Source organism: Thermobia domestica, chromosome 5 (genome assembly GCF_964235325.1).
Source record: "Thermobia domestica chromosome 5, izTheDome1.hap1.1, whole genome shotgun sequence".
NCBI lineage: Eukaryota > Metazoa > Arthropoda > Insecta > Zygentoma > Lepismatidae > Thermobia > Thermobia domestica.
This window is the reverse complement of record NC_137458.1, coordinates 272,062,183-272,134,271: the sequence shown is the minus strand read 5'-3', so window position 1 is coordinate 272,134,271 and position 72,089 is coordinate 272,062,183. Positions and strand designations below refer to the sequence as shown.

At 36.0% G+C, this 72,089-nt stretch overlaps 1 protein-coding gene across 1 annotated transcript; it reads right to left on the bottom strand.

The window, feature by feature from the left end:
• Positions 1-38,567: 38,567 nt before the first annotated feature.
• Positions 38,568-69,209, bottom strand: LOC145684853 (uncharacterized). The gene is made up of 2 exons (XM_081757217.1): positions 69,102-69,209; positions 38,568-40,491 (listed from the first exon to the last, which is right to left on the bottom strand). Exons 1-2 carry the CDS (start codon positions 69,117-69,119, stop codon positions 39,184-39,186), a joined length of 1,326 nt encoding a protein of 441 aa, XP_081613343.1. The 5' UTR covers positions 69,120-69,209; the 3' UTR covers positions 38,568-39,183.
• Between the last annotated feature and the right edge of the window lie 2,880 nt (positions 69,210-72,089).

Below are 72,089 nucleotides of genomic sequence, written 5' to 3'. Positions count from 1 at the left end.
GTGAAAGAAGCCTTAATCTTACTGGCAGAGTCTTACAGTTAGACATGATACAGGAAATTATTGACTGGGATATGTTCCCCTCCTCATCTCTATCGACACCCGTGCACACATAATAGCGATAACTGAAAATGCTATTGTCATCCACAACTTTGGATTTTTTCTAAAACTACTGGCGTTTTGGTGACTTTCTATTAATCGAAATGCTTATGGTAATGATGGCAACGTTGCACAATATTTTTTGCGCAATTTCCAATTTTGTTGGCTGCTCTCTAAGGTTTTATCTATGTCAACAGATAAGGAATTGAAAGTTCGCGCAATTTCAATGCACCCATTGATTTTTGTAAGGAAAATGGAATTATTCAATCATTTTCGCTCCACTGTTCTTTCAGTCCCCTGATCGTGGATTGATTCGATCGTGATTAAGCGACTTAGCATACTCGCGTTTGGCATGGAAAGTCCGAGTATGATTTGCGGCGGGAGCTCATGTGATTGAGGTAACACATTAACTTCTAAGTCGATGTTACGTTCTCGCTGCTGAAATGAACCATAAACTTAAATAAATTTGATCTCAGATTTCATGGTTCATTCAAAAAAAAAAAAAAAAAAACAAGTCAATTTTGACATTGACCAATGGGTGAAAAATAATCGAGTTAAAGGAATGTCATTTTACGATATCACTAACATAACAGAGCTGTAGACCTAATCCCACTGTAAAGCTCTACTCCTGACGTCTTGCCACACGATAATTCTTGTACACCCTCAGTTTACGAAATGTTGGTTACTTTCGGCAATTCAAATTGATTCTCCCAAGTAGTGTTCCGGTTTCTATCTAAAGAGTTACCTCAATGAATTAACAACGCATTAAAGACAGAAAAAATGGAAAAGGGGATGTTTTCTGCAGAATATTTAATCGAGAATATTTTTAAAAAAAAAACGTGGAAGACGCAATAGCTATTCTGTTCACCTGAAGTCAGAATACAGTTTACAGAAAGTAGATGATTTAGGGAAGATAAAGAATTTGGAGCGAAGTAAAGTAAAATAGATCGAATGCCAGGAAACATGTATCAGATGAAGAGAAGAATAAGGGCATATTTTCATTAATATATTTGGACTGTTTCAAGAAACGTTTATCGAATGAATTAAAGATCCAATGCATTGAATGCCAAAGGTGAGCTCATTTGCAATGTAATTAGCAGACTTACTTTTACATATACGATACTCGTCTGTCCGAATGAACTATACAAAACCTTTCTTCTTTTTACGATCTTTTATAGCTCAAGAGAAGGCAAGTATAGTGCTACGGACACAAAAAATTTGAAAGTAAAAGTCCTGTGCCTTTTTTGTATTGTATTTTTACATGTTTTATTTCCATTTTTGTAACTGAAATTTATACATTGTAATAATACCATCCATTCATGTACTCTATATTGTAATACGAAGTTCTATTCAAGGTATTGTTACAACCATATAATGTGTAATTCTTATGTACTTCTGAGTATTATTTGTATTTACGGGCAAAATGAGCTATTTAAAAAGGCACAACCTATCAAGAAGAAGAAGAAGGAGAAGAAATTATGTAAAGAAATAATTTAAATATTGTGTACTATATTGAGATTTTGTCTGTTAGCGTTGCTATGACGATTTGTTTACTTGTTTTAATATCCTTGCTATTGTAACTAGAAAGATATAGATGTAACGAGGAACCATCTTGTGTAAGCTGAATGTACAATATTTTAAGGTGTCGAACAAGTTATACGTTCAAGAATAATAATATATGGCCTATGTTTAGCAGAAGGGATCCAGCTATTTTTTCTAAAAAATGTTACAATTTTGGTAATTCCTGTTCACATTCGGTTAGTTTAGGGTAGGGTAGGTTAGTTTAGGTTAGTTTAGTTTGTTATATTAGTGTAGGAGTCCCGCATAATTTTCCAAAAAATGATAGAATTTCGTTTATTTCTACTAATATTAGGTTAGTTTAGGTTAGTTCAAGTTAGCTTAGGTTAGTTTATGTTAGGTTAGGTTAGATTTGGTTACGTTATGTTACGTCTAACTATTTGCATCATTCATTTCTTCTGTAAATTTTGTTTTTAACATGCTTCTGGACCCCTTGTACTAAACATACTCCTAATATACATTTGAAATGCATTATTGCGTTGAATTATTCCAGATAATCTCCTATATTGCATAAACATTTAGAATCAGGGCATATGTAAAATAGTTCACGACAGAATTAACGTTACAGTGTTGAATTTTCAGATTTATGAAAGCATGAAGATTTGAAAAAAATAATAAAATTTAAAATTTGTTGTAAGGTTGTCATATTTTTTAACACTAAACCTCAAAATTCTCGCTAAATGGTAAATTATACGTAGGAATACCTGGCATAACGCGGGTAATTTTTTCAGAATCGTCCGAGCTATGCAAAACTGCGTTTTTTAAGGTTCATTTACAATAGGTTAAACTTAATTTCTTTACAAAAGTTTAGGATAACAAATAAGTTGATTTTTTAAAAAAAATATATTTATTTTTATAAACGATAATACAGAAAAATATTTTAAACATATTTATTTATTTATTTCAGAAAATAACAGGTGGATGCCTAATTACAGTTTTCCAACATGATAATATAATTTAAAATACACATATGATAACAAAATAATACGATAGCAAAATACTTTCAAATACATATAATATGATCTACACCTTATTTATTTAGAGTAAAATTCTGTCTATAGCTAAAAATGCCTATCTCTGGGTGCTTTTCTGACATCTTATTATACAATAAACACATTTTTCTGACAGGCGATACATCCAATGCATTAGTCCTTTGCGCTGAGAGATGGAATATGCTGTTATGGGGTCTGGTTGCTCTATGTGGGACGTGAAGTTTGATTTCAGATAATAAATACTCTGAATCTACTGTATTATGAATTATTTTATGCAAGGAAGATAAAATGAAGCGAGTAATCTTGCTTTCAAGTGATTGTAATGAATATTTGCTTCAAAGATCTTCATACTTCTCAAATTTCGGATATATCCCTGTTTCTTTATATGTTAAAAAGCGCACAAATTTATTTAGAATATTTTCGATTTTATTTGTATATTTCTTACTATCAGAACCCCATATTATCGCTGCATATTCCATCTTAGAACTTACATAGGCAATGTATAGTGTTTTGAGGACATTGATGTTAGAAAAATCACTTCCTAATCTCATCGCAAAGCCAAGGTTCCTAAAGGCCTCACCAACTACTCTGTTGACATGAATATCGAATGATAGGTTTGACTGCAGAGTGACTCCAAGATCAGTTATATAATCTACTCTGTCAATTGGTGTTTGATTAATAGTGTACACATTGCGGACATAGTTCATTTTCCTGGTGTATGATACTACTTTACTTTTTTTTTTTTTTAATATTTAACAGCAATTTGTTTGATTCACACCATTGGAAAATAGAATTTATGTCGCTTTGCAAAGAAATAGCTTCTAATTTCGTGGAGATACTACGATAGATTTTTAAATCGTGAGCAAAGAATAGTTTGTGGGAGGATGTTATTACAGGTGGTAAATCATTAACAAATAATATAAATAATAGAGGTCCCAAGTTCGATCCCTGAGGCACATCAAAGTCAACGACATATTCCTCAGTTAAAATATTTTTGTATCGAACGCGATGTTTGCGTTGGCAAAGATAGGACGCTATAAATTGTTGAAGGTTTTGTGAAAAATTGAATTCACAAGTTTGCTTAGAAGTATATCGTGATTAATTACGTCGAACGTCTTGAAGAAATCTGTATAAATTACATCTACTTGTTCCTTTCTATCAACTTGATTAGCTATAAAATGTGTAAGTTATGAGAGATTAGTTACAGTTGACTCTCTTTGGCATGAAACCATGTTGAAAGGGAGATATTACTGACCGTACATATGAGTAAATATTTTCGTATATAATAATTTCAAATACAGTAGAGCGTCGATTATCCGAAGTAATTGGGGGACATGGGTGTTCGGAAAACTGGTTTGTTCGGATAATCGAACTGTACTGTACTGTACTGTACTGTACTTCTACAGCCAGTGCCAAACCGACAGAAGTGTGCTGATTGTTGAAACACAGCGACTGGCGGCTTCGCCGGTCAGCAGCGCCTTATGAAGGCCCCATTAGAAGCAATGTTCCGCCAGCGGTGGCTCAGTGCGGCGACTACTGTGGGAAACTTGGTTTGGGAGTGAAGGGGATGATGGACGGTAGGGTGGGAGAGTAACAGGTGCGAGCGAGTACACAGTTCGGTTAAGCGGTCGTTCGGTTGACCGACGTTCGGATAATGGACGCTCTACTGTACCTTAGATGGGGCAGATAGCAGTGTTACCGGTCGATAATTTTTTATTTGGTCAATAGGACAACCTGTTTTAAAAGTTGAAGAAAAATATTTGCAATTAAACATGAAACTTTCAGTTGTATGTCCTGCGCTTATGAACTGTAGGTTAAAGAAAATGAATGACTAAGGAAAGTTAATGGTTGTGAAAGAAATTGATAGAATGTGCTAGAAAATGGGATAATCTCGAGAAAATCCACAAACATTGTGTCGTCTACAATTAACTCACATGGTCTAGGATCAAACCAGGGACACCTCACATCGCAGGTGAGAGATTTACAACTTATTTCATGTATATATATCTTCTTTTCTTATTTACTCAATTCTTTCTAACACCGTTAAACTTATACAGGACTCTAATAAGATACCAACACTGAAACAACAGTTAAAAGCACCCATTCTCTGTTGAAAAGTCGAATTTCCAATGGATTTCACCTGACAATCGTAAATAATGTCCAATAAATACGCGAACCTAGCTTGAAGGGTGACTTTGAGATGAAGTTAGGCCACGCGTACTTGCTGCTGTGTTGGCAGGTGACCCAGTGCAATGACAGTAACCGCCAGACCATCGAGGCGAGCATATAGCTAGAGGTGGCATTGGTTTTGTGGTGTCCTGTTTTTGTTCCTGAATATTAATGAACTGAGGAACAACGAATCAACAAGAAAGTTTTGGTGAAACTAGATAAAAATTCTCAGGAAATTCATGAACTGTTAAGATCTGTTTATGGAAATAACGCACTGAAGAAAACAGCTCTTTTAAAGTGGATGAAGCGTTTCTGTGAAGACTGCAATGATGAGTTAAGGCTAGGGCCACCGTCGACCTTCTGTGTCCCCGAGTTTCTGATTCCATAATTCGATCACAACGTTAGATCATACTCCCTACTTACCAGACTTAACCAGCTGTGATTTTGTTTTTCTTTCCCAAATGTAAAATGGTCATGCAGGGGTGGCACTGTAGGACATAGAGACTATAAGACATGAAATTACAAGCCCGTGAAGAGCCTTACTTATGAAGACTTCCAGGAATGTTTTCAACAATCGACACGGAGATGGGACAAGTCTTTGCTACAAATGAGAAACATTTTGAAGGGGATAAGATTGATGTACCTTAACTTTATAAAACACAGTGTTTATGACATCAGTTCGCTTATTTCGCTTATTTATTGGACAGACCACGTATGTCTGATAATAAAGGGTTAACTTTACAATACACGGTCCAGTTTATATCCTTACACATAAATTCGAAGAGTACCAATGATACAGAAGTTTTTTTTTTTTTTTTTGATTGATGGTGTCCTTGCATATTTACAGATAAAGTACACACGGTACAATTGTTTGAAAGCGCCCACGAAACTATGCTAGGTAGTCATTACAAGCTGGTACTGTATCTAGCCCGCGTTAGGGTAGGGAGAAGCTAGAGGGCCCGTATATTAGCGCGAGATTGCCTCCAAAGAGAATAAGAGCGTTAGTAGTGTTGGACACAAGATGAGACGATTGTCAGGTCTCCATTTTTTTTTTTTTTTTTTTTTTGGTAACTCTCGTCTTGAGTCTCGGAAAGCCTTTTTCTTTTCGTTTTGCAAATTTATGTATAAAATTTGCCCTCATATTTCTTTCTTAATTACGTATAGGCAGTGGCGTATTTACGATTTTGTTTCGGGGGAGGCTTTGCCTGAAAATGTGAAAATTCTGCAAGATATTTCATATACTTTACTATAGCAAATAAGATTTCGGGGGATTAAGCCCGGAAGCCCCCTAAATACGCCACTGCGTATAGGAGTTATCAAAATCGTTCCATGTGACGAGAGGTCCACAAAGGGTGTGATATCACATTTAAACTATATTTATTATTGGAGTATATTAGTATATGTAATGACTTTCATATGAAGTGGAGTATTTAAGGGGAGCTTCCGGGCTTAAGGTCCTCCGAAATTTTATTTACTATTTTAAAGTAAATAAAATATCTTACAGAATTTTCACATTTCCAAGAGTAAAGTTAGCAAATCCCTCCCCGAAACAAAATCGTAATTACGGTACTGTGTATATGAATCTTAAAACGTTGGTAAATGCTCTTCATTATGTTGGTACAATTACTTGATCAATTTACAATTTATTCTACTATGAATTGTGTAACACCAAAACAGTGTTTGAGATCTAAGATTTGGGTTAACTAGTCTTGCCCACAAGACACCAGAAATTTTTCCGTCTTGTCTCGAATTTGATTTTTTTTTTCATCTCGTTTTCGAGACGAGAATTATTTTGTCTTGTGGGCAACACTGTCCTGAAGCAAACACGAAAAGTAGGAATGCTTTTTATTTTATTTTTATTTTATTTTATTTATTTATTTATTTATTTTTGGCGACGGCGTTGTTGTATAGTTTCAGTTAAAGTATGCATAGTGCAAATGTGCGAAAAGTGGCCACCAATCAATTGAAGGTGGTTACATTGTATCATAACCCACGTTAGGATAGGACGAAGCAATAGGGCCCACGCAGTAACGCCGCAGGCGCGTTATGGAAGGTGGGTATGCACACAAATGGAGATTTCTTGTTTTAGCATTTGATAATAAGACACTTTGTTGTTGTGGTTGAAAATAGTGTCATTGTTTGTTAGTAAGTTAGTAAGTTACTAGTTAGTAAGTAGTAAGGATACTAAATAGTTAGTAAGGACACTAACTGGAATGAACTTTATGAAGTTAACCCATAATAAAAATCCAGTAACAACAGAAGACATGTTAAAATCGTGTTTGCAAGGTTTCCTGTATTTTCAAAGATAGGAATTATATTCTCGGCTGCCATACTTGTACTTTTTTTTCTAACGTAGTTTTCATAATCAGCGGGGCACAGGATTCTCAATATTAGGGTGAAATATCAATGTTAATTTAACACTTTTATTTGCATTATTTTATTATAAAGAGTACATATTTCTATTTAAAACGAATTCTTTCAATTCTCTCAATTCGTTCTATTATTGTACTATTATGTCTAACAATTATATTTGATAAAGAGTTTGTTCCACCAATCGGAGTAGATATTACGCTTGAAGGTAGTGATTCATTTTGTCCAGTCCTTCCTGCACCACTGCTATGGGACGCTGGTCTTCTTATTTCGTTGTTACTGTTCTGGTTAATCATTGCAGCTGGGATGGCGCTGCTAGTAACAGAGCTTGTAGCAGGAGTGGTCGTGCTTGTAGAAGCAGAAAATGGCGGTAACGTTGTCCTAATAGCTACTGTTCTTTGGGAGGTCGGAGTACCAGACCCTATCGGTGTACGTAGTCTAAGAGGTCTATTAACTCCAGCAAACAATGTATTAATGGTTTCAACTAGATCCCCAGAGTTTAAGCTTGGGTTTCTTGATAAATTTGTACTAGAATTTGTTGAGTTGGTACCAGTTGTTCTACCGTTTGTTGTACTTTGCTCTTCAGGCCTAATAGAAGGTTGAATTGTTGTAGATGTTGGTGTATTTACTCGTGATCTGGATGGTCGCGATCTTGTATTGCTCAACAGCTTTGATCGCAGACTTCCACCAAAAGTATGAACGACAGTTTGACCTGGTGAAATGGCTCCAAATATGAGAATATAAATCTGTAAGAAAGAAAATATTTGATTTCATAAAATGCTGTCGATTTATTAATTTAATTCATAATGAAGCTATATAATGATTACTTGTTTCAATTTAATAAAATTGTTATTTTATGTAACATGTTAGTCAATGTGATCCTAGAAACTGAAATTGCATTACAAGTAGGATGTCTGTCACTGTTAGGATTATATGTGTCATTGATAGGAATATATGTGTCACTGGTAGGATTCTGTCACTGCTAGTGTTATATGTCATTTGTAGGATTAAGTGTCACTGGTAATATTATTGTCATTGGTAGGATTATATGTGTCACTGATAGGATTATATATGTCACTGGTAGGGTTATGTGTCACTGGTAGTGTTATATGCCATTGGTAGGAATATATGTGTCACTGGTAGGATTATTGTCACTGGTAGGATTAGGTGTTACTGGTAGGATTATATGTGTCACTGTTAGAAGAAATAAAACAATAATAGGTAAAAGCTACTACTCAACTGTGTATGTTTCGTATACAGTAAATAATTGAATAAATAAGTTCTCCCGCAGAATAAAAGCTATTAACTTCAACAGATTAGCAAAGAACAAGAGTTAATTTTTAATGTCAAAAAATAGTATTTTTGAATTTTCTTGAAAACTACAGTTAAGAATTACTCTGAAAAATATCATTTTGTTAAGCTCTATGTAATCTATCGATTATATATAAATACTGTTACAATGGAAAAAGCGAGAACGAGCAATATGGTGAAAGATAATTTAATATACTTTATACGATGTGAAGAAAGCATTAAGTAGTCTCACAACAGTTTGCACCAACCATATTACAAAACACCATTAATTCGCATACACACTTAGAATCTGGTAGGCCGCTCGTCTACAGCATGTACCGTCTCCAAAGGAAATGTCACCACCCACTGCAGCCAGTAAATAGTGCTTCAAACTGTCAACTAGCAGGATGACTCTTGTTGGAGACAAGCAGTGCGCAAAGTTTGTAATCCTGGAGATTAAGCACCAGCCATCAACGGATATGAGTCAGGAATATTATGCTCCAGCCACTCCTGCGTTTATTTCACATAGTGGGCAGGTGGAGAATCCACTGGGGTTTTCTGCACAAGGTAATGAGCAAGTCGTTTACTACATGCTTCAGCACAGTGTTTTGGTACAGTCCAGCACCAATTTTCACGTCTTTCTCACAAGAAATGAAGACATGCAGGGCCTACATAGTTTGCTTCCTACTACACCAAGACTGCCGCAACATGGTAACCTCCCTGGATTTTGGGAACCTTGACCCAGGCTTTCCGAGATGATGAGATGTATAGCTTATCGTTTTAGCAATTGAAATCGCTTAGATGGTGAGCAGCTTCTTATTGGTGAAGAAAATCTGTCTGTGACCGTTGTTCACTTACCGCTGGAGTAGGCGTTCATGTTTACGCTTCTCTGCGCCTTCAGGAAGTGACCCGTTGACCTTTTAACACCTTCTCACTTGTTTTCCGCTCTACCCAACTTATTTTCTCCATTCGTTTCCACATTTCGGACGTTTGTAGTATTTTTTCATTGCTTTTGTGTAATGTTAATGTTTCTTCCCTATATAGTACGAAATATTTTTTAGTCTCTTCCTTAACTATTCAGTCAAGGATCCACAAAATACCTCATAGAGCTCCTTTGTTCCCAGCGGGATCTATGTGATTGGATTTTGTGTTAAGCTGTTGAACTACGTACAATATTGTAGAATTACGTAATGAAAAGCGATGCGTTACATACTTGAAACGTAACTTCATGCCTACTACCAACAGACAGTGGTGGCTAATGTTAGTGTTGCAGCGTTGCGCAACGACCAAAATATTTCAAGAAAAAAAATATCAGCAATGGTAGTAAAGAACAGAAAAAAATACTTTCTAATACTCCCATATATACTTTAAATAACATATTTTTTACTTCTGTAACTATCCGTTCCGTTAATCCGTTTCAAAAAGCGAAAAACAATTCATCACAGAGCCTCTAATTTATATTGCGTTGCGGCGAGATTACAACGACCAGATTCCTTCAACGCGGCAATTGGAGCGAATGTTAAGTCCCTTTTCCTATATCTCAGAAGTTAAAGGCTCTGGTCGTTGCAGTAATTCTGCAACACAGCACGGTTTCCAGTGAAGAAGAAGATTTTTCGCGCTAAATAAGCTTTCTGACTTTTATTTCACTACCAATTAGCAAATGGAATTTGTTTTTATGCATTCGTATTTTTAAATTTCGGGACTATACTGAAGCAAATCAATATAATGACAATTAAAAAAAGTTATAGCAGAATTACAAAATATGAAAGAAAATATGTAGTAGAGCAGAAAACAAATGAAAGTAGACCCGCGTTTACAAGTTAATTCTTAGCTTATATAGATAATAAAGGCTTCTTATACAGTAATTTGTGAACTAAATATTAATAAGTCAATATGTAGAATCCACCCACCCCGTCTCTGGATAGTATTTTAGTATATACATGTTTATATATTTTAGTGTATATATATATATATATATATATATATATATATATATATATATATATATTATAAATGTATATACTATATACTAATATATATATATATATATATATATATTAGTATATAGTATATACATTTATAAAATAAGTATATTTTATACTCTTGATAATTTCCACATAAAACTGTATGATGGGGAACCCCACATTGAGTTTGGGACTAGTTAGCAATGCTCAGGGGCGTAGCCACGAAGGAGAAGGCACCGGGTCCGGACCTCCCAAAAATTTCGAAACTTGATTAACATTTGTAGACTTTCTTAACGAACTATACTTGTTTAACACAGAAATGATTGATGTAGGCTAAATATTTTATTTATGCCTTTATATGTACTCTTTTTTATACAGGGTGTTTCAGATAAAACGTCCAGTGCTTATAAATCCGAAACGGCTGAGAATAAAAAGATGAAACAAAAACTGAGATAGGAAAATGTCATAGGGCGCATCACATGGTGTTCTTGTGGTGACCCCCAGGGCCCTCCTTCAAGGGGGCCCAGGGGCCAACTTCTGATTTTCAAATAAGAACACGTATTGAATCATACCTCATTCAATTGTACTTGAAAAACGAAGCAACTTTTGTAGGAAACAATTTTCGATTTGGGCCACCGTTTTTAAATGGCCGCAAAAAGTGAGTCCTATATCAGATAAAATGTCCAGTGCTTATAAATCCGAAATGGCTGAGAATAAAAATATAAAACAAAAACTGAGATAGAAAAATGTCATAGGGCACATCACATGGTATTGTTGTGGAAACCCCCAGGGCCCTCCTTCCAGGGGGCCCAGGGGCCAACTTCAAAATTTCAAATAGGAACCCGTATTGAATCATACTTCATTCAATAGTACTTGAAAAACGAAACAACTTTTGTAGGAAACCATTTTCGATTTGGGCCAACGTTTTCAAAATGGCCGCAAAAAGTGGGTTCTGTATCAGATAAAACGTCCAGTGCTTATAGGCCTAAATCAAAAACGGCTGATAATAGAGAGATGAAACAAAAACTGAGATAGAAACGATGATAAAGCATATCAAGTGGTGTTGTTGTGGTGACCTTCAGGAAACTCAGTGAAGGGGGCCTAGGTACCAACTTCAAACTGATACAGGACTTTTTGCGGCCATTTTGAAAACGGTGCCCCAAATCGAAAATTGTTTCCTACAAAAGTTGTTTCGTATTTCGAGGACTATTGAATGAGGTATGATTCAATACATGTTCCCATGTGAAAATTTGAAGTTGGCCCCTGGGCCCCCTTGAAGGAGGGTCCTGTGGGTCACCACGACAACACCATGTCATGCGCCCTATGACATTTTCCTATCTCAGTTTTTGTTTTATCTTTTTATTTTCAGCCATTTAGGATTTATAAGCACTGGACGTTTTATCTGATATAGGACCCACTTTTTGCGGCCATTTAAAAACGGTGGCCCAAATCGAAAATTGTTTCCTATAAAAGTTGTTTCGTTTTTCAAGTACTATTGAATGAGGTATGAATCAATACATGTTCCTAGTTGAAAATTTGAAGTTGCCCCCTTGAAGGAGGGCCCTGGGGGTCACCACAACAACACCATGTGATGCGCCCTATGACATTTTCCTATCTCAGTTTTTGTTTTATCTTTTTATTCTCAGCCGTTTCGAATTTATAAGCACTGGACGTTTTATCTGAAACACCCTAATCGTTCAATCATTTTTTTCTAAAAATATAGGTGACAGTAATTAAGAATTACTTATCGTCTTTTCGAGTGCAGTATAAGACAGGTTCGATATTACGAAGATGTATTGAACCCCAGCTAACATGCTATTCCTACATCTCGCGGGTTTCAAGGTTGCTTTCCAGAACGTATGACATTGATAAGCATTGTTTCGCCTCATATGGAAGTATATTGTGTTCATCGCGCATTGTGTAACAAGCAAGACGGATGATTTGTAATGTAGTTTTTTTTTTCTTTTACGCACATGTATGTGTATTGATGTATGAATAGGGTTGCCAACTCTCTAAAATAAAAAAAAACGGCACCTCCTCAAAATTCCCTATGATATAGGTCTATGCGTGAAGTATCTCTGTTCGGACCTATCCATGGAAAGGAAATGTACTATAGTAAACAGAAGTGCATTAGCACATATCTTCTGTATTACCTTAGAACATTCACTAATAAGCTTAATAGATATATTGTGCTATAATTGAGAAACTGAAATTGATCGATCGGCATTGATCAATTGATTGTATTTACCAGTAACTACCATTTCCTTAAAATTATCGAAACAAATGAACAAAAGTATAATAATCTTTACGTGACAATTTTGAATTTGGAAAATGAAATTTACTCTTTAGACATATAGGGTCTTATGCAGAATCGTTTTGACGTATGATTAGCAACACACTAAAGGCCTGACTGCTGCAGGAAACATATGTTAGTTGAACTCTTAGAATGGCACTAATCACGCGTCAGAATGACTCTGCATAAGGCCTATATTCTCTACTTCAATTACAGGCAATTGCTGTAAGAAGTCCTTTTCCACTCTTAATAAATGTATAAAATTCTTTGAAAGTAAATTTCAAATTTTCCCTGATACAGTCTCTGTCATCTCTCTAAAATTATCTAAACAGGTGAACAAAATGTATTAATCGTTGATACATGGTGAAAGGTAACAGGTTTGGGTTTACAGAATGACAGCTACTTTTTCCATATCTATACTGCGAACTAGATGAAATTGCTTCGAACTAGGTACAAATTTGAAAAAAACGGTCATAAAGGAGCTGGTGAGAAGTTTGTACCCATCACCTATGTATGCCAGTTGGCAGCCCTATGTATGAATATGGAACATTCGCAAATCATATACCAGTACCTCTTTTGTATCAGCCTGTTTGGTTATTAGTTATCAGATGTAATTTTATTGTGTGTGCTTTAATTCTGTAAATAACCTTCAAATTCTGAATGAATTGTATACCATGACTTCTGTAAATAACTTACATAAAAATTGCCCAGGTTTCAACTGAGTAAAAACTTGCAATTAAGGCTTAGACAAAAACAAGCAAAGTGCAATTCAGGAGAGTGTTCGAAAAAAACCGGTTTAAAATTACAGGACATCTTATGGCAGAAATGTTGTATGCATTCGATACATTTCCACAATTTATTTTTTTCTAGATGAATTGTGAATAAAGAGTGTTCAATGTACATTTTTTTTATAACACTAATCTCTGCTACGAACTCTCTTCAGTCTACACTGAAGGGGAATTCGGACCACTGTCAGGGACTGAATTTGCTAGAATGAATTGTTCGCAATAATCTAGAAAAAATATTTAGTGAATCTACAAAGCTTCTGAAATTAATATTAACTGTGCCTATGGCGTCAGCAAAAGAAGAAAAGTTTTTTTCACATCAAAAAGAATTGACACTTTCAAGAAATTGAATGTTCTAAGAAAGTTATCACCATTGGTTATCTTTCCATCGAAAAAGACCTGACAATAAGAATACTAGAGTTCAATCAGCATGTATTAGCCAGATTTGCTCCAATCAAAGAGAGAAGAATAAAGTTACTAATTAAATAAGGTGATTAATCGGATAAGATGTTCTGCATTTTTTTATTTTTTAAAGGCGGAATTTTATTTAATTTCACATGTAACATAGCATTTGCATCTAAAGTTATGCTGATTAGTCAATGAGTCCATTTTATATCTTCTGTCTCCGATCGTTCGTACTGCAACACCCGAAACCACAATTCAAAATTTTATAGAAGAAAGAATAAACGAGTGCACAGGTTTTATTGATAGCTGAGTAACAGGCAAGAGAAACAGGTATGTGGAGTTGCTGTGCGCGCATTTGTTGTATAAAATCAGCTATGTTTCTGAGAATACTCAGCGGAAAATGACAGCAGGAATTTGATCTTGACATCAAATGCTGAGTTTTGTTTTATGGCGTAATTACCCTTTGAATTAAACAATATATATCGCATAAGGGTTTTTGTAAGAACATGGGCTATACCAAAGTGCTACTACAGTATATGAACAAAAATCGCATGTTAAGCAAAAACTGCACTCAGTACTTTGTGAAGGTGCAACAACGATTTTTCTTCTAAATTCGAAGGCTAACAAAGTAAAGGCCAATCGCTTATAGTTATACTAAAACTGATGACGCTTTCATTTCTTGGGAAAGGGTAAGTTGAAGGCATAAAATTGATTGAATTCATATATAGAAATGTTAAAAAGTGAAAGGTCGTTTAAAGAATCTGAAAATTTTTGTGGCTCAGACAATTTTCAGTACTATGTAGGAACAAGTTAAAAAATTTTTCATGAATCGAAAAATTGCCTGTCCTGTACAGTGATGAAAATTTTGCGGAAAATTTTGAAACGGAAAATTTTCCGATTTATAAAAACATACTCCACTTATTCCTACATCGTTGTTTAGCCGTGATGTCAGGTGGAAAATTTTCTTCCATATTTTTCCGGAAAATTTTCCGTTCTTAACAAATATCAGTGATCAAGTATCAATTCTTCAGTATCCATAAAATTGATTGAAATCATGTATAGAAATGTTAAAAAGTGAAAGATCTTTTAAAGAATCTGAAAATTTTCATGGCTCAGACAATTTTCAGTACTATGTAGGAACAAGTGAAACATTTTTTGATGAATCGAAATATTTTCTGTCTTGTATGGAAAAATTGAAGAACTTTTTATGAGTCGGAAAATTTTCATCATTTTGAAGCAAAAAGTAAAACAACTTTTTGTGAATCGGAAAGTTTTATTGCTCTGTAGAAACAAATGTAAGGAATTTTCATGAATCGGAAAATTTTCATCACGATGTAGAAACAAGTGAAAAAACTTTTCATAATCCGGACAATTTTGGATATTATGTATAGTGATGTTTGGTGGAAAATTTTCCACTATATTTAACTGCACATTCAGCTATAAAATTCAATTCCTGTAGAGGAAAGTTAGACAGCAACATATTGTCATTTTCCAATTAGATTTGGGAAACCAGAAAATTTTCTAATATTTCAAGTTGGGAAGTAAAAATATACAGTGTTTTTCTCTCTCTCACTCTCTCTCTCTCGCTCGCCCGCTCTCTCTCTCTCTCTCTGTATGTGTGTGTGTAAAGTGCAGGGAACATACATTGAGAACAAATATCCCATTCCAATATTTAAAATGTAACAAGAAAATTAAAAGAAACCTTTGTGAATTTATCAATTTCAGAAACAGAAAATTCCACTATTTCTTTACATGTAGGCCTGCCTATGTAATGAAATAACTACATAAAAGTTCCTCCACTTGTAAAAAAAAATTGATTTACACCTTCGGTTACATCTGGCAACACTGCGTGGTTCCTACTGTACTTCGATCGTTGCTTTCTAATTTAAAATTGTATGCATGAACAAGGCTTCATTTTGGTAGAACCATTAATTGTGTACTGCTTCCGGTTCAAAAGTTCTACTATTCCAAACTCCGGGTTGCATTGTATATTGCACTCCCTGTACCTACATTTATAGTTCTTATAATAATTTTATTGCAACAGTTAGGTCTTTCAACGATATTTTTATGATTTCCAGCCAGAGACATATCTAACCACGGACCGGAGAGGTCTAAGACCCCAGTTTTTTGAGTGACAAAAATAATTGAAGCCATTACTTACATATTTTTGAAAGTTTATAATAAACTCACGATATATGTATCATAATCTGGGTTTTAGTTGCCCCTCCAACAGTTTTAACCTTCTAGATTCGCCTCTGCTTCCAGCGAATTTGTGTTGTATTACGCCTTGTGTAATCTTCGAGGATTACATTCCATTTTGTGTTACTTTAGTAACCTGACGTGGAAAAATCTCACACAATTAGATGAGCTTCAGGCACTAATTACCAACCCTGGATGTTATTCAGACTGTATTTACTTACATCGGATCCCTGGAAACGTTTGAAACTTTTCCTAACTGAATAGAAACAAGTTGAAATGAGAAATGATGCGGCCTCCACATATTGTAGAAACATGGCGTGGAGCATTGATCATAGTTGGTGCAAAAAGAAAACAGAGAAGATTGGCAAGGGGCTTTATTGGGACCAAATTAACACTAATTTTACAAATTTTACAGTTTTCCTGTAATGTCTTCACAACAGTAAGTTACGTTAATGAAATATATACGAAAACGTATTTAGATATGTATTAGGTCCATAAATTACCATATAGCATATATTCATACAAAAAAGGCGAAATTTTGTCGCTGAAAATGGAAGCTAGAAATACAAAGAGCCCCAATATCTTCAATAGCTTAGGGCCCCATTAAACCTAAATCCGGCACTGCTTGTACTGTCAAAACAGGCCTAATACTTCTGGTTACGAAAAATCGAGTACACGCTTCAATACAGAATTGGAACTCTTAAAAACAAACAACTAAGCTGGTGCGGATCATGGGGGGCTTTCCGGAAACTTTATTTTGTATATAAATAAAACCTCATCCCAGAGTTTGGAGCTCTTAAAAATAACTCTAAGTAGCAGTATTACATCCCACCGCCCTCCCCCCAGAAGTCCATCCTGGATCCGCTCCTGCAACTAAGTTTCATTTCAGAATGTAAAACTGAGGCAGAATTTTAAATTACAGAATGTAAATGTAGTCCCTTCCGCCTCTACATATAGTGCTGCTTACAATACCAAAAATAACTAACAACAACAAGTATTTCCTTAACATCAACAACTATTCTCCTCTCCTGACTTTCACTCAGTCTTTCTCACAAAACCAAAGAAATTCTCCAATTCATCTGGTAAATTTTCTAAAATTGGTCCGACGATGCAGCAGTGATCCGAATAATTCAGCATTGGAACTTGATGTAATGCATCTCAGAGGACGCGGCAGAAGTCCTAAAAGGCACAAGTCCTAAACGGCACAAGACCTAAACGGCAGAAATCCTAAAAACCATTTCGCGTCATAAGTCCTAAACGGCACAATTCCTAAACGGCAGAAGTCCTAAATGGCACTGGACCTAAAACTTTCTTGTGGCGCTACTATCGCGTCCGTGCAAAAAATACTGTCAATCTGTTAGTCAAAGTTTTAGATATGTTTCATATTACAGAACCTTAGTTCTTACAAGTAATTTGTATAAATACATATTCTATCGTTCTGAAATAAAGAATAAATAAATGAAGCCTATTGTTCTTTCTTGCTGTTTACATGATAACATTTGTGTGGTGACAAAATAATAAAAGCTTATCAAACGTGATTCCCAGATCTTTCATAATGTCTCTTTCTTTTCTATTCCCATACCGTTGACCTCGTATTAGTAACATAATGTTGTGTTTTAGTTACATACGTCATAAATTTTGCGTCCTTTGTGTTGTTTTAAAGTAAATTATTTTGCACATATATTTACTGTATTCAAGCCTTTCTGTAGCAAATAGTTGTCATACTGTAATTAACTACTCCTTACTCATTATCATTATTAATAATAAGTTTAGTATTACTAACATAGCTCTTACCGTTGGAATTAAATACGTTCATAATAGTATTGTGGCAAACTACTTACTACTGAAATGCTTTATCGAATATTTAAGTCTGTAGTTTGTAGCAGGAGTGGCCACAGAAGTTAATGGCTTATAGTCCATAGTGCGTCACTGAAATTTTAGAGGATTGTTGAAAAGCAACTTAATTGAAATTAATGAGAAACTTAGATATATATATATATATTTAAAATATTTTTTTTTAATACAAGAACATTACTCTTAATCAATGCCGCACCCATGGTTGGGGAAGGGATGTATTAAAGTACGAACCATTCTACTAGTGTAGAAGCAATAGCTTTCTTTTCCTTTTTTTTTTTTTTTTTTTTTTTTAGTTTCTGAGTTTTGCGTCTGCGTCCTTATACAGCGTCGTGATTACGAAGGAGGGACTCGACTTTGTAAGATTGCCAGATTGCCAATGGCAAGAAGAAGTGGACCGAAGTGAATGAAATTGTGCACAGATATTGTAGACGTAAAATGAGGGAATACGTGATTGGTATTTTCCTGAAAAAAATAAAAGAAAGAAACTGTTGGGTGGACCGAAGCGTTGGGTGGCGGAAAGAGTGGACCGAAACGAATGTTTCGTATTTTCCTAGAAAAAACGGTTGGATGGGGCACGGGCCTCTCCAAACCTTTGATTACGAAATATCAAAAATGCTAATAACAGTATGTCAGAAGTGCCTAAAGGACATGAAGAATTACAATGAAACTTTGTGTAGGGACAATAAACTAACACGTTCTTTTTCTTCGGAAAAATGGTTTTAGGAGCAAAAGCACCCACTCAAAATTTTGAAAGTTGACGCCCGAAAGGCAAGAAGAAGTAGACCGAAGTGAATGCAATTGTACACAGATATGGTAGACATAAGATTAGGGAATACGTGATTGTATTTTCCTGAAAAAAATAAAAGAAAGAAACTGTTGGGTGGACCGAAGCGTTGGGTGGCGGAAAGAGTGGACCGAAACGAATGAAATTGTGTGCAGATATTATAAATAAAATAAGGACTTTTGTGTTCAACAAGTGTCCAAATCCGATTTTTCAAATTTGGCACATCAACAGTAAGCAGAAACAATATAGCGTATATTATAGTATTTCGGGAGGCCTCTTCCATCTTACAATGTTTTACCGAATAAACAAAAACACGTGTCGATTTATTTTCTGTTTACCGTTAATGTGAAAAATTTGAAGCAAATCGGATGCGGACACTTAGGAAATCCGACAGGCCTTACTTTAGATCTACACACAATTTCATTTGCTTCGGTCCACTCCTTCCTCCGCTACTATGGTAATATTTACTTTTTTTCGGAGGGGGCCTTATCCCCAAAACCGTTTTCCCGCACAAACTAAAAACACGTGTTCATTTTATTTTTGCACAAAGTTTCGTTGCAGTTCTTCATATCCTTTAGGAACTTCTAACGTACACTTATTTGCACCTTTCATACAGTATTTCGCAATCAACAGTTATGTCAGTGTTGCACTCAATATTTTTTTTTAAAGGAAAATACGAAACACGTACTCGTTTTACGTCTAGAATATCTGTGCACAGTTGCATTTAGTTTGGTCCACTTCTTCTTGCCTTTCGGGCGTCAACTTTCAAAATTTTTTGTTGGGACGTTTGCTCTCTAAAACAGTTTTTCCGCAGAAAATAAAAAACACGGATTCGTTTATTTTATGTGTAGTATCTACCTGTCAAATTTTATCAAAATTGGAATGTTACCATTGGGAAGTGTTACATGTTGGTATTATATGCAAATGAATTACAAAGGAGTTCTTCTTTTGTAGGAAGAGGGTGAAGTTTTTACTTGAAACAGTGTTCCCTGCTTGTGTAGTTGCTAGCGCGTGTGACTTGCACACACGGTCTCAAGTTCGATCCCCATCGAGAGTTTATTATGCAAGTTTTTCTCCTCAGATTTACGAATTCCGTATATATTTGGCACATCTTTAAAAAATTAAAATCTCAAGTGTTCTGGAATTTATTAATGTAGAAAAAAGGAACTGTTTTATATAAACACATCTCCATATTAGAAATTTTAGTTTGGAGGTCATGATTCATTCCCGTTCTGCCTAAAGGCCCTCCAGCACTTTGTAGAAAATATTTTAAATGATCTTATCTTTAGACAGAACGGGAATTGTCCGTTCCCGTGTCCCGTTCCCGGAACACAGTATAATACGGAGGAGGAAGTGTAATGGTATGGGGCTGCATCAGGCTGCATCAGGGGGGCCCATCTCCATGGTTGCTACATTGCGCCTGGTATTTCTGGTATTTAATACATGTGGTTTACTATATTATGTATATATTTTCGTGAGCCAGGGGCGCCCTGAAAACCAGAAAAATCGTCCATTATATATTATCACTATCTACCCAGTTCATACCACACTAGTAGTTCTATTGCTCTTGATGTAGCACGTAGTTTGTCCTAACACACCACTGCCAACAGGCCGAACTATGGTCGCCGCCTGACTGTTACCAATCTAGACAGCTGACATATTTCCAACTCCAGGTGTTTCTGTTCAATCGATAAGGCGTGATTATATATGATTAGTAAAAGTGTATATCTACAAAATAATTCATTTTATGTTTGGGACTACGAATAGTTCAAATCCGCTACTTTTAGAGCAGAACCTCGCTACTTTTTGATCTTCAGATCTGGTAACCCTGGTGCCATTATTTTTTAACCCATCGCTTGTTGAGGCGGGGCTCATGTGTTTCGGATTCGACGTTAATCAGTAGTTCCACGTCTCATATAGCCTCGCTGCTCAACGGGACACTAAACTAAAATCATCTCACCTCACGAACTGATACAACTTTACGAGACGATGCATCTCTTTCACGGCAGCTTTTCGAAACAGATAACCTCGAATGTATTCTCTTTCCCAATCCTTATGTACGAGAGCATTTCCAAAATTTACGGCTTGGTACTGAAATAAACAGTCAATGGTAATAAGCAATTCATGGCATATAGTAGCATCTTTGGAAGAAATAATGTATCAGTTTATATTGTCTAGCTGCATCCGATCATTTATTCGTAACAGTCATTTGAATCATACTGCATGACTTTGAGTAGATTCAACACTCACCCTACAGCCCAGATTTAGAACTGGAGCCTTGGCAATAACATTCATATGGGGTGGAGCATTGTCATGCAGGATACGAGCTCCACGCACAGCGACCTCCAAAGAACTGACACAGATAGACAGTTGAAATTTCGGTACAACATTTTTTTCCATAAATGTCACTGTACGCTATAAATAGATTATTACCAGTGGTGAGGTACTTCAGTGTCAGCCGGAATTTTTTGGAAACACCCTCCTACGTAACTCAGTTGTTTAATCCCAATATTGAAGATGCTGACGGAGAGAGTGCTGTGGGAGCAGAAGGCACAATATGTTGTACATTTTAATGTGTGGAATCATTTTCTAGTCCGATAATGTCGTAGAGACATATTTCAATAGGAGAAGCTGATCAAATCACTCTTATCTGTAATTATAGGGGAAGAGAGCTGTTTGAAACAAGCTTTTATTTATTTAGTTGTCATTACAAAAGAAGCGAGGATTGATCTTACAAGTTAAGTATTATGAAATATTATCAGTGGAACTATTGTGTACATTATGCTCCTTGTTCGATGTACAATAACCAGCTAGAGAACGAGTTATTGGTATTTGGAAATTACTATGTGAATTGCACTTCGTTCAGAAAGTCGCATGGTATCTAGGGCCTTACATGGCGGTGGACTAAAGGTTAAATATGTACGGTAACAAGCAAGCTCGCAACTAGAGGGGTCTGCCCCCTCCAGACATCTATACAAAAAGCACAACTTAGATATCTGTAAGAGAATTTTTGATAACTTGACCCCTTAACATATTCATGCCCCCCAAACCTTTGTGGCTTGTTTCGGATCTGGTAACAAGTAAACGAAGACCTTTACAGAAAACTTAGTTCATATATCTAACCTTTTACAAAATGTCGAACAATTTTATAAATGCTTGAAAATTCCGGCTACATTCCGGAATTTAAAATTTCCATTAAAAACATATTTTAATATATGTTCTTCGCAACACAGGTTCCGCCTAATCAAGAGAATTTAACCATGTTCTTTTACCTTTAAATTCATGGAACTCTGAAATATTTCCGTTTAATAAGGGACCTGTTGAAGCCTGTATTAAAAGCCTGTGTTCAAAAACTTTATGTTCTTGTTTAAAAGAAAATAAATCCACTTGAAATTACTTTTTGTATGGAATTATGTGTAAATCCTAAAATATTTTCTTCTATCGTAAAATTGGCTATTTCAAACAGTAATAGTTTACAATGTATAATATTGATACTTTAAAATGGAATAAAGTGATTTGAGCGAGACATAGAGCATGAATGGGAAGAAGGTAAAGTTGTCAGAAACATAACAGAAGACTTAGTAGAAGAAATACGTTTCGAGAAACCGAGATGCGTATCAAAGCAAGACAAGCTTATACTTAAATATTCTCATAAACTTCTTAAAGGTAAACTTTGGAATTTATCTCCTTATTTCAGAAAGTAACTGCTATGACAAGTTTTAGGTTTTGTAAAGCAAATATTTTAATTAATTTAGAGCTCATTTCCAAAGGGTTGTTCATTTCTTCTTGAAATAAATTCTTCAACGGTTTCTTTGGGATGAACTCTGCCCAGTATTTAAAAAAAAAGCCACATCTGAGTTGTTTCAATAGTTGTATAAACTCCTTATTAGGCTTGAAACTGCTATGAAAATATAACAAGCCCAAACAATTGAGCGCTGCTGACGTTTGAGCTTTTGCTGTCGAAAATAATAGAAATGTCCTCTTCTGAAATCAAGTTTGTTACTTTGAAAATATTACTTGTTTAGCATACATTTTGCATCATATATTTTATTCTTGAATTGTTAACGTCTCTCAACTTCAATTCAAGATTCAATTCAAGATTCAACTTCAACTGTTTCAGATTTTTCGTGCCAATTTAGTTGTAGCGCGACATCTTTGTCCAATTTTTGTCCATTTTTTGTCCAACCAAGAAAACGATTTGTACCATTCAAATTAACAAAGGACGGCCATTTCAAAATTTCGGCCACTTCGATCACCTGTAGGGGATCTTTAAATTCGAATTTTAACACGCTTAAAATTTTGTTTAATTTTTGTGCATTCATATATTTCTACCACCAACAAAACAATGTGTACCATGAAAATAAACGAGGAAGGGTAATTTCAAAAATTGGACACTTTGATTACCTGTAGTGCGACATCTTCAAATTCGAATTTTAATTAGCTCAGAATTTGTCCAATTTCCGTACATTTTGTACCATAAAAAGTTTGTACCATTCAAATTAACAAAGGACCACCAGTTCAAAATTTTGGCGGTGTGACATCTTTAAATTCGAATTCTAACTAGCTTAGAATTTTCCCTATTTTTTGTACGTTTTTGTACCACCAAGATAATTTGAATTTGAAAAGTTCTTACTACAGGTGATCCAAGTGGTCAAATTTTTAAATGACCTTCCCTGGTTTATTTCAATAACACAGAATTTATTCTTCGTGGCACAAAAATGTTCAAAAATTCGACACAATTCTGAGCTAGTTAAAATTCGAATTTGAAGCTGTGCGCTACAGGTGATCGAAGTGGCCGAATTTATTGAAATGGCTGTCCCTCGTTTATTTGAGTGGTACATTTTTTTTGTGGATAAAACTTTGCCAAGATGTAATCGATGTGGGCAAATTTTGAAATGGCCCTCTCTCGTTTATTTAAATGGTACAAATCTCTTTGTTGGGTGGACAAAAATGGACAAAATTCTGAGCTAATTAAAATTCGAATTTGAAGATGTTGCACTACAGGTGATCGAAGAAGTAGCCGAAAATTGGAAAGGTTCCTTTTTCGTTTATTTGAATGGTACATTTTTCTCTTGGGTGGACAAAAATGGACAAAAACTGGACAAAATTCTGAGCAAGTTAAAATTCGAATTTGAAGATGCAGTACAGGTGAACGAAGTGGCGGAAATTTTTGAATGGCTCTCCTTTGTTAATTTGAATCGTACAAATTTTTTTCTTGGGTGGACAAAAATGGGCATATAGTGGACAAAATTCTGAGCTAATTAAAATTCGAATTTGAAGATGTCGCACTACAACTAAATGGACCCAGATTTTTCTTTTGGTATTCCTGTACTGCCACACGACCAGACAATTTCAAATCCACACACACACACACACAACGCCACACAACTTTAACTGCCGAGATGATGTCGAAATTTTGTTGTAGGTGATTTGACATCGTTATTTATATCTTCCAAAAAACTGACATTCATGTATCATTGCCAGGAGGATGAATTACCCAATCTTTTGTTATTCTTCTTTCACATGACCTTGGAACATATTCTAAACCTACAACAATGAACCATTTAAAGATTTTGAGTCTATTTATATTAGAAACTTGAAATTCCATTTATAAGGAAAGTTGTTGAACATTAAAAATTATCAATTTGTTTGTTTCTTTAAATAAGCATTTATATGCAATAACGACATAAACATGCACTAACCTCCGAAATATGCAAATATATGCGCTATAAAACTCTGCTATTTTGCCCCAAAACAGCTGAAACGAATTTCTGTTTAAAGAGCACACCGATATTACATTAGGAACAAAACATGCAAATATGCCAAAATCCGAAGTCTGTTAATCTCTAGCATATTATAACTGTTTCCACATTCCCTCCCTTATTCCTCTTTTCAAACTGAGAGTGCTAGGAATTGATCGGCCATTTTTAGATTAAATCCCGCTAAACCTCTATTTAAAACAAAAGTGATAGAAATTAACTATTTCCGATTTCAACGTTAATTATCATACAACAAAAACGTTAATAGGTAAGACAAATTGTTTTTTTCTTCTGAATCGATTCAGCGTATCAAGTATACATCATCTTCACCCCCTTCTCTCCGCTAAAAAAGGAAGAAATATACTATATCCGGTGATAATAATCGTTCACTTATAGTTTTAGTTAAATGTTAACTACTTACTGCCGATTTACATAGATCTTCACAAAATTAAAACTTACTTCTATTTAACTCCAAGATTACTATATAATATTATAATAATATATCTGAATAATAATTCTTTAAACAAAAAGATAAATTAATAAAGTGAAAAGTATAAAATAATAAATTTACCTTGAAAAGGAATGCTACTGGCGCGTGCGGAATAATGATGTCAACTGCTCTGCTCGAGCTCTGAGCCATTGGCTCAGCTCGAGCTCCGGCTCAGTTCAACTAAGATATCGGTTCGAGCCGGCTCGGTTGGGGTGAGCCATCGGCTCGGTTCTGTTCGGCCCAAATGAGTCTAGGGCTCGAGCCGGCTCGGTTTGGTGAGCTGTTGACTCGGCTTACTTCTTGGCTCGGCTCGGTGGTGACTGAGCCGAGCCGCTCGAGTCGTTGACAATACTAGTGCGGAAGATAAAGGATGGGAAGAAGATTATTGCTGCGAAGCTCAGTCATCTTCCGTGATAACACTAAAGTAACTCCGAGAATAATTTAGTTTCTGGAGTTGGAGTATAATCAACAATGAAACATTGATTATCTGTGTATATATCAATCGATTCAGCTTGACAAAACAAATCGATCGACACCGAATTTAACTACTTCTGGTTTCCCACTTCCGGTTTACAAAGTCTAATATTGTTACTGGGAGATGAGTATAATCAGCAACAAAACATAAACAATGTGAGTATTAATCGATTCACCTTGACAAAACAAATCAATTGATGCCAATTTTAACTACTTTCAACTACCCACTTCCAGTTTAGGACTACAGAGCCTAATTTAGTTACCACGGGTGGGATATAATCGATCAATTTGTTTTGCAAGCTGAATCGATTGATATAGTATAGATTTCTATATTTTGTTGCTGATTATACCCCACTCCCAGTAATTAAATTATTCTTGGTAAACTGGAAGTGGGTAATTGAAAGTAGTTAAATCGGTATCGTTAAATCGGTATCAATCGATTTGTTTTCTCACGCTGAATCGATTGATACTTAGCTTTTTTATGTTTTGTTGCTGATTATACTCCACTCCCAGTTACTAAATTAGGATTTGTAAACCGGAAATAGTTAAAATCGGTATTGATAGATATTTTTTTATTAATCTGAATTGAATGATATTTAGATTATTTATGTTTTGTTGCTGATTATACCCCATTCCCAGTAACTAAATTATTCCCATTAAGTTAATGAATACATCTGAAAAACGGTGCGGCTTCGCAGATTAACATAACATTGGACTACGTCTTGCCATAAGAATAACTTTCATACTACGTTGAGTGGAGTTATAGATAAATCGTGAATGGTTACAAGTAAAATATTACACCATTCCACGATCATGTGCTTCACTCAGTTCTGTGAGAAAAGATAAAGTTAGAAATCTGCTCCGAATTTGTCTCCTCCAAACAGACCACACATGTTAAACTAAGTTCTTTCCAGGAGATTAACCATGCAAGGGAAGTGTTCAACTTCACCCCGATGTTCCTCAAAGCTTACTTCAACAGCTCCATCTGTATGAATGAGCACATTATCATCCTGCAATATGGCGTCATTGCCTGGAAGCATCATCTGTAACATAGGATATACATGATCCCCTGAAATAACGACTACCGGCAGTGACGCAACCAGTATAGATTACACCAGTGTCTGCTCAGGTTCACCGCGCCGCCATCATGTTTCATGATTGTTCAAGTCGCTGTGGATCACAGCTTTTCTGGTCGCCCGCCACACAGCCCGTGGTTTGAAATAAGTTGAATAATAACTTATTTGATTATATCACACGTTTGCAGACGTCAGAGGTTTATGTTCGTGAGGTTATTCCAATGTTAGTGACACCATTGGAATCATGCTTAAGCGTTATGATTTTGCCAGTGTTGTTCTATCCCGTATGTTCATATCAATGTATCTCGCAGGGAACTGATTGTGGACTTAGGTTGTGTAAATTGCTGCTATAAGAGTTCTTCCGTCACTTGAACCACAGTCGCAAGACCTGGCTGACAGTCCGTTTTAATGCTTGGCGGGCCCTGTCACTATTTTTTTTCTGACCATTATTACTCATCGCTAATGGGGTTTTGTCTTGAGTTTCGTAGGCTGTCATAGCCTTGGACATTGTCCCTCAGGAACCGCTTTCGTCACGCCTGCACCACATAACCGAGCGTCCATGATTTGACGTCTTTGAGAATCAGTGGTCGTCCATTTTACACTATCACCGTCTGCTCAATTCACTACACGCTGCTTTTCTGTTGCTTCTCATGTAGTATCAAGTTTACCTTAAGGGTCGTCACTACAGCGAAATTAAACTACCGCTAATTTTAGAGTTGTTTCTGTAATATCTTCAAAACAAATAAAAATATTCCAAAAGCAGAAACGTGTTGAACTAGACAATACGATTTTGCATGTGACTCCGTTACGACAACTCATCTATCTGCTTTTGATTTGCAACTGTAGATAGATTCAGCATTTTTTGCTGGTTCTGTAAATAGCGTCATACCGAAAGCAGATAGGTGAATAGTGGTAAAGATATCACATGCAAAATCATATTGTCTAGTTTACTACGTTTCTGCTTTTCGAATATTTTTTATTTGTTTTGAAGATATTACAGAAAAACTCTAAAATTAGCGGTAGTTTAATTTCGCTGTAGTGAAGAACCTTAACACACCACCACTAACAGCCCGAAGTTGCGGTCGCTACCTGACCGTTGCGAACTCCAGGTATTTCCAATAAATTGACAAGTATCTGTATAATATATACGTATATATATATATATATATATATATATATATATATATATATATATATATATATATATATATATATATATATATATATAGGGAGAGAGAGAGAGAGAGAGAGAGAGAGGGAGAGAGAAAGGAAAGAAAGAGAGAGACGGATTCATGTTGAGTACGATACTGGATCTTACTTTACAATGAAAGAATCACGTAGGTACGCCTTTAGCTCCACTTAACAAATTCTGGAACCACATCTGTGCATAGACGTAGGCGAGATATGTGCAAGGGAGAACTATTTTTTTTTCTGTTCGGTTGGTTTGTTTTATTTGCAAATATATCCGTTTTCCTCTGACTATATTTAGACGTATGAAATAGTAATGCCCGTAGTAAAATTTACTGGAATAATCAGTGAACTACTTATTTAGAAATTAAAAGAAAATAGAACTTACCAATATTTTCATTCTTCTATGAGCACTTTAATTCAATGCACACTGTTAAATGGTCTGACGCAATGCAGGTACTGAATTGTCTGAATATCTCTTTTTATATTAATGATTCTGATAAAAATAAATTTAGATGTGCATTCGTAAGTAAAAGGAAACGGAAATATTATACATAAATGTTAAAGAAGCGTCTTTATGTTTCCACATTTTATAAATTTTTTATACCTCACAGATGGCAGAAAGACTTTTAACATGTACAATGTTACATCAACGTACTACATGAGAATAAATTATGCATCTACATTACTTACATTCATTTCTCTTAATATTAGAACTAAATCTTCATGTAAACAACAAAATTGTATACAACAAGTATTATAAAATAAAATTTTAAAATTAGACTTCTCGACGGTAAAAAGACCTAATAATTACATAACTAAAGAATTTGTAGGCGCGTAGTTACACACGTTAGAGTCATAAAGCGTAATCAAATTTCTGAAGGCCAACAGGGAGTCTTCACAATTCCCGGCCATTTATTAAGTAAAACATTAATTAGCGTTCTCGAACTACTGCACAACCACAATGTTTCTAGGACTTTTCGCAAAATACCCGCAGCTCCTGCATCCTACCAGGGACGGATCCAGGACTACTTTTAAGGGCTACAAACTTTGGGATGGGTTTTATTTATATATATAAAATAAGAAAGTTTCCTCTTCTGGGGGGGGCCATTGCCCTGATCTCCCCCCTGGATCCGCCCCTGCCTACTACCACACCACACTCAGCCTGAAAGTAATACCACACTTTATGTTGCCATCATCAGTAATAAACAATTAATGAAATCTAACGTAGAGGTACTCCGCTCGGTAGAAGTGATCCTTACCCATTCTTTTTACAATACAATTTCACCCGTTACTCACCCAACAACCGCGAGTTTTCGGCGTAAAATATCAAATCGCAAAAACTAGACTGGGGCAAATATCGTATCTATATTTCTGAGCAGCTTTCATCTACAAATACGAATATTGCATCTTTGGATGATATAGACAGCGTCTGAACTTTAAATAATCTAATCGTCAACGCTACTGAATATACAGTTCCGAAAAGTAGCTTGCATTCAAATCGGCCTAGTTTACCTTCTCAAGCTGTCACACTTCTTCACCGATTTCATGAATATTTAAACAAATGTAGGAGAACAAAATATCTTAATTATCTTCGCTTCAACGACAATTTCAGTGAATAGTCAAACTTTATATCATCTCTCGGAAATGATAAGATTGGCATACTTCTTGTAACCAATTACGTAATGAAACCAACTCAACCAACTCTGGAGCTTATACAAATGCCTTACTCACCAGAAACAGGGACCACAATATCCTATTCATGTTGCTGGCATTGTCCCTACTACCGATGTAGAGAAGGCAAGAGCTTTCACGAAACATTGTGAGGATGTTTTTACCCTTCATTCTGATCCGCTCTTTACACATCCATCTCATAGTCACATTAACAGTCTTGTCAATACTACCCAACCGTTGTTTACACCTACCATAGAACATCACGTTGATCTTACTGAACTACTCAAAGTTCCAATTACCAGTAATGATGTGGTCGATGCTCTCCGAAATCGCCGTAATGCAGCTCTTGGAGCATACAGTTATATTATAACTTACAACCAAATTCGACTGCACCGTCGGCATTTCATACTGTCCTAGCTCTGCTATATCCAGCTATTCTTACTTCAGGCTTTTTTTCCTGTCTTAGGGAAGCTCGTTAAAATAGTGGTATCCCTAAAACCACTTAAATATCCTACCAACTTAGGCTCTTACCGTCCAATCAATCTCACAAATGTCTTTAGCAAAACATTGGAACGAATTCAGGTCAAACGACTCCACTCGTATCTACATACTTATTCTCTTCTGCCCTCAACACAAGCCGGGTTTCGACCTTTATTTAGTATTGCTGAGCAACTTTTGAAACTATATTGCTATATCATTAATAATTTCAATAAACGTCTGCTTTCTGTAATTATTTTATTTGATATTGAGCGCGCATTCGATACAGTCTGGAGTCAGGGACTTCTTTTCAAATTGCTAGCATTCTACCATTAGCGTACGTCCGACTTATAGCCAATTGTTTTGATCAGCACTCAACCTTCATTCAAATTAATCATGTTCAATCCTACCACTTTGTACTTCGAAGAGTGCAGGGGTGCATCTGTTTTGTCACCCTTACTTTACATCTTACATATCACTGATATGAAAGAACCTCAACCGTCAATATATTCTCTACAATGTGCTGAGTACGTAGCATTATGTTCTTCAGTGGATCGCACTAATGCTAAACTGCAACTGTCAATCGATAAACTTGTTAGTTGGTGTCTCAAATGGAAACTGAAATTTAATGCAGAAAAAAACTCAAATGACGTTATTTGAACACAAACCCAAGAAATATTATCGAACTCTTAATTACATCCATTCAACCTTTTTCATCAACGAATAAGAGAAGTTATGCTGTGGGAAAGACGCGGGTTCAGAGAAGAATTAAGATTTCGAATCATCACCTTATTCTGATTTTGATGATAATGAAAGGAGGAATTGTCAACAGAGTGAAAAGTATCAATCATTACTCCAATTCATGAGAAAGTTGACAAACTGATTGTAATACTTATCAAGACATTTCTCTTTTGTCTACATCCTATAGAAAAAAAAACCTCGATGTCTCGAACATTATATATATTAGCAAGATTGATTCCATCCATTGATGAAATTATTGGGGATTATCAGCGCGGAATAAGGCGAAATCCAGCAACTATCGATAAGATATTTACCATTCAAAAAACACTCGAAAAGAAGTTGGAATACAATATCCTGGTGCATCAACGATGTATTGATTTTAGAAAGGCCTACGATTCAGTTAGGAGAGGAATATTGTACATTAACAAAGAATTTGGAATACTGATAGAGCTAGTTAGATTAATTATGATGTATTTGAATGAATCGTAAATAAATTCTAAGTAGGAATATTCTTGTCCACGAGCTTTCACGTCGAGAATGACCTGAAATAATGACATACGTTGTCGTCGTTATTATTCAATTCAGTTCTGGAGTACGCTATAAAGAAACTCAAAAACAGCAACCAGTGTACAGGAGTACTAATGGCCCCACATGATCGCGTTTTTGCGCCTCCGGATTCTGCCGCCCGGGCGCCCAGATCAATGACCTAGGGGTACTTAGAAACACCAACTCTAGATTTTGTTAGGAGTACCTTGACTCACCCCCTAAATTTTGGCTGGGGTACCTAGGGCCACCCCCTTAAATTTTTGGAAATTTGGCAATTTCCAAAATTTAATGGGGTGGTCCTATGTACCCCTACCAAGATCTAGAGGGGGTGGTCCTAAGTACCCCTAGGTCATTCACCTGGGCGGCAGAATTCGGGGGCGCAAAAATGCGATCAGATGAGGTCATTACTTCTACAGGGCAGGTTATGGAGTATGCTGATGTTGTAAATCTGATAGGAGAACAATAGAAAGAAATGCAGAGACCTTAGTAAGTGATTGCAAGGACATGGGTTTAAAAGTAAATGCAGAAAAAACTAAATACATTGATATTCGGCGGGATTGTAATACTACAAATTATGCATACGTAAACATATAAAATAATACTTTCGGCAAGTGGATACTTTCAAATATCTAGGATCAATTTCAACAGACCAAAATCACATTCACGAAGAAATTAAATGTCGACTGAAATCAGGGAATTCGTGTTGATATTCAGTTCAAAATCTTTTGTCATCGTGAATTCTGACTAGTAATTAATTCGAAACTTAAAATATATAAAACTCTAATCATGTCTGTTATGCTGTATGGTTGTGAAACATGGTTGCTTACTGTGAAGAAAGAAAGTAGACTGAAAATATTTGAGAATAAAATCCTGAGACGTATATTCGGACCCAAGAGGAACTGGAATGGGAACTGGTGGAAACTTCCAAATGAGGAACAGCACAATTTATACAGCTTAAACATTGTTAGAGTCATCAAGTCTAGGAGGCTCAGCTGGGCAGGTCATCTAGCCGGAATGGAAGAAAGTAGCAACATTTTCAAAGTTTTGACTGGAAATCCAATCTGAAAACGTCCATTAGGACGACCTAAGCTCCTGGATCTTGCAGAAAGGAGTACCAGAATACCAAGTAGAAACTGAATCTACTTGGCTGAGGACAGAAGTCAATGGAGAACTTTTGTGAACGCATCATCGAACCTCCGAGTTCTATCGACCATAGAGTTAGTTACTTAGTGATGATAATGATGAGTAAAAACAAAAGACTAATTGGTATAGAATAATAATGAATATATATATATAACTAAAAAAAGAAGAGAAAGAAAAAATTCGTATGACTTGTGGTCGCTCGAAACCATGATGTCGCAACTCCATCCAAATCATTGTATCTTAGTGGGAGTAATTATTCTTCTAATCTCCTACTGTATTAACATGTCAAGAGAGTGTCCGTGTTGCAAAAGACGGATCATAAATAATACTAGTTACAACAATAAGCCTTATTCGTCGCATGAGGACCAGAGGAACGTAGCTCCATTTTCGTAGGTTTACGGATGAGACGGCAAAAATATAATTTTCTTAGAAAGATGTGTTTTTAATAAGATGGTAACTGAGCTACATTACAACAGATGATCGACAGGGAGAACAGATGGCGTTACGTTCCATTTACACCAAGTGGGGCTTTCAAAATTATGTCCAAACATGAAGGAAACGAAAACAGCATTTTTGGAGTTACGTTCCTCTGGTTCTCATGCGCTGTGGTTCTTTCAGAAACAATGTTCCGGAGGGGCACACTTTGTATTCCGGGGGGCACTGCTGGTACTATTCTATTTATTATTATATTAAATATGTATTATTTTGGTCTCCTCCGGGGGTGCACTCTCAGAGCTCCGGGGCGGCAGTGCCCCTCCAAAAACGTGTCTTGAAGAAACACTGCTCATGCGACGCGTACCTTGCATAACTTTTTCATTATTATTATCACAATGACGTCTTTTGATGTGACTAATTTTCTCTGATTCAAGGTCAGTGGTGCATTTGATTACCTGCGATTTTCAACTCCGTCTCTGTCTCTGTGTGTGTGCATTTTCTCAATTTTTAATGTCAAGGAAAGTACAACTATTTCCCACAATCTTCTTTACCTGCACGAATGGGATAATATTGTTGCCTTTGTTTAGCCTACTGTTTTATTTATAGTTCTGAAAATATACGAATTTGTGTCGAACATTTGTACCTCTGATTCACAATGTGTAATAATTTCATCAGTGTGTTAATATGTCTATGATAAATCGGTAATCATTGGCTAGAAAGTACCCAAGTATGTGTGTCAAATTGAATTCATTAAAAAAAAATCTGAATATAATCATTGTATTTTGTAAATCATTACATAAAATTACCATCTTTTATATTGCAATATAATTTCGTCCCGCTAGTTTAGCATTCTGTGCCACTGTACGTTGAATACGGACAAAGATCGCACGGTGTCAAAATTACACTTTTGACCCCCCAAAGTTCCCAGACATCACATTGTAAGACTTGTTCTTGAGAAGTTCCGTTAAAGATTGTTTTCGTCTCTCCATTATCGTTTCGTCGCATGAGAACTAGAGGAACTCACCTCCAGTATGCGGTTTTCGTTTTCTTCATGTTTGGGCACAATTTTGAAAGCCCCACTTGCTGTAAATGAAACGTAATGCCATCTGTTCTCCTTGTCGATCATCTGTTGTAATGTAGCTCAATTACCATCTTATTAAAAACACATCTTTCTAAGAAAATAATATTTTTGTCCTCTCGCCTGTAAACCTACGAAAATGGAGTTACGCTTTTCTGGTTCTCATGCGACGAATTGATATGAATGACTTCAGAAACAGAACAATAACGGCAGTAAATTCAGTAAAAGAGGACACTCTGCTGACAATTCGGGAAGAATTCATCCAATGTTGCCTTATTGCCTATGTGATGGTACGTAGTACGTTAATACGAGGTGAAAAACTTGACGACTCACTGAACTATTTGCAACTTATTGTGTAGTTGTGATTTATTTCATTTCCATGATATGGAATTTTCAAATTGTGCCCATCTTTTTGACACACCCTGTATTAATAATAAGTCGACGTACTTTACTGATCATAAAAACAGGTATGAACTTCCTTGAATGACACCACTGTTTGTACCTCCAACGTGAAAAAAAAAACATATATTGAAAATCACTTGAAAGTGTTCTGGACTGCAATAAATTGCGAAGATTTATCACGACTATTGTAAATAAAAACTAATGCGGTTTTTCATACAGTTTCCCTTCCTTTTGTAAAACCGGTCGTGGTGTGAAGTGTGTCAGTGTGAAATTTCAGTGTTTATGTAGAGTAGATGATTTGCGTGTAGTGCGTGACATTGAGCTCATATGTTTTTTTTTAAATGCCATAAAAGGAAATTGAAGAGCGACCTCCCACGGAAGAAAACAGCCGGAACAAGCCCACAAGACATTTTTGCTAACCACTCCTGTTGTTTAAAACATATTTATTTATGTATATATATATATATATATACAATTTATAAGATATTTTCATAACATTTTCTTCCTAACCTCGTTAAGAAAATTGAATGTTTCTTCCCTTTAAAAGTGTCTTTGTTAGGAGTTACCTCGAAATTTAATATTTTGCAGTAAATTTCAATTATCAAAATGCTTCTACAGTAATTATACAACATAAGACAATAAGCTTCATTAAAGCGTCTGTATAGCCTTCCATATTGGTCTAGTTCAGTGTTCCTCAACCTGAGGATCGCAAAAATAGTCTAAGCGGAAGAGAAAAATATAATTAGAATGTATATTTTGAATTTCTTTCTGATAGGCATATTTTTATTTTTATATATACTGTTAAGAACAACAAAAAGTGCGTTTACTAAACATTTTCAACAGATGCAGAGTGCTGTAAAAATCAATTTAAATGAAAGAAGTGCGATATGAAACTAATGAGAACTGCGTACTGAAAACACAGAAAAATACAAATGCAACAAAACCTGCATATTGAAATCCAATTAAAATTGAAAGCTAATCAGATATCTGGGCATGGTGTGATTACACTAGTGCGGCAATGTCCGGTTCAATCTTCGTAATGGACATTATCAAGTCGTTTTCAATTGATAAGTGATTTGTATTAATTGGTCAAGAAGTTGTGGGCTTAGATCAGTTACTTTGATGGCCTCTTCAATGAAGGGGTTTAATATCCATCTTGAACCAGCACTTTCATCGTAGGGAATATATTACTGTTACTGTACCCATCATATAGGCCTAGAAGAAATGGGCTCTACTATTATAGAAATAGATAGATATCGTGAAATCTACGCCCACACAAGCTTATTACAAACCAGAAATTATAAGGAGATCGTTGGCAAGAGGGTGGATAAAATCGAAGTCTTGATAGAAATTATTTTGAGAACCACTGGATTAGTATATTTTTAATGAATCCAACTTCGATTCCAGGTAGGAGCAGTGGCGGCCTTTGAGGGAGATCCCATTGGTCAAAAAATGTATCGCTATCAACTAATGGAGATATGCTTCATATAGCTACACAAAGCTATGTAAGTTTTTTTCTCCTAGCTTATGTCGCTATTTTTAGCGACTACCCTGAAGAGCCGCCACTGTGTGGGAAAGTATTTGAACTCACTACAGTGGTTTGAGTTGCTCTTTAAACTGTAAATCTACGACTCATATAGGCTCAGTGTTGTAAAGAGACGTGAAGTATACACCAGAGAGGCAGTGTAAATCAGTGATGACAGTTTATAACAAAAATCTTTGTTTTACGTCCAACGCTTATAGTCCTGGACCTACCATATAGTCTCGCCTCTATGCGCAGAGAAATTTATTTATGGAATGTGGTTTAGGGACACAGTAGATTATTTTCTCTTGGGTAGACATTACAGTTTTGGTACGTTTCTCCAGTAGACGCTATTTTTTCAAAATGGCGAACACGGAAAATGAAATTTTAAAAATTGGTTGAGAATTATCATCTTAGTGTCGAAATATATGTTTTCAAAGCTGCAGAATACGAAAAAAAATATTATTTTGGCAGTCAGACAAGGAGCTTTTAAAATACCGGCTATGTTTCAAAATGGCGGAACCAAAAGCTAGAAAAATTACAAATCTACTTATTACACTGATCGTAGTCTCTAATTATATATTTAGGAGCCTCACAAATTCAAATACAAAGTTGTTCTGTTCATATGAAAAGTTTTTTTGTCATATTCGCTATTTAGGAATGACGGATATAGGATAGGGGTCTAAATAGAACATAGAAAATTCGCTGCCATGAACTGCACTACTGTTATTTTATATATTGTATCCACCGTCCTATCCAGGTGGTTATGTATTCAGCTGGTCTCCTACGGTGCTAACGATGATATGGTTTGTAGCAGCGATCCTACCTGGTAAGCTTACGTTAGTACTAAGATTTATCGTTGATGAAAGGTCCGTTGAAGATCAACTTGATCATAGACGTCACAAGTAAAGTTTGTGCCCTAGGATTAGAAAATGTGCTAATCCTCACTTCAAATTGGCTAGTGAATATATATATATATATATATATATATATATATATATATATATATATATATATATATAGAGAGAGAGAGAGAGAGAGAGAGAGAGGGGTTGTTCAGCCTACGTTTGGCCGATTTCGTTTCTTCCCCCTCCCGGGCAGAATGGACTCACCCGACCTGGCTCTTGCAGTGTTGTGCACTGGCTTCCTGGGAACGGAGTTGTTTTTCCGCGCGGACGACAATAACGCGCAAAACAGAACCATTGTTGTGAGTGTTGTGTTAAATTTGTTTCCAAGTGTGTGGGTTTTCGCTCTGTGGCCAAAATGCCGCCCAAACTAAGCCGGTTTTGGAAAGACTATGTTGCGGCTCTTTATGACGCCCGCTTTAGTGTTTCTGTCATTTGAAAAGATGGATTTACCTTTCCGACTGCGGCAAACCGAGAGCCATCTTGTACCAGAGAAAGGCACCAAGAACTTCAGAAGGTGGGTCTGTGTATGTAAAGAATTCTTCCCAAAAGGGTTCATGGCTACTGATACCGAGGTAAACTGAAGATTCGTAGGGTGGCGAAGAACTGCAAAATAAATTCGAAGTATTTTCAGGAGCAGATCATGCGGCCGATCTACGAGCATGAGATTCCAGCAATGTACGGAAATGACGCCAAGCTGGTGCGCATTCATATGGACAAGGCCTCATCACATACCTCACGATCGTCCCTCGCATTCTACAGGGAGATGGAGGAGGCAAGTGCTATACAGGTGATACCTTTCAATGAGGTACCTGTTAAATCTCCAGATGCAAGTCCTATGAACTATTGTGGATTTGGATTGCTGAAGCGGGCTTTGGGAAAACGGCGTGTGACAACTGAGGAAGGACTTTGGAAAGCTGCGCAAAGGGACTGGGACAAGATTCCCCTCCCAGTTCTTCAGAGAAGCCTATTACAGTGGAAATTACGCTGTCGGGCTATTATTAGGAACCAAGGAAAACACATCGAGCACCTACGGACCTGGCGCCATGGATTCTTCTAAATTTTTAGGTAAGTTGAATTTGGCCAAATGTAGACTGAACGACCTTTGTATATATATGTTCTTTGCGAGAACGCAAACTCTTCTCTACAACAGGCAAATACTTAGATGATGAAACTTGATTTAAAATGATCAGTGATGGTTTGGTATAATGCTTCACTAAAATTTGCAACTCTCTCCATAATATTTACAGCATTTGTAAAGCAATAAATCTTTATAAAGAAGAAGAAGAAGAAGAAAGATATACTTGACAATGTAAAGTTACCAATGGATATTTTTTCGCGCTTGACCCTAGCCAAAGGAACCAAATACTCGTTTCTGATTGGTTGGAGTTATCTGTTGGTACGCTCCCATAGTACATATTATATTAATCGAAGTTGCACCATCCGAGTGTGACGTAATGTCTGTAATATAACGAGAACTGCAGGGCTTCTAACCCCCTTTTGCTCGCTCACGCTCGCTCAGCTATGTTTCGTAACATAGGTAAATGTTTGTTTTGTTTACACGTCATCTGTTCAATGAATACCTACGTAAAATTCCTAATTAGTCTCACATTTTCAATCAAAATTGATACATCTCTCTTGAATTACACTAAGCTATCATAGGTAAACCAAACTTCAACACAGACCGAACAGTACAATGACTGGTATTTTTTATAGAAAGAAAATAATTTTAATACTTTTATTTTTTTTCTCAACATAATTATACATGTAATTTACTTTTCATATGGTAAATAATTTTACATAATATCCAATGAGTCATTTTTATAAATAAATATATTAAATAATTCTTTTCAATAAATACTTTAACCACCATGAGAGCATAGGCTTTTAGGTCAAACTATTTGTACCAGTACAACTGAAATACTTTTTTATACCATAGTTTTCTTAAAATTAAGCGTTTTATTTATTACCATACGAAGAATGAGACATATACATTTGTAGACTTAGGTTCCGTTTTTAACATAGAAACAAATTATACACTTAATACAGTATTTTAAAAAACTCTTGTCTGTGGGGGTTATCAAATTGACTGATACAAGAAACTGGTGGTCATACAACGGTGGTTAGAATTGACTGATACAAGAGTGTAGTGTCATATTATGGTCATTGAAATTGGCTGATTAGTCTGGGATCATACAACTATAATCGAAATTGATTGATACAAGTGTGTGAATCACCAATGGCAGTTGCAATTGACTGCAGAAATGTCTCAGGTCGTTAAAATTGACTGATACAAGACACTTCCGGTCATACAATCCATCGTTGCAATTGACTGATACAAGAGTCTGGACTATCAACAATATTGTTGAAATTGACTCATGTAAGAGTCTGAGGTTACACAACGGTCGTTGAAATTGACTGATACAACTATCTGGGATCGCATAACGATGGTTGAAGTTAAACGATGTGGAATTATAGAGGGTAAACGTAATTAGTGTGTTAATGGAACCCCAGTTTTCTCTATTTGTTCAGTTTGTCGAGTATGAGGGCTGCTACTACTTGTGCTAACTGCACCTGAATACCCTCCAGAAATCACACCACTGTTGCCAGAAGTTGTTGCTTTCGTAATAACACTAATTGGGGTCGATGACCCCAACGCAGGAGATGCAGTCAACTGAGCAGTAGCAGCACATGTAATGCACATCTTGACCACATTTCCTGAAGTGATATGTTGAACAGGAACCGCTGTAGCTACAACAAAGGGACTTCCAATTGGTATTTCACTTGCTACTGAAGGACTTGTCTGATGGAGATGAGCTGAAGTATCTTCAAGTGGTGTTTCGACAACAGGTATAACAGTGGCAACTTTATCAGTTTTAGTTTTAAGGGAACCCGAAATAATATTAGCTGCAGCTATTCCTTTCGCAGCCGCTCGAAAACTCGTGGTACCTGTATGTCCAATGCTAGGAATCTCCACAAGGTTCCCAATATGCCCTAATCCAACATTATTAAGATTTCCAATATGCCCTAATCCAACATCATTCAGATTTCCAATATGTCCTAATCCAGCTCCATTAAGACCGTGAAGTCCATGGTCGACAGAAGCTGCTCCAAGATCGATAGTTCTAAGGTCTCTGAAACTCCTAACCCGAAGGGGATCACCTAAAATTCCTTCATCCACTAAAGATAGTAACCCAGGAATGGGGATTATACGTACCAAACCACCAACGTTACCTCTGAATGGGGGACCCGTTTCCGGAATTTGTGGGGTACGTGCAACAGAGGCGCCATTAATAGGAGTTTGAGAAATACTACTGCTACCTAAGTTCTCCCCGCTTTGCCCATTTTGCCCGATTCGACTATTTTGATTATTCTGACCATCTTGACTATTTTGATTGTTCTGACCATCCTGACTATTTTGAATATTTTGACCATCTTGGCTATTTTGATCATTTCCCTCTCTAGCTTGGGCACTAGGAAGTTGATCGCGACTCAAAACCGTACCACCAAATGGTAATTGCGTATTGTTTATCCCAGCTTGACGTAGATCTTGGATATTTATACTTCCGCCGTTGGGTGATGCAGTTCCAAATCGACGCAACAAGGATACAAATGGAGATTGTGGTATTGCTTGTACTTGTAGAGTTCTTATAGGCACTGGATTGGCGACACCAACAAAAGGTAGGTTCCTCATATTAGGCTCAATTCTTGGATTAGAAGCAACGTTGAATCCTGGCTCTGTTCCACCCAAAATAGCGTTTCCACTTGTAGCTATAAAGCTGGCAGCCAGCAGCCATATCTGAAATACAAATTAATTCGATTTATAAGTACTTTGAGCACTTTAATAACTTGAATGTGTTTTATTTTTGTATTTTAGCCAGTAATTACAAAATCAAAACAATAATTGACTGAATAGTATACATAGAATAGAATAATTGTATCTATATAAATTGAAATTACTCATCACACGATTTGCGAAGCCTTATGACTCAGAATTTTATTTTATTTATTAATTTAACAATATTCTTAAACTTTAGGCTGAGTTTAAAATGAGGGTTGTAACTTTTCCACCCATAAGTGATGAAACAGAAAATGGATTGTTTTTGTCCTTCACCGGATATTCAATGGGCTTCATTATAGAAATTAACATGTATGCAAACGTTGTCCTTAGATCCTCCACTACCATAAAATAAAATTTTATTCAATACGCGCTTGAAAGGAGGAAGGGTTATAAGAATTATTCACATTATTGCATCTGTTTTGGTGCAAGAAATTTAATATAAGTTATTTCGATACATAAATATGAATATGTCATTCGATTCACGTGACGTGACGTTAACGTGACAACAGTAGTGATGACATGAGTCACTATTTCACCTAGGTCACTTGGGTGAGAGATTTTGTCCAAAGACATCCTAGTCCATACCTCGTTTTAATGTGGATAAACTGTAGTATAAGTTTCACCTCAATAAATGACATGTTTGTAATACCGCATCAATGTTTAGATACAGAAAGAGATTTGTTTTTCTCTCCGTTTTTATTTCAAAACTACCTATGAGCTTTTATATTCAGTTTGTTAAGCTCAATGTGTTCTATCGATTAGTATATATGAATTGGTTTCCCAGATTTATAGACGAAAAACCGGAACAGCCTATGAGAATTTACGGTTTAGTCATAGTGACAATGGTGCCTCTCTGCCATTCTGGCTTTATGGTCAAATATCAGAATAATAGGTTAACATTTACCAACAAAGAGTGGCAGAGTAATAGGTGAACATTCATTAACAAAGACTGACAGAGTAATAGGTTAACATTCACCAACAAAGAGTGACAGAGAGTGATAAATTAACATTTACCAACAAAGACTAACAGAATTATAGGTTAGTATTCACCAACAAAGAGTGGCAGAGAGTAATATGTTAACATTCACCAACGACGAGTAACAGAGAGTAATAGGTTAATATTCATCGACAAAGAATAATAGGTTAATATATAGCAATAAAGTATAACAGACATTTACTAAAAAAGTGAGAGGAAGTGATAGGTTAACATTCACTAACAAAGTGTGCCAGAGAGTAATAGGTTAATATTCACCGACAAAGAGTAACAGAGAGTAATAGGTTAATATTTACCAACAAAGAGTAACAAAGAGTAATAGGTTAATATTCACCGACAAAGAGTAACAGAGAGTAATAGGTTAATAGTCACCAATAAACTGTAACAGACAGTTATAAGTTAACATTCACTAAAAATGAAATGAAATCTTTGAGTTTTACGTCCCACGGTTATGCCGGTTAGGCTAAAGGAGATGGTAACATTCACTAAAAAAAAATGAGAGAAAGTAATAGGTTAACATTCACTAACGAAGTGACAGGGAGTAATAGGTTAACATTCACAAAAAAGAGTGACAGAGAGTAATAGGTTAACATTCATTAACAAAGAATGACAGAAAGTAATAGGTTAACATTCACCAAGAAAGAATGACCGAGAGTAATAGGTTAACATTCAGCAACAAAGAGTAACAGGAATTAATATGTTAACGTTCACCACCGAAGAGTGATAGAGAGTAATAGGTTAACATTCACCAACAAAGACTGACAGAGAAAGTCAATTTTAACATTCACCAACAAAGAATGACACAGAGAATAGGCTATTCCTGTTAGTTGAATACCAATGACAAATAAAAGCCGTATTTTTTAAATATCGTACAAATGACATTTACTTTTTTCGAAGAAAATCCAGGGCATAAGAAGCTCGTCAATTTTTGAGGATGCAGATTTGGCCGATTCTGTCAAGAAATATGAAACTTTATATATATATATATATATATATATATATATATATATATATATATATATATATATTTAACGATAATCATGCCTGTTGTGCTGTATTGTTACATCCATTAGGAATACCTAGGCACAGACGGGAAGACAATGTTAACAGGGATCTAACATCAATAGGAATACAAAGTAAAAACTGGATTCAATTGGCTATGGGCAGATAGTTAGTTAGCTGATGATGTGAAAAGAAGCTTTTGGCATCTATAGACACGTTTACTCTGCAAATAAAACAGGTGATTACATTTAACAATTTGGAAATGGTAAATTTATTCATTTATTTCAATGCTCTTGATATAGCTAGATGCTTTATTTATCAAGTGGACAATAAAAGAATACGTAAGCTTAATTTTCAATACAAAAAACTAATACTAAAAATACAAAAATAAAATTAATGCCACTACTTAATACAGTCGAACCTGGATAATTCGAACCTGAAGGGACCAGTAGAAAAATTCGAATTATACAAAAATTCGAATTAGAAAAGTTTTTGTAAATGGTTGAAATAAACAATCAAACTTCAGGTGTTAACATAAAGACCATTATTGGAGCTAATATTAAGTGTTTTAAGTACCATACACTCATTGTAAAACTAGAAAAAACAGGTTAATACAATATGAAGTAAAATACTGTACTGTAATGCGTACGTACACACACTAGCACTGTATTATGCATGAACATTGAAAAAATCATAAAAACAGAAAATAATATTACTGTATCAATATTCTTTGTTCACGAGTTCACACAACACAGACGAAATCACAAATGTCGAAACGTTTCACAAACGACGATACGCACACTACTGCAACTTCACGAATGTCAAAACAAACCACCATCGACGATACACTCGCTGCTGAACTGTGGCGGGAAGTGCCACTATTGTGATTTATGAGCAGCAGAGTACCTGCTACAGTACGTATCTTCATCCGTTTCTTGGAAAATCCGACCCGATGACTTGACCTCCTTTTAGATTTACACTGCAAAAACTTCGAATTATCCAGATTACAATTCGAATTAACCATGATTTTTTTAGCATTGTTTGTATATATAAAATTCTAGGGACCAAGAGAAAAATTCGAAATAAAGAAGTTTTCGAATTACAGAAGTTCGAATTATCCAGGTTCTACTGTAATACAAATGATGTATGATTACATGAACATTTGAAAATATAATGATGAGATACGAAAATGATTTCAATGTGTCGTAAATACCATGTTGTTAAGTACTACAACAACTTTATGTTTTTTCTTTCGTGATATGGGTACGCCATAGGTATATTTGAGTTTTACCATTCTATGAGAACCCACTTTCACATGATAGCAATTATAGCTAAATAGGTAAATGACAAAATCATTATTCTTTCTAACCAAAGGTCATTTTCCTTAAGGGTTTCTCGCTCTACCAAGTGTAAGATTTTGAAGTTGGTTCAATTTGTATGAATTGTATTTGGACATGACTTTTTATTAGACACATTTTGTAAAACACACACGTCACAATTTATTACAAAAACTGCTTTAGAACACAAGATTTTCAACTTTCTGATAAGTCACTTACTTTTGCGCTTTTGTATTTCATTTCATAAAACTTTATTCGTGTAAAATTATGATTAAACTCACACAGTATGATCATAATTCCAGCAACAAATGCTAATTTACGTACATTATATATTTTTGTTTATGTAGCAGATGCTAACATCTACTTAAAACAATGTTATTTACTTGTCTTAACCAATTGTGTGAAAAAGAAAACATGCGTGCTATCTTATGACATATGAATTTATTTTGTATATCTTGCCTGTTGTTCGGGTGTGGTTATTTGTGAAGATGCGTGAGTGAGGCTGACAGCGGTAGAAAGTCTAAAATATGAGTTTTATGAAAAGCATAAATATTAAATTTAAACAAAACCTGTCATTATTGCATTAAACTTTGAAAAAGAAAATCATTTCCTAGCTAGAAAGTGGTTATGAATAATTTTGGCGGGGAAAGAGGCGTAATCATGGTTTTCAAATACTCTCTTTTCGTATTTATGTATATACTGTTTGTATATGTCATATTCTATGATTCTAAGCTCACTGTTGAGTTTTTTAAGTACATCAAAACGATCTCAATAGCAGAGTTATAATGAATATAAATTGAAAGTACTGTGTAATGGGAATAATTGTGTGATGAATCATTGCATTGGCTTCCTAGAATCGCTGCTGGTGGTGTTGTTGGTTGCAGGGGTAAAAGTGCGGGGGAAGCGGGGGACGCCATCCTCCCACTTCCAAAAAATATCTGTAGCGTCCCCCCACTTTCTAAATATATACAATGGGCAAAGAGGCAAGGGAGACGGTGTGACGTCATGCGTCCCCTTACCTTTCAAGATCCACTTTTACCCCTGATTGGTTGAAGGGAAAGTTGGAAGTAGGGTGACAATCACCCCCATACTTATGGGGGACAAAAGCCCCATATATTTCTACTGCCCCCCTAAAATTTTCATGATAGGCTTCAAAACGAACTATAATATGGTGATGAACTGTAATATGTTTGGATCGGTGCCCCCTAACTTCTACCGGATCCCCTTACATTTTTGGGCTGGCTACGGGCCTGGTCACAATACGTCCCGTATTCGAGATTGTTCTGTTTTGAAAATATAAAACTTTTCCCTAATTTTTTAGGAAAGAATAACATCTTTTGTACCTTTTTTTTTTTTTTTTTTAATTACAGCAATCTTTATAATTTACTTTAGCACAAGAAACTCACGATGTTGATATGCAGCATTTTGATTTCAGTTCATCAGACTGGTCAGCAAACAACTTTTCAGGTAGAACTACTGCAAATGCATCTCTTGATGATCTTTCTTATGACTAGCGGTTAGCATAAGCGACTTTGGCGTGAGACCCGGGTTCGATTTCCAGCGAGGTCACGTTAGGATTGAGTTGAGTTGATTTTGAGTTTAACATCCCGTTCAGCAGCGAGGCTATATGAGACGTGGACCTACTGATTAACGTCGAATCCAAACCACATGAGCTCCCGCCAGGAATCGAACCCGGGTCTCCCACGCCAAAGGCGCGTACGCTAACCGCTTAGCCACGGAGGAGCTCACGTTAGGATTCAGCTCTCATATAGCCTCACTGCTGAAAGTGATGCTAAAGCCCAAATCAAATCATATTCAAATTAAAACCTTTCGACAGAAACACTAGAAAATCCCTTGATCCTACATAGTAAGATAGGTGCAGGTAAATACGCCATGTTAAGGGTTTTGGATTTTTTAAGGCCTTTATTTTCATGGAACACAAAGAACAAGACATGTGCATTGCAGAGTAGTCTTTCCCGCGTGTAGAAAAAATGTGACAATGATTTCAGTCACCTAATATATTTTGTACCCAAGGTAAAAGAAAAAAATGTTACAAAGTGGCGTATTTACCAACACGTGCAGGTAATTACATCAAGTCTAGGATATTACCAGAAACCTGAAATAATTTTGCAACTGCTTACATCGTCTTTATTATACGAACTGAAATATTACTACACAACATGGCTGAAACAGAAAAATAGAATAACCAAAGAGAAAGATGAAGATAAAAAGATAAACATGTAAAAACGATAATCTACAAAGTTGAAATGAGGCTCCAAACTGAAAAGTTTTAGTTCATAAGAAGATAAACAAACAGCGTCACTACTGTGACTTTAAAAAACTACAGCGATATTATATGGAACATGCGAGACTAATGAAAACATCTTTGTCGTCTTCAGAAAGACTTGCAGAAGCCTTGGCGTATTTCGCTGCACAATGCTTGGTATTGATTTAGTAGCCATGGAATCACAAATACTAAAGTTACACTTATAAACCAGTGTTCCTGAAGGACACGAAATAAGGCGTAGATTGCTGTAAAGAATCGGCAATGATCTGAGTTAGTACGGTACTAATAACGGATTCTTATCTCTATTGAAATAATAACGTCCTTCCACGGAACCTTCCCGAAGCAAACAACACTGCATGGCATGGCGGTCTCAGCGCTGTCTCCCGAAGTATTCGTCAAATAGGACTTGTCCAAGCCCGTGGCACACATTGGAGAAGGATTCTAGCTGATTTCGTCGGAAACGTCCCAGCACTGAACACTTGGCGTATTTAGCTGCACTGGAGTATATATATCTGCAGTTACCTTACTTCTCACTGTCAGCATACAATATCAATATAGAGTCTTTAGTGTTTGGTCTCCATAGTAGAGAGATGAGAGTAGGTTCAATACTGGGAGTATGAAGTGTCTTCTGTTCACCTTGTTCAACTTTATAGTAACTTCTATAGTTGCTTAAATACTACACTGTAAAAACTGTATAGTTGGAATAACCCAGAATTCTGGGTTGAAAAAGTGACAACCACGCCGTATTGTCTTAGAAATCAGAAAATATGGTTATAATAACAATACGAGAAGTCAAAACTAGTAAAAATAAAAACCTCTGGCATGACCTGGATTCGAACTCACACCGCGCGGCTGTTAAGCGCGTGCGTTATCCACCAGACCAACCGGAATCTTAGTTTAGGCTGTGTGATAACAAGAATTACAGCATAATTTGGAAGCAATTTTTAGTCACTTTGAATTTAAAACAAGTCAATTAAAAAAACTAAACCAAACCAAACATAACCCGGAATATTGAATCAATGCCATTAAAAGCTAGTTTAGTACAGCAGCTATTTATCAATGTTAACGTATGTTTTGAGAGAAATTTTCTTCACTCTTGGCGAAGTGCACTGCAGTTCACTCAGTACACTTCGCCAAGAGTGAAGAAAATTTCTCTCAAAACATACGTTAACATTGATAAATAGCTGCTGTACTAAACTAGCTTTTAATGGCATTGATTCAATATTCCGGGTTATGTTTGGTTTGGTTTAGTTTTTTTAATTGACTTGTTTTAAATTCAAAGTGACTAAAAATTGCTTCCAAAGTATGCTGTAATTCTTGTTATCACACAGCCTAAACTAAGATTCCGGTTGGTCTGGTGGATAACGCACGCGCTTAACAGCCGCGCGGTGTGAGTTCGAATCCAGGTCATGCCAGAGGTTTTTATTTTTTACTAGTTTTGACTTCTCGTATTGTTATTATAACCATATTTTCTGATTTCTAAGACAATACGGCGTGGTTGTCACTTTTTCAACCCAGAATTCTGGGTTATTCCAACTATACAGTTTTTACAGTGTAGGGGTCTAACCTGACTTGTATGATGCTATAAGAAGTTCAAGTGGAACCACTGTGGCTCAGAAATGAAGCACTCTCCTCTGTCGCGTAGGGTCCCTAGTTCAATTCCGTTCCCACCAAATGGGCTTTGCACGGACAAACACCGTGTGCGTGAATTTTCTCGGGGGTTTCCTCGTTCCTACTACTTTCGTCATTCAACTTCATTATCCATCCCATGATCACCGTCTCTCTCTTAGCCTCAATACATAATAGTGGGACGTAAAACAGAAACAAGACTTTAAACAACAATACTTGGAATAATCAATATATATAAATCACTTTTAATAATTAACAAGCTAATGATAATATTTAACAAAACGACATAATTAAGTTTTATCGTGATATATTTATACTGTCATTATGTAACACTGCTTTATTTAGGATGCTGAGTTCGACCCTAGATGGGAGACCATTCAAATTTCAACTGTGATTCCACGTCTCATATTGCTTCCGTCCAGAAAACGAATGCTAAAATTGAGTCAACTTTACAATAACTACACAATAAATACTATTTTGTTTCACAATTTCATTTTAAAGTTTTTTATTTCATTTATTTTTTTAAAATTTTTTTAAGGTGTCTTACATTTAGCTGTTAGAATTATTGTCACCCTAGTTGTGACGGAACACGTTAGAGGTCTGCACGGGCTCGGGCCTACAAAGCATATATTACTTCGGGTCCGGGCCGGGTTCGGATCGTAAATTTTCAAATATACAACCATATTTCTCGGGCCTTTTCGGGCCTAATTCTATAAATATATATACAACGATATTTATTGGATCGTTCTTTCTGGAGAAATTTTACAGCACAACTGCAAAATTAAGCCTCTGATTGTTGTAAATAAAAATACAATTTTGGGTTAATTATTAAGTTTCGGACTTATTTCGGGCTCATTATCACATGATCTTGGGCCGGGCTCGGGCCTAAATGCTAAAGTATATTTCGGACTCGGATCGGGTCTCATTATAAATAAACGGGCCGGGCCGGGCCGGGCCGGGCACTGTTTAAAACTTCCGGCCCGTGCAGACCTCTAGAACACGTAAGGGATTTCTCCATTAGTTTAAAGGGTTATGAGACAATGGAAGAGCTTAAAATCAGCATTCATAATATTCATTTCTACTGTTGTTCCGTTACATATAGTTATTAAAGTAGTTGTGATTATTTGAAGACGAAAATTGAAACAACACAAAATTGTCCTGCAAATTAACTCGATCTAATACAAGAAAATATATAAAATAATTGCTGTTTTAAGAGAAGAAAACGTGTATATTTATTAATGTTAGTTACATTAATTAGATATATTTACGTTACCGTTTTTTAAAAATATATTCCTGAATTTTGAAGTTATTTTTCAAGGACTTCAAGCACATCAAGTTAGCAGCCATCTAGATTTGGTTTAATTATTAATTATGTGTTAAATAATTTTACACATTTAAAGTCAAATTACTTAAAATATGCATACGTCTGTTTTCACATAAAATTTGTTTTAAGTTCAATTTATCCTTCATATTTTCTTTAAAAATCTTGTCCTGACCCAAGATTTTTTTTTCATCATATCAATATTTCTGACAACACTCCCCTGTATCTGAGATCACTTGTAAACAACGGAAACTAATCAAATACAAGTTCGCAATCTTAACATGTACATGAATATATTAAAAGCATAATTTTTCGTTATTGGAAATAGAGTGGGTTTAGGAGCGAAGTGGATAATGCTAAGGAAAATTACAGCTGGCAATACAAGGATTGTTCGCATTTTGATCAGTGATTAACACCAGCAGTTAACGGATGTATTTATTCGAGTTGTCTATGGATTCTGATAAACACAATGTAGAGTAAGTTTGTTTCTTTATGGGCAAATAGATGGATACATACCACTGTCAAAATCTCGGCTAACTTTGGAATCATACACGCTAAAGCAATATGTACTAATTGTACAAGACCAGGATAAAACGGCTATCATAGAGTTATTCTGCAAGGATTTTGACATAATTAGATGTAGTAGCGATTATTGCTGATAGATTGTATCTTATAAGCAGCTCTAGATCTAAAACAAACACACAAAAAAAAATGCAATGTTAAGGGAAGCGGGTAACCTGAGAGGGGTTAAAGAGGGTATAGTGATAATCGGGTGGCCTGGGGACAAATTCACTCCGGGACATATCTCCGATCGTGCTCACGTAGGTTGCCAGTATTTTCGCAGTACTATTTTCACCAGCCCACCCCATGCATTGAAAGTCTTCTTCCGGAGGAAATCTAAATTAATAAAGTGCGGCGGTTAAGGGGTTCAACTCTGCATTTTATGACTAAAAGGTCACACTTCACACAGATATTCTTTGTACTCTAGTCAACAGTTTAAGGAGAGCCAAGCTGAAATTCTTGGCGGATGGCTTTGCCAGGCATGGTTGACTACCTACAGGAGTAGATCGCTATTTGCATCATTTGATTTGGTATTTGGCATTCAAACTTATCTCGTACGACACAAAATCTGTAAAAATGGTACGAGTCAATCATTAACTAAATCTTCAAACAATGTCGGTACTGTTGGTTTAAAAGAGGGCAGTCTTTATGGCGGATTGTCTATATTCGAGGACAGTGGCGGCGATTGGACGTTAAAAGTGGGGGGGCAAGACATGATCTGAATATTTGTATATCAGTGTTAATTTACCTGATTGATGCTAACATTTTGTTTGACGAAAGGTTGTATAACTAATAGAATACTATATTTTTCAGATAAAATACCGTATATCGTATTTCATATTTTATTAAGTAAATTGACAAGAGCAACGAAAGTAAGTACTAGCCCTTTGTATTGTTAAACAACGAAAGTGTAAGAGGTTTGATTTCTTGTTCATGAACATCTTAAAATTCTGTCTGGAAAATTGTGTGATCTTATTATTTAATAACAAATTTGCAAAACAAATAAATAGAAAAGATAATATTAATCACAGTAATGAATAATGAGGCTTGTTTTGCAAAAGTTACATTGAAACCGGGAAATAATGAACAACTTATTTTTAATTCCACACATGCTATGAAATGTATGTTATTACTCTTAAAAAGACAGTAAATACTACGAGCGTATGCTACGACATTTAAAGAAACACTTTTGTAGCTTTCCGAAACATGTTCGTTGCCATTAGGTGCAGTTTTCATTTTCTTGGAATACTCTAAACTCAACAATACTTAGAATCACTCCAGTTATACGAAATAATTCTGAAACCTAGCATTATGTTGAATTCACTAAATTTAATTATATATACACTCGTACAACCCTAAACACACCACTTCACTCGTATATTACACTCCAAAACAATGGAAAAGGTAGAAGTTGTTTCTTATTACTCTGTTTTTATTCAATATTCCTTACTATTAGAAGAAAAAGAAAATACATTTTAGGAACTGTCAATTTTTATGCAATTAAAGAATAACTTATGAAAGACTTTTTTTTTGACAAAATGTTATCTCAATTAGTTTCAAAGCGGCTGAATAACATTGCAAGTAAGAAATGAAAGTACGCTGTAATTATTGTGCTCCAATAGGTTAAATTTTGGACAATTTTCTTAACACCACGAGAAGAGAAATAACCAATACGTACTCTCGTAACGGTAAATATATGGCATCATTCTTTTTTGTGAACCAGTAATATATATACAATAACTTCACATTTCCAAATGAAACTATATACATCAATAGGTCACTTCAGAAAAGTGGGGGGCAACTGCCCCCCTTTGCCCCCCCTAATCGCCGCTCATGTTCGAGGACTCCTCTTCAAATTTCAGCCTTAAAAGTGTTATATCCTCACGTGTTTTGTGAAATTGTATACCTGAGTAGGTAATCAGAAATCAATTAAACAAAATAATGGTAACTAGTGTCAGATTTCAAGAGTTGTTCAATTATAGCATAAGATTACCATTAAAATGAGTACAAATACAAGTAAAATACCATCATCTTTACATTCAAGAGCAATCCATAGTTAACTGTCATTAACAACACTGTACGCCATCACAACGTTATTTACACTATAAAGTAATTGCTAAAAGGAAATACAAAAGCCAAAGAAATTAGAAAAAAGTACTCAAAACAGTTCATTCGCAGTAGCAAAATGGTGTACAGTTCAATGAGGACTTCCGGCATTTGCATTGATTCTCGTAGCATATCCTCTTGCAACCAACTCCAAACCGGTCTCTGCAGCAATGGAGATCGTGGTAGCTTGTCTTCATTTTCTTTTCAACCCCACGAAGTTAGTTGGGGAAGGTTATGGAGTGGTTTCAAACATTGAGCCCAATTCATAAACTGATAAGATGCTCTGCAAACATGTTGAATCAGCGCGTCTCATGTAGCTGGGATTAATTCAATCGTTCTTCTATTCTTTGTAAATAAATGCTTTCTTGCTTCATTTACAGAATCTATAATCGATGACTTATCATATAGTAGCACAACGTAGTTTTCTAATGATGGAGTTGCCTTATCTATATTCCCATTGGCCAGTGCAGTAAAAGCTCCAGTCACTTCTGGTACTGCGTTTTCTTGCTTCTTCCTTAAAATGATGTGGTATCACATCCCGTAAATGCATGGAACATCGGAAGTGCTTCCGCCTTTGATGGTCCCAATGACTTTGACATTTCTCTCACGTTTATTTATCTGGAATACAAAAATAGCACATGTCTTAGGCGTTTGCAATGCTTAAGTAAGCATAGTGTACAGTGTCACTCGATATGCAGCAAATAAAAAGATATTTCACGAAGGTGTATGTGAGTGCATTTAAGCAAACCCTTTCTCGCGCTGAAAGAAGTGCTGGCTCGCCGCGAACAACAGCATGAGTGATCCCATTTATAGACATTATGTATATTTGCTTGGATGGCCAAGCGATTATTCGTGGCTAGTCTATCTCTATATACGTAGCAGTTATGGTCTCCAGACCTAATCTTAATTATACAGTAAGTAAGAAATATCCCTGTGCATAGTGTGAAATTTGTATACCGACAGCTAATGCCGAGTCCAATACCAACTGAATACGCTTTTCGCCGATTCCACTCTTCGCGAAACAACCTTTATAACATCAAATTTTCCATTAAATGACATTGCATACTTACCGAAAGCTTTGTCCAAGTCCAAAGCCAAAAACTCTTCCAGTACCAGTTTGTCGAATACGCTGATAGCCAAACCCACAACCAGGGGCGGATTAAAGGAGGAGGCGAGGGGGGCGATTGCCCCCCCCCCAAGAGCCCTCTAAAATATTAAAATAACACACACTCCCGCTCGTAGCTTACCGCCACACGAACGAAAGTTTGGGATCATTCTTGCATTATTTCAAAAGAGGGTTAATTCTTTAAATTCTTTTTAAAAATAGTCTCCGTTTAGCATGCCGCGTTTACGCTAACGATAATTCGAGTCATAATATCAGATAAATCTCAGGAAGAAGGACGATGTTACTTGAGACCAGAACATCTGGAAAACTATCCATGGCTGGTTCTTTCCCATAAGAAGAGGAATCTTTTTTGTAAATATTGCTCACTTTTTGCAACGGGTTTTTTTTTTGGGGGGGGGGCTATCGAAGGAACGTGCCTCTCCAAATTCTTGAGATTAAACCTTTGAAGAAATTCGCTACTTTCTACGGTATTTTAGAAACTCACAACAAGGCACAATATCACATTAACGCTCTTGAGGTCGGAAAAGCGTTTCTGAAAAACTACTGGAAACCAGTGAAATCAGTCGAGAATCAAATCAACTCGACAAGAAGACAAGTCATCCAAAATCGCGACAAACTGAAATGAATGTTGGGAAATGTGATATTCCTTGGAAGGCAAGGCATTGCTTTTCAAGGCCACACGGACAAGGGCGCCGATTTCTCCGTAAATTTGGGGGGCCATTAAGATGCAGAATGTATATATATGAGGGTTTTAAGACAAATTGCACTCAAATTATGTCAAATATTGTATAGTCATAAATACAATAGGGAGGCCTACATGAGATTTGGGGGGCCCGGCCCTCCAGGATCGGCGCCCTTAAACAGGGACGGTGCGTGTGCGGATAATTGGACCTCAGATGGTGACAGTGCAGAAACTAAGTTCAACGAGGGCAATTTTCGAGAATTGCTCAAATTTAGAATGGCTTGTAGTGACGATCTCTTAAAGAATCACTGGAAGAAAGCATCAAAAAGGACCATTTTTGCCAATAAAACCACACAAAATGCCCTCATTGAGGGTTGGGGATGAGAAATCACGTCTGTAAAATTGTCAATCGAGTGCGAGAGGATCAGTTTTATTCTATTATGTTTGATGAGACTACGGTCGTTTTGCACACATCTCAGCTGTCTTTGATTCTAAGGTACGAACACATGGGTGAAATAAGAGAAAACTGCTTCGGTTTCATTGATCCTCGATCAGCAAAGCTGAAAGGTGAGGACATTGGTTCGAGCTCGGAATCCGAAGACGCAGAACCGTCCGAACTCTCACTGACTGGAGGGAAAATTGGAGAAATTGTTCTATTTTGCTACGAGACTTCTCACTCGACCCGAAAAACTGCTTTGGTATTGGTACAGATGGTTGCGCCGTCACTACCTTTCAAAGTCGCCAGGCAGTGCAGGAGATCCAGAAGGAGGCTTCAAATGCGCTGCACTGTTCATATTGCAGTCACAGCCTCAACTTGTCCATCTTCAGGTCGTTGTCAGTACAGTACATGAGGAACTGTCTGGGAACAACGAAAGAGATCATTGCGTTTTTCACCTCATCGTCAAAACGTAATACTATCCTTAAGCTTATGGTTAGTGGCCAGTTGGAGACATTGTGTGAAACGAGATGGGTTGAACGGAACGACGCGATGTTACAATTTCACGTGAAATTTCAATAAATAAGTGAGGTTCTACAGTATGTTCCAAGTGATACGAGTTAGATACAGCAGCCAAAGTATGGGCACTTTCTTCTGCCATGCACGACAGCGAGTTTATCGTGACTATTACGTGTCTTCAGGGTGTTCTCACGATAACCCTCCCCCTTAATCGACTTTTGCAGAAGACAAATTTAGACATGAACGCAACGTCAGATGCCATTCAGGACACTATTGCAGCGTTAAACAAGAAGCGTTCAATCAGCAAAGAATTCAAGGCAACTTTCGAAGCAATATCCAGAATGGTTGCCAGTATCGACGTGCAGATTCAAACTCCTCATCTCACCCAAAGACAACACATCGTACGAACTTCAGGGCAGATGACACGACATCCTACTACTGAAGAACTGTCTACATTCCGTTAATAGAGTCGGTTGTAGAAGACCTCAAAACTCGTCTTGCGCAGGAAGTTTTAAATGTATACGGACTCAACATTCTATTGCCAACACGCGCAACTGACTGAACTCTGAGCAACGACTTCCGCGTTCTAGCAGAAAGATTTTACAAAACTATCGGAACTCAAGAAAAAATGCTGTTTTCCCTCCTTAGTTCTGAATTTACAACCTGTACTTCTAAATGGAAGAGAATTAAAGAAAAAGGTGGAACTCTATCACCAACTGCGTTGGAGGCCTTGACCACCAGCGACGAAGATCTTCACGTGACTATTCGAAAACTGCTGCGCATACTTGTAACCCTGTGGTACGGACTCCACGTTAATCAGTACGTCTCATATAGCCTCGCTGCTGAAAAGGACGTTTAACTCAACATCAACTAAATTTGTAACCCTGCATTCGAGCGTGGCCAGTGCAGAACGATCTTAATCCACATTGTACCGACTGAAAACGTGGTTGCGATCTCGTTCTGGCGAAAAGCGGTTGAATGGACTAGCACTTTTAAATATCATAGGGACATTGTCGTAGATCGCGACAATATTATATCGACAAATACGCTTTGTGTGGTATTCGCCGAAAAGCGTGTTTTGCGTTGTAACTTGTAAGTTCTTTTGTCCTTTTGTTTAATTCATTTTACTAAAATACAGAAACATTATGAGCGTTCTAAAATATGTTTAACCTGATATTTTTTCTAGCGAAATATTTAGTAAAGCATAGCCACGACCAGGCCTGTAGACAGAATATCTTTTCGGGGAAGGGGTATTGTGGTGAAAATTCCGTAGCAATTATATCTTTCATCCTCTTTTCCTGAATCCGTTTTACCTTTCTTTTTTGGGGGGAGGGAATTTTGGGGAACATATCCCACTCTACAATAAAGAGCCCCCCCTAAGACGTTTGGTTTAATCCGCCAATGCCCACAACATCTGTGTCCACAGTTCAAAGGAGCATCTCTCGATATCCACAAGAGACAGCGTTTGCAAAATGAAGCATCATCCGTGTGTCCGCTTTCTCGTGGTTGTAGGGGCTTAAAGAATTAATGTTCGATCTGGTAGCCGTAGTCAGTGTAAACTCTCTTTTAGTGGTACAAACTTCTTTCCTCATTTGTCCGATCTCCATCAACTTTGGGATGATTAAACAAAAAAGTTGTCGCTTATTGTTATTTGATCGCAGGAACTGAAGAAAGTTCTTTGGAATTGGAGCGTTAGGTAAGACACGATATTTCCAACTAGTTCCCCTTGATTCTTGTGTCATTTCTTTTCTGGAGTTGGGAAAATATTCATCCCATACCACATCGATTCGCTTCACTGTTGCAAGCTGTTTTCGATATATTCTTCAAACGTTTTGGCTGCTTCTCGACGAATCATATAAATAATAGCTGCTCCATCAAAAATCTTCACGTCTACTACAGGTTCTTGAAAAATGTCTTCCTTTTGGAGAGGTTCAAGGCATTTGAGAAAATTAGATTTGTGACTCAGATGTATAGCCTCCTACTGTCAATGACGGAGAGTGCAACTCATTTTCATGCTTAAAGAATTCGTCCAAATCGCCAAATCTACATTTGCATGCAATGTAGAGACAACTAAACAACACATAGTCATTTCTAAGGCTGGTGCACTTTTCAGCAAGATGTGTTCATCTCTTTTGTTGGTTACTGAATAAGAATAGCCTCTTGCATTTCAGCAGATCGGTAACTACCTTAATTTTGTTCTTCAGCCTCTATTTAACAAATCTTGTGAGTTGTGACTGTCCTTCTCTTTCCATCATTTCGAGGGTGTCAGCTACTTCAGATTGTGCTTGGTAGAGATTTCAGTGAGCTTGGTCGAGAGCCATCGCTGAAAAAAATTGATGCCTTTTCTGTGCAACAAAGGCACCTCGTTTGAAAGCTGAAACCACGTCCCGATGCAAGGTATCAAGTGAGAGCAGGTCCACAAATAGGCAGCCATGCCAGGGGTGTCATATAGGGGGTTTAGGGGCACTTGTCCCCTGACTTTGAGGAACACATCTACTTTAATTGCTTGTCTACTGATATACTATTAAAAACGCGAAACTCTTATGTCGGTAGGAGTCTTCCCTCCCCCCCGCCCAATCTGAAATGACGACGATCCTGAACCATGAATTTAAGAAATACCAAACAAGGATTTCAGCTTTGTGAACTTCACAAATGGATGGGTATAATCTGAAGAAAAATGTGAGAAGTATAACTTTTTAGCAAGAAAATGCAGAATTCAGTAAAATTTTGGAGAGCCAAAATTTTCATTTTAGTTATGTTTGTGATAATTTTAAGGATACTCTTGTGTTATAATCAACACTTGAAATGTAACAATAATAACGTTATTTTAGTTTAATTGATTACTGATTTTCTACTTATAATTTCACGAAACATGTGATGGATCAAACATTTTTAGGACTGAAATTTGAAGAGCTATCCTCGAATGTAGGCAATCCACCATACAGACTGCCCTCTTTAAACCGAACAATGCCGATATTGTTTGTAGATCAGTTAATGACTAACTCGTACCATTTTTACACATTTTGTGTCATAGCAGCTACGTGGGAATGTCAAATACCGAATCAAATGCATCAAATAATGATGCACTCCCATAGGTATGCAACCATGCCTGGCAAAGCTACCTGTCAAGAATTTCAGCTTGGCTTCCCTTTGCAAATGGTTGGGTGTAGTCTGAAGAACATTTGTGCGAAGCGTGACCTTTTAGTCACAAAATGCAGAGTTCACTAAAATTTTGGCTCTTAACCACCGGACTATTACAGGTATAGATACCTGACGGAAATGAACTAACATGCTAAAACATGCCAAATGGTTGGCATCATGAATGTTGTGTTGATGTTTTTTCATTAAGATAAGTTCGTTTGTGGAAAGTGATGACAGTAAGTTGTAATCAATTGATGTTTTATAGTTGTCATTGCTACAAGTTTCTAGTATAAATCAAAACTTGAGGAGAAAAGGGTTTAAAAGCAATTTATATACTTTCCAGACAGAATAGTGATTATTGCACTTCAGTCTATCACAATGCATGCATTCTGCCATTTATAAAACAATACAGTTAAAATGAACCATTTCTGGGGTTTTAACTTTTCTCTGCATTTTTTTAGACAAGCATAGAGATTGTTTTACATCACAATTGAATTTTTTACAAAATAGACTCCATACTTTAGCCTGAATATATGTTATCAGAATTCACAGTACATCTATAGAATGCAGTAGGTGTACATTTGCGTTGGGTAATAGTAGAATGTGTTATTTTAATGTTATTATAGTGTACCCACCTCGCCTCCATTGTTGGGATGAGATGGGTAATTGGCACATCTGCTTTAATTAATGCACTACATTTACTTCCTGTACATATTGATATAATTTAACTTTTTACAATCAATAATAGAATTAATATCAGGTTTATATTTAAAAAATTCCCAGTATACACTATTTTTTTTTAAAAAAGTGCAATTTCTTTCCCAACAAAAGATGGGCGGGCCACAGAAAGTAACGATTTCGTTTCGGCTTGACTTTAATTTATGTGTAGTAAAAAGGTATTAGAAGTGGGTATCAGATATTATTTATTTGTTGGTTTATTTCAATTGATAACTAAGAATGCGATGAAAGATGAGGTGACGGTAGCAATGAAGTGTTGTTAACATAAGGATACACGATGTTAATTAAGACGAGGGTGTTAATCTTCTGTTTTGGGGCTACTCAGGGCGATTTGAGACTAGGGATGGTATCGAGACGAGACGAGACTTTGTACAGTCTTTGTCTTGTCTCGGTTTAAAAATAGGTGTCTCGGTCTCGGTCTCGTCTCGAGTCATTAATCGCCGTCTCGGTCTCGGTCTCGTCTCGATCTCGGTCTCGGTCTCGAGGGCCAAATCTCGGTCTCGTCTCGAAAGTCTCGAAATAAATAGGTGAAATTAAAATTGTAAAAGTATTATTATTGTACAGTCTGTCGTTTCTGCTTCGTATTTTTGGCCTTATTCTTGACTTAGATTATAGTATGGTGCACTTCTTCAGAGCTAATTTGGTAGCGCTGATGCCTTCCATGAGTGTGTTCCAGTTTCAATCATCAGTGGGTATATCATATCTGGGATAAAATTCTAATATTAACCCATATTTCACTTTCAGCAAAAGACTTTCTCATATGGCCTCAGTACTGCCTATACAATTAAACTCTATTAAATTAACTTCAATACTATACAGTAGTTTATTTCCTTCCTTAGAATAAGAATTGTTCAATACATTCTAACAGATAACGCAACACATAGCAGGATGAATGTATTTAATCGTACCGAAATTGAAATTTTACAATTTCTCATTTATTATCCAATACATTCTGTTTTGACTGTCATTTTAAAAACATAATATAACGTTCATTATCTGAACAAATAGGGTAAATTATTACTACAATATATTTTGTTTAAAATTGATCAAATGCTTTATTACCGTTTCACATCTACGTGTTTAATTGACGCCTTATAACACGAAATTCCTGAACTTTGTGGTGGGAGCTACGGCACTCATCTTTGCTATGTGTAGCCTCGGATTGCATCACGAAACAAGTTAGATTCAAAGTCAGATGTTTCGCATAGTTCGCGTCTAAATTTAAGTACATTCTGTTTCTTATACAAGTTCCTAAAGTTGTAATGCATTACATAAGCATACGTATATCCACTAGCGTAACATAGATTAAGCTTATTCCTGAGCTCTTAGCGGTGCATGTGATCTTTATTCGAGAAAAAAACAATCGTGCGTTCATTACGTTGAAATTTTATATTGATTGAAAATTACTTGCGAAACAAGAACATACATATTATATAAATATATAGGTAATTCGAGCTAGCTGAATCTATTTTTTCTCTCTCGCCAAAACAAGTAATTCTTAACTTTCTAGTTTTCTTTTGTATTCATTTTCGTAGTTTTGCGGCAACATGAAGTATTAAATAGTCAAAAAATAGTTTTTCCACTGTATGACTTTCGTTAAATTTTGGATCCAATTTTACCCTACCTTACCTAGTAAATTTATACAGTATATATATATATATATATATATATATATATATATATATATATATATATATATATATGAACATTAGTGGTAGATTATGTTAAGTCACTTTTTGGTCAAATTGAGTTAGAATACTTTTTTAAAAAATAAACTATGTTCTTTCTAGTGGTGTAATAACGTAAGCCATCTTACTACTTTGTAACTACTTAGTATAGTTTGAAAAACAGTATTATAGATCTTAGTTAAGGAACCGGTTTTTCGCTTCTCCTGTAAAATTACGAAATTATGACTTGGTTTAGTTTACCTCTGAAGTCTCGATATAAAATCATCACCATCATCATAATCAAGCATTATCGATCCACTGATTGATGAAGTCTTCCCAAGTTTTCTTTACAACTATCTATCTTGGGTAATTCTTTTCCAGGTTACTCCCCAGTGGTTCCTGATTTTGTCACAATTTCTTGTATGTGGTCATTTCCTAGGCTGTTTTTGTCACGTGGTAGCCAATCTAAAATTGTTTTCGTCTATCGATCATAATTTCGTCTTGCAATATGTCCATCACATTTTCCGGTCTATTTTAAACATTATTTCATTAGTACTAGTCATTAGTTGCCAAATAATTCATTTCTATATATTTGGGCTACAAATAGTTCATATCCTCTACTTTTGGAGCACAGACACGCTACATTTAGATCTTCGGATCTGGCAACACTGACTCAATAATTTAAATCAACACAATGTAAGAACCCCCATTTGCTGTAATGGCTAGTATGCTTGATTCGCATTGTCCCGAGTTCGATTCCCGGTGGCGGTAATGTTCAACGACCGAAGTTTTTCGGTTTCCACTATGATCAGTAACTCCACGTCTCCTTTAGCCGCCCTAGCATTATCGTGAGACGTTAAACTAAAACAAAACAAACCAAAAATCAACACAATGTGTATTACTAACTGTAAGTCTTTGAATAATTGCATATAGCTATATGGTATGGATCGAGTTTGAGGTGGTCGGTGGTCAAACTATAACAAATGAAATGCAGTTAGGATGTAATTAAAATTTTAATAAAGCAGTGTTTTAATCTAAAAAATACACCAGGCCTAAGGCTTAGGGAGAACAACTAGTGCTACTGAAAATTTTTGAGTTTTACGTCCCACGTTTATGTCGGTTAGGCTAAAGGAGACTGTGATGGTGAGAAATGAAAATGGTGGAATGAAGAAAGTGGGAGGAAACGGGAGAACCCCGAGAAAACCCACGGACTAAACTAAATTAACTGAACAGAAATATGTAATATCAAACGTAGTGCAATTTGAGAAAATACATCTTTATGTTGCGTTGGCAACATTGCTTGTTTATCTAGTGGTATTGCAGAGTATCTAGGAGAATTTCTCCTTCCATATTTCACACAGCATGTTAAAAAAATTCAGCATTTTTAATATATATGACTATTATATATAACTAGATGAAATACCCATTTTTCGCATGGGACCAGTATTTGGAAGTCAAGGCCTGCGGGAGTATCACTATCTCAGAAACCGCGAAAACTATGTATTTGACACTAATATCGGTCATTTTGTATTATTTTTACATGTCTCGGTACAGCCTCCCCAGCAGCTGAACCCCGGTCCGCATGCACTGGTAGCTGAATTTGAAAGTCATCACTAATGGAAGTGACACCATTGATCTCAGCGACCGCAAAAATTATACATTTGACACTAATATCGGCCATTTTGGATTACTTTTACATGTCTCAGTATCCCTCCTGTGAACTCCGGCCCGCAGCTGAATGGAGTGAATTTGGAGGTCAATGCGATCGGAGTTTCACCATTGATCTCAGAGAACGCGAAAACTATTTGACACTAATATCGGTCATTTTGTATTATTTTTACGTCTCGGTACTCCCCTCCCCCGCAAGTGAACCACAGCCCGCATGCACTGGTAGCTGACTTTGAAAGTCATCGCTAATGGAAGTATCATAATTGATCTCAGCGACTGCGAAAACTATGTATTCGATACTAATAGGGCCTATCAGTCATTTTCTATTACTTTTACATGTCCCAGTAAACGCCCCTCCTGATTCAAAATTAAAAAAAAAAAAAAAAAAACGCTTCATCTTGGTCTGAGGCCTGGGACATGATACTTGTCACCCAAATTTCGTAACTCTTGGACTCTCGTCTGGTCCCCAGGCCGCACACAGGCAATCAGAAAGCAGGCACGCAGACACACAGACAAACAAACTCTTCCTTTTACTTATATTAGATATGATATACAGGCGAGGATCCAACGGGAGTGTTAAAGGGGTTATACCTCCCCTTGACGCTCAGTTATACTCTGTATAAAATGGGCTTCAATCATACTTCTTTCTTTACACTGGATAAAATGTCAAACTATGGTTAAGCCCCTCCCTCGATCATATCCTGGATCCGCTGGTATATATATATATATATATATATATATATATATATATATATATGTATGTTGAGAGAGTGAGAAAGAGACAGATGACTATACACATCAGCAGTGGATTTTGTTTCGGGAGAGGCTTGAGAACGAGTAAGAAATATTGGTGTTGTACGTGCAATGTGAAAAAATGATCACAAATCTCTTTCAGGAGGGGCTTCAGTCCGATAGCCATCCCCTAAATACGCCACTGAACCTTAGTCAACTGTTCCCATATTACCTAATACAGCAACGAAAGAAATTTTTAGTAAAGGTCAATCTTAATAGTTGTCTATATCAATATTCGAGACGAGACCGAGACTTTCGAGACTGACCTAAGTCTCGTCTCGATTTATAGAGCTCCGTCTCGGTCTCGGTCTCGTCTCGGTAGATAAAAGGCGGTCTCGGTCTCGGTCTCGTCTCGGTATATAAGAGGCCGACTCGGTCTCGGTACCATCCCTATTTGAGACAATGGGAGCCCTGTTAGTGAGAACAAATGAGTGCAAGAATGAATTTATGCGCAATAGATACGCAGATGGTGACGGTAAATGTGACGATGTGGGTTGTAGAAAAGAGCAGCCTGATCACGTTCATGGAGTGCAAGATGGTCGACTGGTGAATATGCATAGCGTGGCACAACTGGATTTTGATCTAATAGTTCATGGAAGACCTGTGGATGATGTTGATAGGGTGTTGAACGTAATGACAGCGGAGACGGTAGAGATGCTATGCAAGAGTTTGGATAGTTCTAAGGAGATAGATTTCTTCTTGTGTTGGAATTTGTGCAGGAAGTGAGTAGGCAAGCCGCAAAGCATGACGTTCGAGCCGGGCGATATGTCCAAGTAAAGGCAGAACGAACGAAGACCCTGTACGTAAAAAGTATGAGGTTCGTATTGAGCAAGCCCGTATTCAGGGGGGTCTAGGGGGGCCGGGCCCCCCTAAATTTTTGCTGCCCCCCTAAAATTTTTACGGTAGGCTTGCAAATGAACTATAATATGGTGATGAACTATAATATGGTTGGATCGGGCCCCCCTACAATTTTGGGCTGGCTACCGGTCTGGTATTGAGACCCAGTTGATTCCTCGTAAACCGCTCAACAAATTGATTCTTCAGCGTGTATTAGCTTCTAATTTGGCGAGATGAGCTTTCAAACTGAGATGTTTATCAAGGTGACGCCACGATATTTAGCACTATTTTACAAACATAATTATGAACCTAGCAGTGAGAAACGTAATCGCTCAAGGTTTCGTGTTAGACAATGTTTGTTGCATTTAAGGGCAAACAAGGTCATTTGAGTTTTAGATGGATTTAACCCTTAACTAGTGTGGTGGGTATCTGCTACGCAACTGGCGTGGTATGGGTCAAAATGACCCAAACATTTTTTTAAGCTAAACATACTAAAAATAAAAGACGAACAACGTGAAAACATTTTTAATGTTTATTCGCACCTTTCGCGCCATTTATGTGTATTTATTCAATAGCAAATTACAATACAAATTGTAGGAAAATATACTAACCCGTACCCCAATACATGCAAAGTCTTACTCGTTACAGCGAACTGACCCGTACCACACTTGTTCAAGATTAATTTCAGTTTCAGTTTGAAGCACTAACAAAATTTACAATTATAACATAGCGAAACAACAACGAATGGAGATATTTATGATCTGCACACTATCTTTCACAATAACATTATTTATAGTTAAACTATACTCACTTCGCCCCCATTGACTCCAATTTTTTACAAAATCATTGCTTTAATTATTTCTCTTATTTATTTCAGATCATGTGATAGAAAGTGACAATTTATTTTTTAAAAAAATGGTCACCTAGTTCGGCTAATCTGCTGAAATTTGATTTGTTTTGGTATACAATTATTTGCAATGATGGACAGTGTCATCTTTAGGTCTTTATGCCATCTTTAGTCTATTGTTTTAAATGGGAAATTCTTTTTCGTGTTTTCTATTAAATGAACTGCAATTTGAATATTTAATTTTACTGATTTCTTATTCAATTCTGTTTAAATGTCCCTCACTTTATAAAATTTCCATTTTGTTATAGACATAGATGCAGCAGAACTTTTCATATGGGCGTACGTAAAAACCTTAGAAAAAATAGATGTAAACAAACCAACCTGACTACCAGTGGGTCGATGATTGGTTGTTGGTCTCACTGCACTAGTATCCTACCCGCAATATAATCCCTACTAAAATAATAATTTCAAATAAGGTTATCTGAATTTATCCTGCATTTTACGATAATACACGCAGAATATATAATATTTAACAACGTATGTGGCTTTATTTCAACCTCACCCGTACTTGGACATATACCGCCTTATGCAGAGTCGTTTTGACTACGATTAGCGTCATACTAAAGCTCTGACTACTTCAGGAAACAGATGTTAGTCGAACTCTTTAGTATGGCGCTAATGACGCTGCACCTGCGTATGCGTTGGCGCTCCGACCCCATTCATTTGAAATTGTAGAATACAGAGTTTCATGGCGACGATGAGTGACAATAATCCATCTTCGTCTTGTGTTATAAAACACAAAAGAGGACAACAGGAACAGAGACAATCTCGTTTATATAACGATTTCAGAAAATACATATTTCCAACATAGCAGTAGTCAGTGTCAGTGCGTTAATTATTTACCAACCAACCATTGCCTTCCTTACACTTTGGGAATTATGCGACGACAGTAAGCTAGCAGACGATCTTGCTGTTCACGTCTTTTACTGCCGAATCACGTGTGAGCCGCGGAGTAATACATTTCGCTTTGTTTATGTCTACTATGTTCTAAGGTTGGAAAGACTTTAGTTAGTTGTTTCCAAAATCAACTGAAAATTTCTAGTTTTATGCCCACGATTACGTCCTATAGACTAAACGAGAACGGTGGTTGAAGAAAATGAATGATTTATGAAATATTTGGTGTAATGAAAATGTGGAAGGAAACGGGAGATCTATGTGGAAACCCCACAGACACGATGTTGTGAACTACAAACTTACGTGGTGAGGATCAAGCCAAGGACCCCTCATTCCAAAGGTGAATGCTCTATCAACGAACCTTCGTGCCTCCTATAATTTTATTCAGCTATCAGTTTATTAATAAAATCAGGTAAAATATTATTTCAATGAATTGAAAAAAAAATACAGATAATAAAATTTTAGAATGCATGATGATTGGATTTAAAAAAGAATCAAATCATTTTATTAGTGTGTTCTCAAGCAAGCATACCTGATAGCTACGCCTATGGTTTTAGGCTATTACAAATCATAGCCTGTAAGTTAATGTTGTTTGCTTATGTTAAAAATACATTCGCTACATTCGTTTACTGCATTATTTGAAAATAGACAGTGATACTGCTGAATATGAATGTGGTTGCCGTTTATTGTTAGGACAAAGGTCCTATTAAATGTAAATAGGATTGTAATCATTAGAGACAGGATGTTGAGGCATTAAAACCTGGAAAATAAGCAGGCAAATAGGCACTTAAAATTTTAAAAAATAGGCAGTAAAATAGGCACTAAACTGTAACTCAAAATAATGATGATAAATGCTCCATACAATTAAAAAATATATTCGTTATAGGTAATGTTCAAAGAATATAGAAACATACCTGTTTGTTAATATCTTCTTTTACTATATATATATATAAAAAAGAAGCTTGATATGCATTCCATATATATATATATATATATATATATATATATATATATATTATAATGTACCATGAACTTGTGTTTACAAACAGATAATACAGTATTTCTGTGTGTTATTTATATTATACAAATTATATATTTTCAAAATAAAGACTTATTTTGAAGAAAATGCATAGAATAGGCAACAGTAGGCACTGAAGCAATTATTTAGGCAATAAAGGGCGAAATAGGCAAAATAAAATAGGCTTAAATCGAAACTATAATCCCGCCATATAAACTTTAAAACCTTATTTTTTTTATTATATTTTTAATATTAAAGAATAGGCATTTTGCCTAACATCTGGTCTCTAGTATCATCATCATAATCATATATTTTTTAATACATAAAACTACATGAACCGACTCACTGACATAAAATAACAGGTACTTCCTGTTGACATGGAAAGTTGGAATTTGGCATGATTTAGCTTTTCGGGCTAACACACAGAAAAATTGCCAAAAGTGAATATTTTTAATTTTTAGGGAGTCTACATTGGGAATGAAGAAATTCCCCATGTTATTTAAATGGACCGTTTTTGGTCCTATAATCTCGTGTTTGGAATAAAAACTTGAAATTCGTTATGCTTGTACCTTTTCTATAGGATTATTTAACAAAATCACTAAAAATAAAAATTTCCAAATTTTGTGGGGGTTTACGGGCAATTAAAAATCTTCCGTGTATTATTTAAATAACGACATCTTCTACACCCTACAATTATTGGGCACTTCTTGTAGGGCTACAATGATTAAATTTGACATGATTGTAGCTTTTCGGGACTAACTTATAGAGAAATTGCCAAAAGTGAATATTTTAGTATTTAAGAGGTCTAATGAGGGGATGAAGAAATTCCCATGTTATTTAAATGGGCGTTTTCTTCAGATACAAAATCATATTTTCTAGGTAGTTGAAATAGGTAAACTTGAAAGTTGGTAGAATTGTTTGTTTAAGAAGTGCGAGGCCGTAGGCCGAGCAAACACAGGGGACTGAGGGCCTAGCCCCCAGATCGTCAAAGGCTAGTTATTTATATAAAATCAACAAGTTTACTCCATGTCGAGCACAATATAATTTAGGAACTAATCAACATGAACACAGTGTAAAAACTACAGACAGTTGTTTCCGTTTACCTTAAAGGCAGTGTAACATTTAACAAGCTTTACCGCTATTCCACATAAAACACTCTATCATTAACACTCATTATTAAATGTAAATAAGATTGTAATTAATTATATAAAATCCTTAAGTGTTTATTCCATGTCAAACACAGTCCATATTATAAAAGGAAAATAGCCCTATCTCAGGGCCTCATAAGTAACGTTTTGGGTTAACTCTCAAGATTTTATTTGTGTTTGCAATAAATCGGTGTTCGTTTTGAAAGAGCAAATGCAATTTAACTAGATTTGAAAATGAAACCAGTAAACGCATGTCATTTAAATTCCAGTTATTTCAAAGAAAAGAGAAATATAATTTACCCTATAAATCTACGAGCCAGAATATGCAAATGATGCATGTACTCAATGACCTAAAAATAGCAAAATATAACCTGAAACAATGCAATGTAATACCACTAGAACCACTAGAACACTTCAGTGATGCCATGGTCTCTGACCAAAAAAGAAAAAAAAACTCCAACGAATGACAAATATCTCTCATATTCAAAACATATCCGTACGTTTAGTGTAGAAAAGTGACGGGTTTTATCATAAGCACCAGTTATGATTTCAAAAGGTGTCAAGGACAGAAATTCTCTTGGGGTCATCTCCGATCGAACATATTCAAAACATATCCGTACGCTTACGTTAGTGTAGAGAAATGACGGGTTTTATAATAAGCTCCAGTTATGATTTCAAAAGGTGGCAAGGGCAGAAATTATCTTGGGGTCATCTCCGATCGAACTTAGTATGGATTACCAGTGACTTTGATTTAGTACTTTCAACCCTTGTATATTGAAAATCTTCTTGAATATGGATGAGAAAATTTCCCACCTATTTAATGCAGCAAAGACACCGGACTTTAGGTATTACTGCACTGAAGCAGACAGAGAGAGCGTGGGGGGGGGGGGAGTTGAGTGGTAACTCCTTTTTTTAAAGTGGATGATGCTACGCCAGACCAAGAATTACCTTTCACAGCGTACACAATCTCGTTACACAAGACGAAATAAGTCTAAGAAAAGAATCTTCTCATAACTTACTCCTAAATGACAAAACAGGCAAATATATTTCTGAGCAATAAGTAAAACTTGCCTAAAATATGACTTTAAAGAAAGGATTTTTATATCACTTCTGGCTTAAATGTGAACTAAAACTGAAATTTGGCATAAATATGCATTTATATGATTAATAAAAAACCCGCCATTTTCGTGTTTACAGGAGTGAGAAATGTCTTTATATTGAATTAAATATGTAAAAACACATCACGAGATAACATAAGACATATCACAGAAATTCGAGCATCATAATTATCGATGTTCTACCAATGCTGACATGTCATTATGGCAAATGAGTTGATTTTGAATTTAACGTCCCGTTCAGCAGCGAGGCTATATGAGATGTGGATCACCTCATTAACGTTGAATCGGAACCACATGAGCTCCCACCGGGAATAGAACCCGGGTTTCTTATGCTAAAGGAGCGTACGCTCACCATTTAACTATGAAGGAACTAATCATTATAACAAATGTCCATGCTTCTATGCACTATAGTACTATTTTGCCTTGATATAAAAATTGTCCTCTGTAGTCACTGTTTATTATCTTCTTCTTCCTTGCTCTCTTTTTCCTTCTACTAGCTATATCATTTATGTATTCATTTTTTACTATTTCTCTAATCAGGTTATTTTCCTTTTTTCAAATGCTTTTACTCTCCTATTTCTGTTGTACTCGCACTATTTTTGTAAAACAATTACAAAATGTTTCTCGATCAATTACTTACCGTACATTTTAACATCATTCTTCTCTTAAATATTAAGTACAATTCACTAAACAGATATAATACACACAAACACAGAAACCTCCGCAACACTCAACTAATCGATAGCCAATATTATTAAATGAATTACAAAATCCAGGAAGTAATTTCATTTTTATATGAAGCACAACACACGTGTATACTTAACTTTCCAAACCTTGAAACACACTACTAATAAAAAGCTGCATCCTTTAATCAAAGTAATTTAAAAGTTGCAAGAAAACGGATGGCAAAGCAGAAAATGTTTGTCGGTGCCAACAAAAATTTCAACGGAAATTTGCAATTAAAATTTTAAAAGAGAGAAGCGAAACTTGCAAATATCATTTTTTTCTCTTTAAGGTTGTTTAAATTTAATTTTCTTTTTCTTGTTATTATTCGTTACGTAAATCGAATGTCTTGTACGACATAAAATAGGCTAATTAATAATCTTGAGTTCAATTGCATTTGTTCTTAGGACAATGCACTTGGTTACAAATTCTCACTACTTGATTGATCGTCGGTATTTCTTGTTTCACATTAATAACATATATCCTGGATTAAATTACAAGCAGACAAACGATAATGCTGTTTAAGGTAAACTTTCCATTGAATTAATGTCACTGATGTAATATGGAAGACTTTACAACATGTTATCTTCAGCATCTGGATCTGCCTTTTATCTTAAAGCTATCATATTTTCACGGCATGAATTCGGGACTTTTTGAAAATCGCTTGGTGAGCCCAAAATCTAAATTTTGTGTATCTATTTTCTTTAAATCCTTAAGTTATTTTGGTCGCAATTTATTGACCTCTACTAATTTCCCCATATTTTATTATTTATCAGGGAATATTTGGGTCACAATTGCCATAAAATTATAGCGGGACTTGTCCCTCCTTATCTCTCCTTTGGGTTGGACGCACTCATTAGGCTTGATATAACTACCATATATAACGGCACAAAGTAAAGGGAGTGTAGGGCGTAACATGGCTAGATCCTTGTTTTAGGCTTATTATTATTATTATTATTATTATTATTATTATTATTATTATTATTATTATTATTATTATTATTATTATTATTATTTTAAGTATTCTGCCTTCTGGAAGGTCATGGGACTAATGAGGGTCTTATTCTTAATTTCCACTTTGGGCCTGGAAATGTTTCTTCCATGTTTCTCGATTTTCAGCTTCCCCTTTTATCTCCCAATATTTTCTTCTATTTTTCAAATCATCATTCACTTGTGTTCTTCTTATTATTCCTCGCTTTCCTTCCATCTTTTCCATCTATGGTGGTATGAAGAAGAAAATTTCTTTGCAAGATGTGCCCAATCTAATTCGGCCTTTCTACTAAGGATGATGGCTCGAAGCGTCCTCTTCTCTCCTATCCGTTTTAAAACATCTTCGTTTGTTACTCGTTCTGACCATTTTATCGTCTCCATCTTCCTCCAACACCACATTTCGAAGCTCTGCTTTAGGCTTACACTGCCATAATTATAAATCTTAATTTCATTTCTTGGTTCTTCATGATGATAATGCTGCAAATAATTCACGTCGTTTTGAATAAAGACACTTCTTAGGTTATTTTTCTCCCTCCCCACAACAATCAGCAACACAGTCACTTACTGACAAAGGAAACTTAACCCTTTAATTGGCAAGCATTGATAGCATTACGATTTAAAATATTTAGTTTGCTTTTATGCTTGAACCATGTCTTCCTGACCATAATTTCGTCATTTTTAAAGTATTTTTGCACTTTGGTTACAAAATACAGGGTGTTTATTTCAAAGCAACATTGCCATAAGATAGGTCTTATGAATAGCTACTGAGCAGCATTGCCCTATTATGGTAAAATATATCATAAGAATACTCACAGTAATTACCAACAGTTTCGTTGAAATATTTTTCTACAGCAAGGAACCACAAATAAAAAAAAAGGTAGAAAAGAACTTACGCGGAACGCAGGAGATAAAGCTTCTACAATACTAAATTTGATTGTCTCCTGTTGACGAAGATTAGAAGTATCTAAAGACGCGATCCGCAAATCATGTATATAGATATTGTATGAAAGCAATATTGCCAATTAAATTATCCCTGAAGTTATAATTCGTGGGGATAACGCAATAGAATGCGATGTTGCTTGAGAGCAACACTGCCCAATATAGGGTTAAAATCGGTACACAGTTCCACGTTTGTTTATATGGAAACAATGATTGTTATAATAAAAAAAAGAGTACACTATCCAGGAGAAAGGGGGAGAAAGATGCAAGGAATGGGGAAGGAAGGTGGCAGCCTAAGACCTGTATGTTAGATACAATCCCAATATTTTCTTGATGTGAATGAGGTACACTCAGGTTAGCTGACCTGAAAAAGCTGTTCCATTTTTTTTTTTGACCAAGTGTCCTTCCACTGGGAATCGAACCTGGCACTAAATATGGTGTCGGAAAATATTGGAAGATCCACATGGAGTCGAGTTCCCTAAAGAGTACTGTAAGCTTAGTTGATTTCGCGATACATAGACTGATTATTCTCATACACAGGGCTCAAAAATTTGAGGTCGCCAGGTCACCAACGCAACTAAAAATACGAGTCTGGCGCGTAGATAATTTCAACCAAAACATGTGGGATTATATGTCAAATTAAATTTGTATCATTGTATCGCCTTGTTTTCGGAACTGGCGCCTAAGTCAGAAAAAATCTTTCCGAGGGCCTTATATGGAAGAGTTTGATGACAAGCCTTGCTATCGATTAGGTATACTATAAATCTCCAAGATAGTGCTTTACAGCATTTCAATGTTAAGAAATCCAACACCGCCCGTCTGGCCACATTCTACTATTCTGAATTAGAATGGTTAAACGTACTTCATCGCATTTCGTTCTCTTCTTATTTTACTTAATCCATTTTTATGCCCCATTTCATCTTCCGTAGTCCTCTTGCTTCTGATGACGGAAATTTCCCATCACACGTAGCAATGG